Raw genomic sequence first — 72,089 nt, forward strand, 5'->3', positions numbered from 1 at the left:
GCACATTTTATTTTTTCTCCTCATCTTGAAGGTGTATAAAGCGTGGTCGGTGATACTTTTTAAGACATTTTAGAAGTGAATAGAAAGGACGATTGCTCCAAAATGACATATTAATGAGAATGATTAATATGTTATGCATTTAAAGCACCGTTTCCCAAATTCGATATTCGTTTTGGCGCATCAAATTCATCTTGCTATTTTCATATTTTCCGTTAATCGGGCCATATTGCATATTCTTCTTTAACAACACATAAAACTTTAAATATGTACTTACAAGGGATAACTTAAATAAATTCAACGTCTAAAACATTAAAAATTGGAATTAGAATGTTTTTCGATTTGCAATAAGTATGGCATAGTACGCATTTCATACTGCCCCTTCCAGATAACTATTCCAGTGTTTTAATAAATGGCAATGCACATTGTTGAAGAAAATTGGCGGAGGGAAAAAAAGAATCATCAAGCGTTATCTTAATATGAGCTGGAATCCCTGGAATACTTCTTCGAATTCTTCCCTTTTGTTAGTTTTCATCTTTGATACATCCGGTAAACAAGCCTTTAGGACCATGATTTCGAATTATTATATTCAACTTTTTGGGAAACAAAATAAAACGGAAAGCTTTCTTTGTCTTAACGAGAAAATTAAGCATTTTTAAGGTGCTTAAAAATGGTTTTCAAATTTAAGCACTTTTCATGACGCTACGCACCCTGAAAAGGTTATGACTTGAAAATAAAACAAACCACAAACCAAAAGTAAGGATTAGAAAAATGAAAAATATTATTCAAGTATTTTTTCACTGTAAAATAAGTATTTTAATATTTTATTTTTTCTTACTTTTTCAGTTGGTTTTCAAAAGAATTATATATTAGTTAAAAATGAAATACTTTGAAAAATAAGAATAAATTGAAGCATGCCATTGAGTAATCTGGATATTTTTATTTTTCATTTTACAACGATCATCTTTTTATCGCCAGCTGGTCTTAACACAGAATGGTTTATTATTTAAAAATGAGACATAAAAAAAGCAAACTGTAAAAGATAGAACTATTTTTATAATATTAACCGAGTACAATTTTCTAAAATTTTTGCTAAATAACTTTTGAATATTATTTTTAAAATGTTGCATTATTCACTGTTCATATAAAATAAAATTCTTAGAAGGAAAGAATTTTCAACAGACAATTTAATAATTAGTTTAAAGATATACTCCGATATATAAATTACTTGTTCTTAAAACTTTTGAAGTATTTCAATTCTGTTTATTCATAAATTTAGGGGGATGTTACAAAAAAATACACAATATAACAGCTAGGAAGTTGAACATAATAAGACTGCATGGCAACATGTCTAAGATATGACTACAAGTGAAACTAGTACAAATCTAAGATGTGAGAACAAGTGAAGCTACTACAAGTCTAAGATATTACTACTAAGCTACTACAAGTCTAAGATATTACTACTAAGCTACTACAAGTCTAAGATATGACAACAAGTGAAAAACAGTTTAGAAATTGTTTTGAAATTTCAATCTGTACAAAAAAAGAAGTACAACGAGTGGCAAAGATAAAGAATTATTAATACAAAGCATTATTTGATAATGTTGTAGATAATTATAAAACCTTATTTGCAGGTATTTCACACTCTTTTTAATATTTCTTCATTAAGACGTAATAAAATGAACATTTATACCTTTTACTTGAAAACATTTGTTAAGAGTGGGGAAATTATGTCATTGTATCCAATTGCATTATGCTTTTCTAACCCTTTTTCTGGGTTCAGAAACAAGCGTATAGACCATTAAAATGCATTTTATGATTAAAAAAAATTAAAAATTGCAATTTAAACACGATTGCCACTCAAATCTGGGGGAAAAATTCACTATACATATATTCAAGATATGAGGAAATGCAAAATTAGTACTCATGTGTTAGTTATAATGCAATATGATTGATTTTAAAGAGCGGAAAAAGCAAAAAATTAATATTATTTGAAATAAAGCAAATTAAAAGAATTTTTATATTTACATGTAAAAAAATTAGTTTCATTTAATGCCTAGAATTTAGTAAGACAAAATTTATATATTAAGGGGGGGGGGGATATATTACCTCGCATGCTCTTAAATTGTCAGCTACACAAAATTAAAGACACGTGAAATAAAACGCACAAAATTTTTATCATGATTCAAATCATTTAATGGTTACTTAATAATAATAAAAAAAAACATTAAAGCAAAATTACTTTTTTTTATTTATTCATTTTTGCCAGTTCATGTGTTTTGGGCATCAATTTTCGCAAATTTTTCAGCTATTAGTTTAATGGAGCTAATCCTTAAGAAATAAGGCATGACATTTTTGTACGGCCTAATGTACATTTTTTCAGCTATTTCACTTTCAGTTAACATATGTGAACCTATTTTCGATATATCATTGAATGCATTGAAGGACGAATGTGACGTAACAAGTTTTAATGCCCATAAAAAGTTCGCTTTAAATTACTGTTCTTGAACTAAAAAGTTCGTAATCTATTTATTTTCGGACATTACATTTGACGGTTTCGGATTTGACATGTCATATTTTCCTGTATTCCTTTTAGATACAAAATCTAATAATAATTATAACTTCTTTGAACTGACACACAATTTTGTTTAACCTTTCTGGCATGACTAATAAGTGCCTATTTTCCCATAGGTTTATTATCATCTTACAAAGCAAGCAGTGCGCAATAAATGGATTTTGTGGAACTTCTCGAGCCCATTCAGCAAAATCAGGATTAATTTTTTTTATCCATCCAATTCATATTAAATACGGATTTCGAGCAGCTCATTGTTTTTGAAAAAAATTCTTTAACTTTGAATAAACTCACAGTTTTTCAAATAATAAACAAACCATTCAAGTAAAGTTGACTAAACAACGCAATGCATCCGCAGATTGAATGTTGCTGTTTCCTATAAAGAAATGTATTCTTATCTATCACACAAATGCAGAAGTCTCGTGCAAGCTCATTGGCTGCAATTCGGGAATCTGATGAAAAATGAACAACTGTCACACAAATCAAAACTGAACTGATCCATACAGAAAAATGGAGGGGGGGGGGAGAGTAGAAAAGTGTGGGTTTCCGCATTGCACAATCGCGATTAGTATTGTTTAGCTTTTGAAAGCGATGACTACGATCTTTTATTCTTGCAATCTTTAGAGATTGACATTTTTTAGATGGGAAAAAAATAACTAAGAAAGTTAAAATTCACTGAATTTTCCCGGGCTTTAAGACATTTTTCAAATTTCCTAACATTATCATAATTTTTCCGCCGATTTTTAAATTCCCTGTGTTCTCCCGGTGGTGTGGCAATCCTGTTTAAATTCTCAAAAAGATTAATCACACTGTAGAGAAAGGCGAAAGTAAAGTGGCAAGGTTCGAACCAGCAACGTTTTAGTTAAAGAGTTGCAGTGTTCTCCCAACCAAGCATTGTTAACTTAACGTCTGAAACATAAGATTTATCAAAGCAAACTCGTGCTTAAATTTTATGACTGTACTTCAAATATAAGAATTGAAAATAATATACTGCATAAATTGGCTTTAAAAATACAAACAAATTAATAAAAAAGCTGAATTCCAAACCAAAACCAAAAATTAAATGTCTCAATACCTTTGTTGAAATACTGAAAACTATAATATTAATAAAAAAATTTCAACTTTTAAAACAAATTAAAACATAAAAAAAAAATTCATAATCAAAAGTACAAGAGCATAATATTATTTTTGAGAAAATTGTTAATCAATAGTATTTTCAATAATTAAAAATTAAGTAAACTTCGTTAATAGAAATAGTAATACATTAATTTTATGAAAAATTATATTATTAATTTTAATTTATTATTCATTTAATTATTAAACTTTCAATACAAAGTAATTTTGGCCAACATTTCCATTTGCGTTTGGAATACAGACCTCTTAGCAGGTTCGAGTCTCTGGAACCGAGAAGTTAAAAAGTGAAACACATCAAGATACCTACATTTTCCAAGCTCATTTTTTCTCTCTTTGGTATTAAGTATCAGCATAAAAAGAAGTTTTAAGTTACACTTTTATGAAATGTTATTTCAGAGTCTGATTTAACTGAAATATCCACATGCTATAATTATTACAAAAGTGCAGTTCTTCATTTACAGATTTTCTCCCTTTATATAACTTCTTCAATCTGAATCACATGTCCATGACTTCTAAATTATCTTGACTGTAAATATAAGAAGAAAAGAGAGATTCTGAGGGGGGGGGGAGGGGTGCGGAGGAAGAAGATTTGAGGGACGATAGCCATTTGCATATTTTGTATCAAAAAAGATCTCAGTGAAAGGTACATATTCAGGCAGTTTTCAAAAGATACAGGTGTGACCTCCAATGCATTTTTACTATCAGAAACAAAAAGACTTATTACAGATGCCCACTAAAAGATTTTAGATTGAAGTAAATTAATCTTATCATCTGCCTTTCCATTTCTTAAACGCATATCTGAAATTGGCGAGCTCAATTTTTTGTTACTGCCACCTATTAGTACTTATTTAGTACCAAAGAATAGAATTTCTTGCTCACTAAGGTTTGACTGATCTGAAACTTAGGAATTCAGGGTTGGATTTTTTATCATATTCTCATAATCTACACTTTCTGGAAGTTTCCCAGCTTCAATGGAATGTTTTATTGCAGAAATATCAGTCACATAATCATCTTCAGCATTCTGAGATGGAATGTTTTTACTTTTCGCAAGAAAATGCTTTAAAAAATTCAGTGGATATAGATGATATGGAAGAAAATAATGAAGAATCAATGCAGTGAACAATTACTTTCTGAATTGAATTTGGTGAAAATAGTTGTATTGATTCTTGCATTTTCTCTAGAAATTCCATTAATAACGAAACTTGGGTGCCATTTCTATTATTTAAGAAGTCCATTTCTTTGCACTTTATTACTATAAAAGAATGCACAAAAATATCACTAAAATTTTGAATTATTTCCTCTAAAGATAAATTTCTTTAAACACCAAATTTTACATTCTTTAAAATAGAAATAACATCATGCATGTTTAAAAATTTTTTAGATCTTGGTGACAACATAGGTGCGGTTACTTTTGAAATGATATATATACTAATTTCATTCCAATAAATTCTAGTATTACTAGGACTGTTTAGTTCAGTGTTTTTTCTTCAATCATGTCTACTGAAGATTTTTTTTCTCCTTCCATACAAATATTCGAATGTTGTTTGCTGTTGGAATATTTTTCTTCAGAAGCATCTGTGCAAATATTTTTCCCTTTGGATTGAAAGGGAAGTTCCATCTTTCTTTTAACACCGATATTTGATTTAGCTTTCTTCGTATCGCAAGACTCTTCCAGTAAAAATTCCATTTCATTATAATTTTCTGTTTTTTCTTTTTCATTTAAGTGATCTAATATGCATGTTCCCTGATAAGAGGATTTTTCTGCAGAACTGAGATCTACATTTTTTGGTACTTCATTTTGCTGGTCAGCTGTTATCTGTAAGTTAGCAATGCTCTCATTTTGCATATTTGGACTACTTAAACATTTCAGATCAGATGTTCCAGTAAGATCTGATTCAGGACTCATTTGTTTTTCAGATTCTGATTTTGTTTCTGCAAATACCTCTTCTAATTTACTGAATTCTGGTTTAGGTGACTGTTCTGGTCTCTTTTGCACAGTCTCTTCAAATTCCTTTTCACAACTTTTAGGATTATCTGACAAAGAATTTTTTAAAATTGCTCCACTCCAGAACATATAGAGATTTTTCAAATTGCCAGAACTAAGCGATGCGTCTTGTCCTTTTACATTGATTGGACCAGGCAAACGTTTTGAAGATGTTCCAGACACACTTGTATTATCAGAATCAGAGGAAAATGTACCAAGAGCTACAAAAAAAAAATAATAATAATGAAAGATAATAAAATAGATAGAAACTAAGATATTCAAAAGAAAGGCACTACAACTATTGAAATTTCCCCAGGACTTAAAAAGCAGCCCAGAAATGAGCTAAGTTTTGCAATCTTACATTGTGAAATTAGCTATTTTCACAGACTTCATGCATAAATTGTTGAACTAGCCAGAAGCGTGCACTTTGGCAGTTACTACTATAACAGAAAAGTGATATTTTAGGCCTCAAATTCACATTTAAAAATAACTGCAGTTCAGCCAATGAAAATAATAATAATAAAAAAACCCAGTTAAATATAAGGGTGTACAGTCTAATCAGGGTCCAATAGCTAATTTCAAATAGTTAGAATAAGGCAATTACTACCAAATAGAAAAAAAACTTTAAATGATGTAAAGAATTAATATTTTTTTATTGTTATTTCAGTAAAAAAATGTATTGTCCAAAAATTACAAAATTCAAATGTTTATGCAAACTCTAAATTACATAATTTTAATAAAATCTTATAAGTTATAAACAGAAAAATATGCTTGAAACACTATTTTAAAGAAAAAAGCTCCACATTTTTTAAGACTAAAACTGATTGAATTATGAAGTAATATTATTTTACATAATTTCAACTGTTACCTTCAAACAGATCAATCGAACAAAAGTTTGAAAAGTTCCTCTTTAATGATATGCTTAAAATAATGAAAAATCAAAGCTTTATAACTTAGTCAGTTTTAATCTCAGAAATGTAAAGTTTTTTTTAAAAATGTTAATCAACCAAGTTTACTTTATTAAATACTAGCCGCCTTTGGCGACCAGCCAGTTCGCCAATCTTAATGTTCCTTAAAATGTTAATAGTTAAATATTTTATGCCATTCCTACTTTAATCACTTCTTCATCACAATATTTTAAAACTTTAACTTTTGATAGTCATATAATTCCCTCATAATATTATAAAGGCCTTCAGTCATAACATAATACGTATCTCTCTTTCTGTTAGCTCCCGTAGAATTTATGCTTTAAATTAAAGTGGAAAGGATGAATCTGCAATTAATATAATATTTTTTACTGAAACAAAGCATTTTTTTTATAATACGATTACTGAAAACAGAGTCACTGAGCGTTTAAACTTTATGGGAATAAAGAATATATATCTTAATTTATGTAATATCTCAAGAATTTGTCAACAAAATTTTCTCAGATTCATCATGACCAGATCGATTAATTAACAATGTTTAATTTTAAATGCATCAAACACTAAGAAAATAAACAGAATCGTTTAAAATAATCGGTCAAAAACAGGCTAAAATAAACTATTTAAAAAACGATATAAAAACTATAAGCATATACAAAAAATATATAACTAACATAAATACAATTTAATTACAAAATGCACACAACTAACCTAAAAATAATTTAAATCAACTCCGCATTCGTTGAAAATCCGTTGTCAACAATCAAAACACAATGCGCATGCATGAATTTTCAACGCCAGTAACGCTATGCAGATTAGAAATTTTTAATTTCCTTTATTCTGTTTTATTTTAATTCAAAAGTACTTCAATTTCGATTCAAGATCGATTAATTAACGATGTTTAATTTTAAATTTACCAAAGATTAAGAAAATAAACAGAATCGTTTGAAATAATCGGCCGAAAAATGTTAGCCCTAGCCTCATTAGTGTGGGGGAAAAAAACTGAAGCCTTACTCATTTGGCGGTGGGGAAAATGAAAAGATTTTTTTTGGCGGGAAAGTTAGTTTTTAATTAATAATTAAAATTCTAATTCAAAATTCAAAAAAAAAAAAAAAAAAAAAAAAAAAAAAAAAAAAAAAAAAAAAAGACCTCAGGTGCACATTTCCGATCTCCAAGGTATACATGTACCAAATTTGGTAGCTGTAGGTCTGGCCTGTAGAGCAACCCTCCCCTCCCCTCACACACACACATTGAGCTTTACATAAATATATATGATTAACAGGACCAAAAAATTTTATATAATTTAAATTTTGTAATTTTTGAAATAATATAATTACACTCAAAAAGCATACAGTATGTTTCTTTACTTTGATTACAGTATATTTCCCATTGGATGTATTCGACTTCCTCTAATAGTATTAAAATTAACGGATTTTTTTTTTTTTTTTTAAATGCGGAGCAAAGATTATTATTCATTTTATTATTTCTTTCTAAATCAAAGTTATTTTCTTATTACTTATAAATCACAAACGAAAAAATAAATAATTTACAGAGATATTTTTTATTTTTTAGAAAATGATAATATGCCTTATTTAGCACTTGAAATCATTTTTAAGCTTCACCATCTTTCTTCTATCATTATTTTAATTAATCCATTATATTAATTTTAATTTAAAGCACAGATTTCAGTAAATTTCTTTTACATTGTTATAAATATCAATAACAAAGAGAAATTTCTTAAAGAAAAATTATTGGAAAATTCGTGAAAAAATATCATCTAAAAAATACAGATATATTAAACGATTTTTAAAATAAAAAATCTTAACAGAAAAATTTAATTTCAAGTTCCTTTCATTATGTCACAAAAAAATGCAAACAAAAAAAATCAAAGTGATAGCCTTTTTCATTTATATCCAACTAATGGGTGTTAAATACCAGTCCAAAATAATTTAGGAGTTTGGGAATACATATCAATTTCTTAAATAATTTTTTTTTTTTTTTTTTTTTTAAAGAAGAAGACAATGAAGAAGGAAGGAATGTTTAGTATAACCACAGCAGTAACATGCAACTTATACTGCAAATAGGATACATTAACCCTATGAACCCTGACCATCCGATATCGGCCCGTTCGACAGGGGACTGACACAAGCGCTTTGGGGCGGTTAAATGAATTTAAATGAGTGCTTGTTGAGGAATACCTTTCACCCCTTAAACTAATTTAACCGCCTCAAAGTGCATGAGCCAGGCCCCTGTCGAACTTGGCGATATCGAACGATCAGGGGTTAAAAGGTTAATGTTATTTAAATAAACTGCACAGCTTGAATCATTTAATTTCATAAACCGTACAAATCAAACAATTAATCATAAATTAGTACACTGAAACAAATTTATTTCTTAGTTTTCCTTTTTAATATCTTAAAATAAAAGTTAAGGAAGATTTAGTCAACATTTAGTTCAGCAGTAAACTGAAAACCAGCAAATGATGCAAAAAGAATTTCAATAATTTGAATTAGTTTTAGTGAATTTGCCAGATTGCCTTTTGTTTCCTACTGGTATATATCCTTAAAATGTAATTTGATCGAAACTGTTCCATAGTTATATTTTTTGCTTTTTAAACTTAGCAGAATTCGACGATCAACTATTTGCTGACCATCCATATACTTATTGCCAAAAGAATTAATCCTCAAAAAACCATTTTAGTGAATTTGATACCTTTTTAAATGATATAAAATTTTATGACAAATATATCATCAATGTGCCCATACTCACAGACCTTGACAATTTTTAAGGAAATCTCCAAAATTCTACTTAAGAGTACATTTTCTTTGTGCGGGGGGAGGGGACCTTGTCAGAGTTTCTAGTCCCAAATACTAAATAAAATATAATGTATAACTCCATCAAATTTTATTTCATATAAAAACTCCTGGAGCCATTCCCGCACCTCCATATTTCAGATATATTGAAATACAGAACTTGGACAGAATTCCTAACCTCAACAATTGAATCATATTGCAAATTTATCGAACTAATCAGAATGATCTGCATTATTATCCAATTACAATTTAAAATAATGCTTTCTATTGTTTTGATTACATGTATTTCATCAAAATCAGTCCACATGATTACATTAATTGATCACCATTGTTACATTGGTCACAGAAGATGCACTATAATTTATCACAAGAAAAGTATAACTAAACACAATAGTATAAGTAAAATTATTGTGTTCATATTAATGATACTGCAATCTGATTGATTAGCCGTATTTGAAAGCGGTGAAATTGTCGAGATAACAACAAAAGTTGGCTAAATCAGTTCAGCCGCTTAGGCTGAGGGCATTGTCAAAATTTTATTTTGCAATATCTCTCAAAATGGAGAGACAGAATGTAGATGTCCATTGGATAAGGTAAAGGTTGAAAGCATTCATTTAAAAAACATTTCAAAACTGTTAATAAGATCATGGTTTTTCTTCATGGAGAGAAAGTGTACAGTAAAGCAGGGTTTTCTCAATTTCTTTCAAAAACAGAGGGCTGACAATTAATGATGTATTTAAGGACCATAAGCTTTCATGTAAAATTTAAGTGTTTGAAATTGATCCAATGGATGGGGAATGCAGACTATCATGGGTTTTCCATGTAGATACTGTACAGAAAAAGTAATATTTTTCTCGAAAATGGATGATAAATGAGGGCAAATGACTATAGATGACATATTCAGACATTACAAGCTTTCATATGAAAGAAAGACTGTCAAAATTGGATTAGTAATTGGAGATGGACGATTTATAAATAGATACAATCTCATTGAATTCTGTATGAAGAAAACCACAAATTTTAGGAATAAGTTTTTCTATTAAAAGCAAGGTCAGTCAGGAATTTTTTAAATCAGTATTTTTCAACTGATTTATTTCGAATTAACTGATTTATTTATACCATGTGTAGAGAGAATTGCTGTAAAAATTAAGTACTTTTAAGCACCTTATCCAAAAATATTAAGTATTTTAGTACATGTTATGTATTTAAATCTGCATGTTTTCTAAGCATATAATATTTTCTGTTTTATAATAATGAATAGTTTTTATTCAACAAAATTTTTTAAGTTAATTTTAAATGTAAATTGTTTAAATTTTAATATTTATTTCTGTATTTAAACTATATTTGCACAACATCTACTGTAAAAAAAATTGTCTTTTTGGTTTTGACTAAAATAATAAAGGTAATAAAAATGGAAAAAAAAACTATCAATACCAAGAAATTAAATCTAAGATTAACAATAAAAAGCTGATTTTTTCTCCAATATTTCTTAAAATTAACAAATTACTCGTTTAATTAAATGAATAGAAAATTTCTGAAAATGCAACACTGATATCAGCACAGCATGACCAAAGAGTTTGAATTTTATTTTCATAACAACAAATAAGGTTCAATACAGCTGGGATGGAAAGTAAATTTTCTCCTGTAATAAATAACATGCTATATTTAGAAACTTTAGTTGCAGTCTTATAAAGCTAAGAATAAGTATTAAGGAATGACTACAATCATAAGACTGGCAAAACTGCCATGAAATTGATGAGAGAACAATGCCATTTCCTAAATAAATTTTTACTTTTATATGTAAAGGGAAAAAAATCTTTCTGAAATGATAGTATCGAAACCTTACAGAATAAAAGCTTTGAAAAACTTCTTATTTCATTTACAATTTTAAGCACCAAATATAGCAGGATTTTTTTATATATAAAAACTAAAATTTGTCAAGATTGGTCCAACAAATAATAATTTTCAAATGGATATTATTCCGCGGATACACCATGAAAGAAATCACAAAAACTGAAAACTTATGACTTGAAGTTAAAATATTATCCTACTAGATTTTAGATGATTGACTAACATAATTACACACTGCAATTAGTTACAATTCAGTATAGTACATAAGCTGTTCAATCTAATCAATCTAATAAGCTGTTTAAAGGATTGCTCCAAAAACTACATATTAATGAGAATGATATGGAATGTGTAATGTAATAAAGAGGATTCAATGCAAGTTTTTTTTACAACAGCTTCTACCAATTTTCCTAAACTTTTTTTCAAATGTATTTCGAGATGCAGCAAGTATGGCACAGTACCTTCATGATAACTATTCCAGTGTTTCAATAAATTGGAATGCACATCATTGTTGAAGAAAGAGGCAGTGGGAAAAAAAAAAAGGCCCATTAGAACGCTATCTTAATAGGTGCTGGAACCCTCGGATCCTTGGTTCTCTTTCTTGATACATCTGTTAAACAAGCCTCTATGATTGTGCTTTCGAATTATTGTATTCAATAGGTGAGGATACAAAAAAATGCTGTCTTTGCACTTTTTCTCGAGAAAATAAAGCCCTTTTTAAGAATTTTTTCCACCCAAAAATAAGGTACTTTTAAGATGCTTAAAATTAGCTTTCAAATTTTTACACTTTTCATGGTGCTCTAATTAAAATTCTTCACTCATGGATTTTGATATGATAGTCACAACTGGCAGGCATTCTAATTTTATATACATATAAGGTTGAATATGATCACTGGCAAAAATGTTAAAATTTATACTTATTTTATTTGCTATTCAGGAGAAAGTACCAAAACAATTTCACCAATACTGATTTTACTTCAGCAATAAGCATGATTAATGATTTGTTCAAAAAGTTAAAGGCATTAATATGGATTCAAACTTTAAAAAAAATACATGTTCAAATATCTCTTTTTATTTCTAGTGCAAATCATAACCACTTGTCCAAAAATTCTTATTTTGAAACAGCATTATATAATAAGCTTGCTACAGTTTTAAAATAAGTACACTTACTTGGTGATGCACATGAACTGCTTTCAGGAAAACATATGGAAATCTTTTCATTTTGAGATGGATGTACCAACATATTTTCAGATGATTTTTTTTCCATTTGCCTTGGTATTATTCTTCCATATGCCATATATGCCTGGAAAAGGATATATGAATTGAATTAAAGGTAAGTCCTAATGATTTTAAATTGTCATTGCTAAAATGAAATATCAAATGATTTGAAGAATAAGATTTAAATCAAGAATTAATTTTGGCACTTTTATACTCTTTATAAGAAATTAAATTCAAAAAGTTCATCAGCTGAAGTTAAAAAAGAGAGAGAGAGAAATATCAAGAATGGTGTGTTAGCTCAATTATTATTCTGATCAACTGAAAAAATTATAATTATTCTAACTGGCCATCAGTCAAATTTTATTACAATGATTTTTTTTTTATTTTAAAACTTTGCTAAAAAATGCAGATAAAAAAAAGATTTTCAAAGCATAAAGTTTAATAAAACTGGCAAGTCACATGTTAACAAAATTCAGTACAACCCTAAAAAATTCACTAAAATTATTTTTTCCTTTTTAATTCAGTAACCATATTATATTCAACATATAAATGCATGTATGTATGTATGTATGTATAGAAATAAAATAACACCCCAAGTGAGAATAATAACAATAATACAAAAAAAAGTGGATTTTGAAAACTTAAATAAATAGAATTGAATTAGAATGCATAAAGAATAAAAAAAGAATATAATTTTATGTGCATCTAAATTCTCCAAGAGGCTTATTACTTTGATTTCATAACATTCATTTCAGACAACTCAATTGCATATATGCATAAACTGTATTTTTAGTTATATTATCAAATATTAGAGATCTGAAAAAATACATTATGCCTGAAGTTTGGATAAAACAATGTTGGATTAGCCACTTTACAATTAAACATGAAAGACAAGGAAAAGAGAGAGAGAGAGAGAGAGAGAGAGAGAAAGAAAAGAAAAGAAAAAGGCAATTTAGTCACTTGGAGGTTTGATAAATAAAAAATAATTCATGTATACCTACTTCGTAAAATTCGTCATCATCACACAAAGCTTTTTGAAAAAGAAAGTTTTTTTCTAATTCTCTTACAGCATTCTCCCTAGCTTCAAGTTCAAATTTAAGAGCTTTTTGGAGTAGTTCGAAAAAACGTACTTTGGTATCAAGACTTTTCAACAATTCCACATCATCAGATCCAGCTAAAAGAAAAAATGTATATAAACAAAAAACAATTTTAATAGATAATATTTTTTAAAGAAAATGCAATTATAAAGTTAGGTTGATTAATACTAAATTGAAGTATACTTTGAAGACAATAGATTACTTCTATTTAGGGACATAAATAAATATAATTGTGTCTTACTGCAATATAAAATTTGTTTTATCATCTGAACTTTTAAAGTATTCAAATCATATAAATGCATGTTTGCCATAGTAACACAGGCCTTCAAAACAACTAATTACCATTGTTGAATAATAAAATATTAAATTTCAGTTAACAGATTAGATATATACATTTTTTTAAGTTTACATACATGCTGTAAATTCTTCTTCTAAGCAGAAGTAATCGTTTAGTACTTCTTTTAATATTGACTTCAGTTTCTGACTCTTATATTCTTAATGTCATAAGTAATTTAAAATCATTCCTAGTGAATATACAGGGTGTTTATTTAATCCCGGACCCATTTTGATGTTTAATAACTCATAAAATAATAAAGACAGATTAAAATTAATAACATAAATGGTTAAATACTCAAAAAGTTTCATGATCCTTGTCAATGAACTTCCACGTGTTCCCCCTTCGTCGCACGGAGAATATCAAGTCGATAGTCAATTTCACGCCAGGTAGCGGCAAGCATGTCGGCATCCACAGAGCCTATTGCGGTTGTAATTCTGGCTTTTAGGTCATCAATGTTCGACACTCTCCTCCTGAAAACGTTGTCTTTTACAAACCCCCAAAGGAAAAAGTCCAGCGGCGTTATGTCAGGTGATCTGGGTGACCAAGGAATTGGACCTCTTCGCCCAATCCATCTTCCTGGAAAATGGTCATTCAAAGAAGTACGAACGATGGTACCCCAATGAGGTGGCGCACCATCTTGTTGCAAAAAGACATGTAGCTGAAGCTCTTCTAGTTGTGGAAATACGAAGTTTTCAACATGTCTAAGTATACGACTGATGAGACCGTCTGTAAAAAAGAAAGGCCCAATGACTCGGTCGTGCATTAGTCCGCACCACACATTAACCTTTGGGGAATTCCTTTGTGCCTCACGGTATTCATGGGAGTTTTCAGATCCCCATATGCGCACATTATGGTGATTAACAATGCCAGAAACATGAAAGGATTCTTCATCGGAGAACATTATGCGCTTCAGAAAATCAGCAGCATCTTCTATCCTCCTTAGCATAACTGTTGCAAAGGCCATCCTCCTAGGCCTATCGTTCAGTTCCAAAACTTGAACAATTTGAACTTTGTATGCATGCAGTCTTAATTTTTTCTTAATAACCTTGTACACCGTCGAAATTGGCATATCCAATTCTGTTGCCGCTGATCTCAAAGATATTTTAGGATTGTGTAAAAATGTCTCTCTGACACGCTCAACATCAAAATCACTTCTGCAAGGACGTCCGGAACGTTTCTTATCTGCGATACTTCCAATTTCTAGAAAATTCTTTTTCCACCGCAAGATGCTGTTTTTGGATGGAGGATCTCTTTGGTAAATTCTTCTGAAATTTCTCTGTCTTGCACTATTGATTTCGTTTCTATGAACCACCATAAAATCTGTGCTTACTCTTGTGGTGTATGCATTCTCCTTAATATCCGCTCGAATAAAACATCACATACAAAAGTACTACATAGAACAAACATATCAAAAGTAAACATAACATTGCAACAGTTTCCAAAAACAAAAGAGAGAAAAATGCAATTAATAAGCAGACGATATTTAGAAAAGTACAGATATTTAGACTGGAAAATGAAATTATCTGAAATTAACCACACGCGCTGAGGATATTTACAAAAGTAAAAATATTCAAACCTGAGAAGGAAAATATATGAGTTATTCCATCAATAAATGCCATAAGTTTGTTTATATCTTCATTATTTTATGAGTTATTAAAATGGGTCCGGGACTTTATAAACACCCTGTAGAATTCCTCCTTTTAGGAAATATATAAAATTCCTGGGTGACTGTGAGAGAAGGGGAATTTCCTCCTATCAAAGATGATGAGCCCCCATTAGGGAAAATAAAGCTCCTGGGGAAAATTTGCTTCAAGATGAAATTTTTCCTATTTTCTCCCTAACTGCAGCTTTTTAAAAATTTAATCAGAGACATTACGGTTAACACATGAATAGTTAAATCTGGATTCTCTTAAGCATCAAAGGCTTGATGCCATAGTCACCAACAATTTTGAAAACAAAAGATATCATTACTTTTAGTTAAATGAACTGCAGCAAATCATAAGATTTAAAAATCAATATGGAGAATAGGTGTTGTGTTTATGCAAGATGGATCTATATTAAAAGCCTTATTATTATATCAATACATTTCTCGAGTTGGTGACACATTTTACAAAATGAATAAATTGATAAAAATGTCGTGCAATCTACCAGTGTTAAACATATGCAAGTGACAGAAGTTCCAATACATTTTAAATTGTTAAAAACTATATGCACACTACCATCATATTAGACTTTAAAACCTCAATCTTTAGAGTAATAAATTAAGTAAATAAATTAGATTGTGCTTTATAAAGAAAAACTTAATGAAACATCTTTAAAAAGAAAAATTCTGCAGCATTAATATTATTAAAAATTATTATCATCTTGAGTTGGTTCATCATATTTTCCAATAAAAAATAACAGGTTTGTCTATTAATGTTTATATCTCTTTTGTAATATAATAAAGGTTCTATTATTTATAATTTGAAAAGTACCATTGGAAATGTCGGAATGAATGCAAAACTGCCCTACATATTTGTAAATACATTATATGTTTTTGTCATGTTTAAAGATATCACATATGTCCTAGTATCCATGTATGTTCAACTCTTGAGAAGAATGTAATAAGATAAATATTAAAGTTTTACTTTTAAATCTCAACTACTTAATTTAAATAATGCATATTATTTTAACTGAATTAAAAGATTTATAATTTATTTCACCATTAGATTTTATCTTTGTATTTTGTTAGGGCCCAAATTAAATTTTAATTAATTCTAATTAGGGAAATAGAGTTATGTGATTTAAGGCTAACTTTAAGGCTAGAGAGTAATTAGTTATTCTAAAAAGTACACACTCAAAATAATCAAATAATTCCCACGCTGAAAAAAAAAAGCTTATATTATATACACAAACATACAGATTTTGATATCTTTATACTCAGCTCATTCAATTGGTTATTCAACTAAAAGATAAATAAGAATCTAGTGAAAATTTCTGATCACCATATTACTTCTCCCTAAGTGTAGCAGGCTGAGCCCAGTCACGCAGACTATACACTCTCCCCCAACCATTAGGCAGACAATGGCCCCTATGGGGAGGATTCTAACATTCCTGCTCTTAAATCCCTTAAAATTGAAGGAAATTAGTAGTTTTCATCCATTCAAATGTACTCCACTAACGATCAACTGAAATATCAAAAACGTTTTCTTTTAAGATGTCCATCAAATTCTAGGGAAGGTAAAAATCATGAAATTTTCTGTCCCTATTCTGAGAGTTGCAACTACATCATTTCAAAACTTTTACTGTAATTCAGGAATAATTATTAAAATTAAATATTTAATTAATTAAAATACCACTCAAGGAACACAATTTTTTTTCACAAATGCCATTCAGAGTATGTTAATTGAATTTTCTACTAATTTTCCCACCAGATTTTAATTAAATTTGCATAAATTGTAAATGTAATGCATACTCTGCAGTTGATAAACAGCAATCAATATAAGAATATGTCAATATACACATGTAAAAAAAAATCCATAAAACTTTTGCATAACAGTTCACCAATAATAATGATTAATTGATGATTTAGTTTAATGAGGCTGCACTGCCATGTGAGAGCATGAGAATAATTTTTACAACTTCCCAAAAACATCAAACATTTTGAACATCAAAATATTAAAACAGGAATAATCTAAACATTTTTTTTTTTTCATTAAATGATTCAAGATATTCTTCCTATTGACTTTTAAGTTTTTTCAAAAAAAATAAAAAATAAATTAAATAAAATTGTAATCTTTGCATGTTCTTAAAATGTAGGGAAAATTTGTTCTTTGGAATAAAGAAGTCGAAACAAATCAACCATTCATTTTTCACATAATAATGCATTGTTCTTCAATAAACATGAATTTCAACAACATGCAGCTTTTAAAACTGCAAAATTTTTGGACATGCATTCAAATATTTTTTTTATAGTAACCTTCACAAATGTGCAACACTTTTCTAAAAAAGGCTCTTTTTTCTGTTCCAATAGTTACACTAGTAATCAAGTTGCTTGTAGTCACCATTCCAATATTTATTTCTCAGTCTTAGATCTTAAGGATTATCAAATTCTATCAAAAATAAGCTGTCTAATTGTTTTGCTTTCTTTTGACAATATTTTTCATTAAATGCTGAACAAGAATGAAAAGAAAGGTACCATTGGTTCAGATGTCTGAATTTTTTTAAAGAAATGGCTGCAGAATAATAGCAATATAAATCTAATTTTAGACAGAATCGATTTATCCTGAGAAGCATTTATTGCTGCTGGAGCTGCCATCGCTGGTGTTAGATCCAGGATTTTTTTTTTTTTTTTACTGATAGCTATGTATTTCTTCTTGCCAAAAACTTTCAGAGCACGTTTGCAAACACTTGTAAATAAAAAACAAACCAGTCAAATAACACGCATATGAGCAACTAAATACCACTGTGACACTTCCGCAGATTCAATGCAGTTATCCCTGGAACATTCTATTCTCACATGCTGTTACGCCCTATGTATGCTAACAAGCTGCAGTACAAGAGTCTCATGGAAAAAGAATAACTCTCTTTCAAATCGAAATTAGACTATAGAGGAAAAAAAAGGAGAGCAAGAAGAAAAGAGACGAGTTTCCACAACCACGAATGGCAATTCGTTTTTGAAGCTATGACTACAGTCTTTTATTTTCGTAATGCTTAGATATTGGCATTTCTTGAAATGAAAAAAAGGAGTGAACTAAGAAAATTAAAAATTCCTTGTACTTTCTTAGTTTTTATGGAAATTTTTAATTTTTCCTGCTTTTTAGAAGATATTTTAATTCTTTGCATTTACTTGGTGCCAAAGCAACCCTGATACACCGTCACGCCTATGAAAATTTGAATAGTAATATCGTATAAAAACAGGAGTATTTGGACCACTCCATTGACCGTCTCAAACAAGATGCACCAATCAGCAACAGGAGTTTTCCTAAGGCTGATTTGGCCTGAAATATCATTTTCCATTAGTATTCAAAACTCCAAAATTCAGCGAGATTTAATTGCACAATGGAAACGTTTTTCCATTGTGCAATTTAAAAGTTGGAGTGTCTAGAGTATTTCACTGAATACACCCTTAGGAGTAAAGGATTGTATAAAATTCTGACTCCATAATTTTTGCAGAATTACCTTTATTGATTGAAACAAAATGAAATAATATTTATGTTAGTTAAAACTTTTTGAAAATAAAACTAAAAACTGAATTTTATGACAAATCCGAGACATTTTTATGGAATAATTCTGAAATTATGGCTTGTGTCTAGATAGGACATAAAACGTCACTTGTCTTCTACCACCATTAATTTATATCAACGAACAGAAGGATAAAAAGATAACAAAGAAGCACTGCAACTAAACTATGGCTGTAAGTCATGAGCAACAATTCTGAAATGAAATGAATGCTATATTTCAACAAAAAGCATGCAAGTACAAATTAAAGAAATAACATTGAAAGTAATATACTAGTCAATTTATTCAAATAAGATAATATTGGTTCCTTACTAAGTCGATTATAAAAAAGACGAAATTGACAATAGTTTAAATTCTCTTCCAATTTTTTTGCATCAGCTACTGCATCCTCCAGGCTTTCCAAGCAGCCCAAAATGTTTATCTAAAACAAAAATTTTTAAAAAATGAATAAAAAATAATACAACAAAAATGTTTCTTGTATTAAGAAAATATAAAACAGTAAGTCCATGTCATTTAATGATTATAACAATAATAAATTATATATACAAAAAGAATTTAAAAAATATAGGAAGACAGATGCATGCATACATATAGATGTCTATTATGCATATAATTAGATATAAAACAGAAAAAATTAGATATTTGGGAAGTAGCAATTAAAAATAATGACATGTTGAGAATAGGTGTCATCAAATTACATTATGAAATAGAGCAACACTATATCTTTGTTCTGTATTTTAATAATGCAATAGTAAACATATAATTTTATCAGAAACCCTTCCAGAAACATTTAGAATTTGTAATTATGTATTCACAGGATATCCTTTTTGCATAAAATACACAAAACAGAGATATGTCTGAAAAACAGTATATAAATATTCTGACTTTCTCTCTTTAACAGTGTAGTTTGAGAAATACAGAGCCATTCTTAGTTAATCAACAAAAAAGTTTCTCACAGGAACCACTATTTTCTCGATTACTTATTGTCTTTTTTCAGATACACAAATATTTCAATAGTTTTAAAGCAACTCTGTTACATACACATAAAAAAAGTGCAGGATTCATTATTCTTGATACTATTTAAAATATTATTTAAAAATAATTTTTTTTAATTCTACTTTTGTGTCATGCAGTGACAACTTTCTGAACAAGTGCTGGAAGGAGCCTTGCAAACTAAGACTGGGGGAAGGGCATCAAAATGTATATTGCAATGCTGAGATGGCAGCATCCCCCCCCATTTGTAAACTAGTTAATACAATTTTTTCCCCTTACTTTAAAAAAGAAAAAAAAAGGAAAAGGCAGAAACTGAATGAAAATGCAACAAGTCGAATGAAACATGTGGGGAAATAAGCATAAATAGACCCCCCCCCGGAAAAACATATCAATAAATAATTTCAAATGCAGCAAAATTATAAAATATTGGAAAAATTGTTACATAAAATTCACTTGTTCTATATAGATTGTTAGCTATATAATTCTCAATATCATGCGATTCAAATATTGATTAATAACCAATGAAGATATGGCGGAGACTAGGAGATATGGAAACCAAGACAATAATTCCAAGGGTTTTATTTATTTATTTTTTAAATAATCAGCGTCAAAAATTTTCAATCATCCACTACTCACTTCAGTCTAATAACATTTTCTTGGCAATTCAATTTTTATTAGTTAAAGCATTGACACAACAAAAGTATTTAGCATTTGAAGAAAAGATACAATCTTGGAAATTGATGAACGGCCGAGAGACAAGTTGATCTTGCTTAAAAAATATGGAATTTTTTAGTTAATGATAGCTATTTGTTAAAAAAAATGAAAAGATACTGAAGACATTATAGAAAGAAGCAAAGTGGATAGCAAATAAAATAAATATTTAAAGAACTGGTATTTACAAAGCTATCCTAAAATGATGCCATGAGGATGAGAAAACAATTCTTGCCCATTGTGGGATGAATCATTATTAAAAAATTGAGGAAGGCAATGATTTCAGGGCTAGCAGTGCATGTCTCAGTTTTAAATATTTCAAAAAAGAAATCATTTTGAGATGCACATTGTCATTGCCCCCCCCCCAACTTAAGTAGCTTTAGATCAAATGATTTGCTTGAAGCCTGCCAGTAGATGTGCACAAGAAATAAATTCCTTTTCCTTATAGTAGTGAGATATATAGTGCAAAGAGGTTACATTTTATTAATTTAATATTCAAAAGAAAATCTAGTTCAGTTAGAAATCAGTTTGCTTGAAATTTTACATACTTACTTTAATCAATGTACATTATTATAAAAACTTAAGAGGTATTCTACATAAAACAAATTTATGACTATTAAAGAGAGATGACGTGCATGTTCACCAGTGAAGAATTCAAAACAAAGAGAGGCAATTGGCACCATGTTAAAAATTCTATTAACCCAGAAGCAAATTCTATTGACCTAGAGAATAAAACTGTTACATCAGCTATTTACTGCAAGGTAGCAAAAAAACAATCCAAGATAGTTAAAAATTATAGATTTTGGACTATAAGATTTTGAAAACTCAGGATAAAATTACTTTAGAGAGAGCCAATTTACTTAAGTATGTAATGAATTTAATATTCATAAAGACAGAGCAATAGAAATTAGATGAAATACATATCTGTGTAGGGGAAAAAAAAAAAGAAAAAAGGTTACAAACTCAATATTTATTGAAAGAGTAAATGCAAAATTTATAACCTCCTAGAAAAAAAATCAATGCCATTATTCAAAACTCTGATTCTGAGACTCATACATTAAATGAAAGAAAGTATCCAAACTCAGCATTTCACTCCAATGAAGCACTGTCCATGAAACACTAATTTGCAGAAGCACATGTATAGTGTACAGTTCATATCAAAAACATATTTTATTTAAAATTTTAAAAAAATTATTATTAAAAAATATATATATTACCTTGAAATGAGCCAATGCCTCCTGATAATATCTTTCTGATCCAGGAGGCCATGGGACCATTTTGGTACTATAAACTGTAAATAAAATAGCTTAAATGTAAATCAATAAATATTATTTGAACATATAAGTGAATAAAGAAATGTTTAGTAATTTATCAGTGTTGTAAATTTCATGATAATTTATTCCATTTCACCCACAACTTTGTCAATATTTACAGAAGCTCACCTTGAAAAGAATGATTTTTTTTTTCTTTAACCCTTTAAAGGGCCATTTTTTTCTAGTCATATTATGTTAAAATATTTTTAGGCTTGAAATTAGAATAAGAAAAGGGATTCATTTAGCTTATTAGATAAATTTAATTTGATTAATTAATTAATTAAGTGACAAACCAAGACACATCATTTTATGTGAGATAAAGAACTAAAGCATCCAAGTTTCTGTCTTTCTACAAAAATTTGTCAGAACTTATGCCAACCTACATAATTTCATACAAAGATTGATAAATTTGGTGGGAAGCATACTTCCCATGGCCTTAGAAAGGGTTAAACCAGTGGGAATATCTCCTTGAATTTCTAATATGCTTACACAATATGACACAGTATCAGGGTGTGTAGTGTGAAATGGATGCAAAACTTAAGCACCTTAGCAAAAAAAAAAAAAAAAAGCACTTTTGTACATGCATGAATACATAGGATTTTTTTTTTTTGTCTCATAATAAATTATAGTTTTCATTAAAAAAAATTTTTAAATTTTAATCGATGTTTGGATTTCGAATCCAGACTCATAATTTATTTAAATTGGCAACATTATCTTCCGCAATAATTAAAACAAAGAAACTGTGAAAATTTGAATTAAAAGCAAACTGAATAGAATCAATATATATTACAAACATTAAAGATTCAATAACTGGTAAATTCGACAAAAATGTGTTTATAAAATTATTTTCACAAGACATCGGACAAAATTTTTTTTTTTGCTAATTATAGAAAAAAAACTATAATAAATTACATATTAGCTCAGAAAAATTTATTAATACTAGATATGCTGACAGATTCTTATCTAAATAATTTTAAATTTAATTTTTAAAAAAAATCAGAAAAAATATAGTTAAATAATTTTTACTTTTTTATGTGTATAATTTTTAAAAAAATGCACACAAAAAGTAACTGACTGCTTCCTTTCCATAATTTTTAAAATACTCAACCCAAATTTTAAAATTAAAATGACAAAAATTTGACAGTATTATTTTGTTTTGATAAATTAACTAATACATACAGTTTTTATTTTATCGTTATTTTTGTTTAAAAAAAATGGATTATATAAGACATTTTCTATTCATATAAATATTTATATGATATTCATTATGATTCATTCTATACATATATTTATATGAATGTAGATAATAAGCATAGAAACAAAAACACTATTATTACAACTAATTAGCTAGGTAAGCAGAGAAACATTATTATTACATCTAATTTTACATTTTTTTTAAAAAATTTCATATTGACAATTTCAGATTCTACATCTTAAAGTTTTTTTTTTTCTATCTTATTTTTTTAAATATTGTTGCACTTTGCTACGAGTGAAAAATCCTTTGCTAAATTAGCTTTTCGTGACATTTCTTTAATTTCTACAGTATATAGTATATTTGGGTTGCTGAATATATTCAAGGGAAAATCGGTAGCATTCATTTTCTATGGAGGATAACTTACAACTGCTGTATACATACTTTCTGCTTTGTGTTCACTAACAGATTTTTGCACCAGGTTTCTTTATTGGAACTGAATTCCTAACTATGAATTTTCTTCTTTCATTCTAAAAAAATGGTTTTCAAAGGAGAGGGGTAAAAATTTATTGATGGAATGCGAGTGGCTAGTATTTTTCTGAAGCTTTAAGACGAAATCCATCAAAATACTATAAGAGAAGGTCAGATTTGAAAGCTGTTAATGGGAAAATCCTTCTATTACCATCACAGGAAATGCAAGCCTGACAAGGCCGTCTAAATTAGATGTAACAAGCAGCAAACAAATTCACAGAAGAGTGTTGGAAAATATTGAATAAATACCTTAAGAAAATGTAAAAATAAATTTTGTGCTATAGTATTCCTTATGTTATGTGGGAAGTATGTTAGAAATTTTAACTTTTAAATTGAATTTCTAATTAAAAGTTTACAATATCCATCCTTAGTGAGCCTCTAATATCCAAAAAGTAATTGCCCACTAAATTTCACGTCCCTTATTTTAGTGATGCTCCGTATTAATTAGGCAAATCTTTATATACCGAGAAAGAAAAATTTCGCGGGATACAAAAAGAGAAAAAACTTTCAAAAAATGATATAATCTAAATAATAAAGGTTTCTTAAAACTTTTTTTTATTTCTTTTAAATTTTAAATATCAAACCTAGCAGAATTTAAAAAAAATAAAAGCTATTTAAAAAAATAAAGCTAACCATTTGATAAAATTGGTTCAACCAATGATCATTTTCAAAGGAATGGGGACATTTAAAAAAAGTACACCACAAAAGAAATTATTGAAAACTTAACATTTCAACTCACTAGATTTTGCACAGTCAATTAAAGTAATTACAATCGCAACAAATAATCGTACAATAAAATCCCTTTCACAGTCGTTCAAAATCACTCAAAATAACATATTAACGAGAATGATGATTGAATATGCAATGAGACTTCATGGTAATCAGAATAAAAGCAGTTAAATATTATAAATGTCTTTCAAGTATGCTTTAGAATAACTTCTTCCATCCCTGATGTATCTATTTTTTTACACACCATACTATCTTATTTTCAGTCGATCGGAGCAAATCTGCGTAGTCTTTAAGAACACATAAAGAGTTGAACATAAAATCACTAGGCATAACTTAAATAAATTATTCACTATTTAGAACACTAATTGTAAAAGAAGTTAAAATGCTTTTCTAGTTGCAATCAGTTCGGCATATTTCTTATTTCGCTCTTTCGGAATAATCATTCCAATACTTCAATATACACTGGTGCCCATTGTTGAAAAAAGGAGTGAAAAAAAAAAAGTTAATTAAGGCTTTTCTTAACATGGGTTGAAACTCGTGTATCCTTTCATCAAATATTTCCTTTCACTGGTTTTCTTTTTTGATATATCCAGTAAATAATTTTTTTTTACTTTTACCGATTTATCGTATTCATCGCCTACGGAAACAAAAAGGAATACCTTCTTTGCACTACGAGAAAATTAAGCACTTTTAAGGTGCTTAAAAATGGTTTTCAAATTTAAGCACTTTTCAAGGACTTTTCATGATGCTACACACCCTGAGTATGTACATGACAGTACACTGAATAAAATCAAATCTATATTTTGAATATCTTACTTTTGACTAATTGGATCCAACCTTTGATGGTCAATTCCAATTGATAATGACAAAAAAAGACAATGACAAAAAAAAAAAACATTAATTATTTTGTAACACACTACATAAAAAATATATATTTTAAAAGATTTCTTTCCTAGTTCATTGTCTTTCACCCCCCCCCCTGAATCCAATGGTATAAATAAATTTTCAAAGTACAAAAAAAAAAAAAAAAAAAAAACAGTAATTGACTGACATTAATGCAACCTATATGAGAAGTCATACAAACTCAATAAGAAATTCTACTGAAATTAAAATGAATTTTAAATAAAGTAACATTAGATCTCGCAGAACAACTAATGAGCGTTCAGCATACAACAGTAAGTTCCAAAATATTATAACAATAAAGAATGATTGTAATTACAATCAAATCATAAATGACATTCCTAAACATTCTAGGGCAAAAAAATCAAAACAGTATAGTAAAATGCAAAAAAATATTTTAACTGCTAGAGCTGAACAATTAAATTCAGATTTTAATTAGTTTGATTCTATTAACTTTTATTTACAAAGGACTTTTTATTTTCTTATATGCTTTAATAATCTTTTTCTTCTCTGTAACTTGAAATGAACCAGATTCTTATAAAGTAATAGAGCCATAAAAATAAACTGATTTTTAAATTCTTCTATATCATCAGATCTAGGCCATTCATATATCTGTTCAAGTCCTTCTTACAATTTGACCTTTTTCCCCACAATCAAATATCAATCTTTTAAATAATATTGTAGATCATAATAAACTGCATAGCAATTTCTTTAATAATAACCACTTCCCACATTTTGTATCCCCCCCTTTCTAAAAGTTGCAAGTTTGAAAACCTGTATTTTGGCTGTGCCGACTAGAAAATGTTTTCCTCTACTATTTTGAAATGATGCATTTTTTTAATCTTAGGAATGGCAAAGCATCATGAAATCTCATATGTAATTCATTTTTTTAAAATCTTAGACCTATTCCTTTAGCAAGAATAACTTGCATTTTTATATCTCTTTTATTGTACTGTAGAATTCCAAAGCACTTTCAATGATCGGTTTCTCACTAAGCACTTACTTCTATGTTTAATGCTTTATTTGTCAACCAATTTCATACGCAGCTCCCTTGCCATCAGTAATGGCAAAAAATGCCACTTAATTTCACAGATTTAAAAGTTCCAACAAAAATATGTTAAAACTACGTAGGATGCAACACTGTTTAAAGTGACTTGCTGGAATAATGCAAAATCAATTTGCAAATTTAAACTATCCCATTTTGCATTGCTTTTCAAAATTTAAACTATCCCATTTCGCATTAAACTTTAGTGACTGCTTTCTAATCACAAGACCATATTGAAGGAATGCAGGTAATTTGATATTTAAATCATTTAAGCAACTCTGAGATGTACCTTCATTGGCTGTTAAATGGCACTGCAGTATGTTGATACATTTCTTCCAGATACATGAATCATGAAGAATACTGTCATTTGCAAATATCTTATTTAACATAAGACAGCTCTTAAATTTCATATATATAGATATTTCTTTTACATCATCACAGACTACAGACTAAATTAAACTAAAACTGTATTAACTATACATTAAAATTTTTATAAAAAAAACATTTTAATTTGTGCTCCAAATTGAATCCATTATCTTTCAGGGCTTCTAAAAGAAATATATAAAATTTTCAAAATTCAGGTAAAAACAAACATTATGTCGAATACCTCTTCTCAGTAACACAAAAATTAGGCGAATACTGCTAAACTATAACAGACCAGCCTTAATGCCCGTTTTTTTTTTTTTTTTACAAAAGAGAGCTATGTTTCTTATAATGCAAGATAAAAGTAGTGCACTTTTGATTCCATTTTCCTTATACAAATGAAATCTTTTATAGCTAGTGCTTCAGATAATATTCTATCATCAATATAAAAATCCTTTACATTTTGTGATAAAGTATCTGATGTAGTTGAAGACAAACAAGAAATTGAAAAATTAGTAATATTATTTAAAATGCTTTCTTTCTTTGTTAATTCAAATACCAGCGATTTCCTTTTATTTCAACAATTTGGAAGACCAGATGTTGCACACTTTTTTCAGAACATTCTTTCACACGGTAGGTGAAAAAAATGGTTTCCAAGATTGGAACATAACTTATAGAGGAGTAAATAATCTTTTCTCTACTTATTTAATTCCTTTTATAAATCTTGCCCTTTTCCTTTAATTTTTTTTTTTTCTTTCAGATTTGCCCAAATTTTATCTTTTAAGTTGCTTGGAGCCTCTTATTTTTTGCTTTATATGTTTCATGTTCTCTTTTCTCTTAATTTTTTTTTTTCTGTATCATTTCTGCTTTTAAGAAGCAGTTAAAAGGCATTTTCTGTTTAGAAACACTATGTTTGAACTCAATATTTAAAATCTGGAATCAACCACATGGAAAAGAGGATATTGATCATTTTAAAATTAAATAAAATGTCTGCCAGTTACCAAGGAAATTTCTGCTTTCCAGAAGCAAACTTCCACTTCCATTTGTTAAGTATTTAAATACTCTTAATATAAACAGAGAATATGAATTTCAAGTTTCCACCAAAAATGTTCATGATGAGAGCAAAATGTTAATATTTTTAAATAATTGACCAACATTCATGAACTAAATTTAAAATTGCTCCTAAATGAAATGCAATATGAATAATTTTTTAAAAAATAAGATTATAGTAAGAAAGTCTATTATATGTATTTAAAAATATATGGACCATTTTTTTAACTGGAAAATATTTTTGAAAAATTAAGGTTTATTGTAAATACTAATTTATGAAATAAAATTTCTAAAAGGAGATTGTCATAAAACAATTGATAATTTTAAATTTAACTCTGTTCATTATTAAAATAGCTAGTTTATGCTTTAAAATTATATATAATACTCAGTATTTTAATATTGAAATTTTGAGCTCAAATTGTTATTTTTGTGGAATTGCCTCAATACAGATTCACAATTTCTGTCTTAAGATCACCAACAAAATTTCATTTATAAGCAATGAATTCCTACATGCTATTGCATAAAACAACCATGGAATAGTCAACTTGAAACATAAATGTACAAACCATGAAATAGTCAACTTATCGAAAGAGTTAATTTGAATATTTATACATATCTAAGTTTTGAAGAAAAACAGGTTAAATTTTATCCACTTACCTGGAAACATTTTCAGTGCATATGCATGTATTCACATTCACACAGACAGAATTCTAATAAACAGAAGAAAAAAAAAGTCATCCTAAATTTGATAAAAATCTAAAATTTTGAGATAAAGACTACATTATAAATTCTATTTCTCTTGCTCATTGCATTTTTTTTTTATCTATTACATTCACATACATGAGTATGTTTTTTTTTTGTTGTTGTTGTTAAAGAACCTTAAAATTTAGAGATATGACAAAATCTAAAAATTTATTTCAGAAAATTTTCTCACTTATTAAAATGCAACTATCAGCATTCCATACTATGATTTTTAAAATAACTCTCCGAACTGTTAAGAGTATCTGTTAATCAAATAATATAAATGAAATGCTAGTACGATATCCCATAAAAGAAAAATCGCAACAAAAACATTTATCTCTATTTCCATTCCATACAGCAAAATACCATATGTCCAGCATATGCTATTTACATTTAAAACATTATATTTGCACATATTTTTATTTGGATGAAAAGGATATGAAATTCTAAAAAATTATCTCACAAAGCAAGTAATTACGCAGTACACAAATTTTCCTGGAATAAAATATTGTAAAATATAGAGAATAATAACAGTTTTCATCTTAAATTGTAAAAAACTGAAAAAAATTTAACAAATAAAAAATAATGAATATGGATCTCGGCCTCCTCTTTACTCACTTAATTACTTCACATATTTTAAAACACAATGATTTGTTATGTGAAGTTCATTCTTTGAGTGATAAACAATAATGTGTTAAATTCACGTTTTAACTTACAGAAATGTTCTAAAAAATTTCCAGGATGAAGAAATTTCTATTATTTGATCTTCTGATTACTAATGAAATACGGATACCCTACAAAAATTTTAATATTTGTAAATGAAGGTACCATACAAGGGATCTGACGCCATTTCAATATATTCTGGTTTTTATGTATCCGAGTGAAAGGTTACACCGGAAGTGAACCTCCTGGATATCAACCAACGGGAGACATTCCGGAAATAGTTACTGACACAAGTCATTGTTGACGTCATACTCATAATTTAGCGTCTGTCTTAAGTAGTAATAGTAACTAACCATTTTTCTCTTTGCTTCGAAGTTGACAAATTTTTACGAATAGTTATTACAGCCGTTTGAAAAAATATATGAGTACCGTAACCGTCAAAAATGGAAAACGACTTTTAACGATGTGGGGAGATTAATTTAAAATATTTACAAATTTAAATTAAATGTCTTGTGCACATGCCAATTCAAAAGATAAGCATGAAAAGGTTGAATTAAAAGTTTATAAAGAAATGTATTAAATAGAAATGGAAAAATTTAAAAGATAAACATGAACAATGTTGAATTATAGAGAAATGTGAAAATTTCATGAGAATTAAAAGTTTATAAAGAAATGTGAAAATTTAAAAATAAACATGAACAAGTTGGCATTAAATATTTCATGGAAATGTGTAAAGTATATGTCATGTTGTAAATAATATTTTTTTCACGATTGGTCATATAGAGAATCCAAAAAAATAACCCTGGGAACACTTCCTAAGAAGAGTTCTCAGGATTATTATTTTTTTTTATTTTATTTTTTATTGGATTTGAAATAAAACAGGGCCATTTATATAAATACATTTATTCCATAAAAGCCATTTATATAAATACATTTATTCCATAAAAGCCATTTAAATGTAAATACATGTATTCACAATTATTTTACATTTTTAAATTTAATGAATATTTTTTCCAAAATAAGTGTTGTTTTCTCGGAACACAATAGTTAGTATTTTCCATTGTCAAGTCTAATGGTTGATCAGGTGTTGAAACATGTGGAGGCGATGGTGTCGAAACGGGATAACTCTCTGACTCCAATAATTGTCCTTTGGAGAAGGCAAACGACACTATACTGTTGGAGGTTCCAATCGAATGCCATGAGCCGGTGGAGGACTCATTTATTGTTTCTACCAAAAACTCATTTATTGTTTCTACCAAAATGTCTGTTTCGAATATAATGTCGAGTTCTTGATTCGAGTCTTGAGGCAAAAACCATTGGTCCTGCGACACTTGAAATGAGATCTCCATTGACAAAGAAATCTCAGGTACAAGCTCCATTGACAAAGAGGTCTCGGATACAGGGTCCACTCGAATGGTAGTTAAGTATCGCGTTCTTTGCAGAGTGAAATTCTTGTGCGTCCTAAAGTCAAGGTGATGTTGCACTCGTTTCCAGGGCAAGACGTGTACTGCAAACAAAGCTTTTTGCACCAACAAAATGAGATAATGTGTTTTTGGATACACGACATAGGTGGTTTTTGGCAGCAACACGTAGAGATGCATAATTCACGATTTTTTGAATAACAAATAATTTTGCTATTGTTATTTTTAAATATTTGTTCCAAATATCTGTAATTTCAATCATATTATTAATTAAAAATTATTACTTAATATTAGATATAAAATTTATTAATTGTAATTAATAATTTACTAATTTAAGTAACGTGTGACTGAATTAATTTATCTATTTCAGCTTACTTCTTAAATTTGATTTTTTTTCACAACTATTTATTTAATTTCTTTATTGGAGTAAACCATTTTCTGAAAAATTTGAATTAAATATATATGTCATTTCTTTAAATTGTTTGCTTTAGTTCTATATTCTACCAATATATGGCGGCAGCAGTAAACGGAATATATGCAAAGTCAAGTCACAAGCAATTAAAAAGGATTTGTATGGAATAGTGCATCATCAAATGCGAATATCGGAAAATCAAGGTTACTTTAATGAAGTGGAGCGGCGACTTCACACTTTCCAGTGAAGTCACCGCTCCGATAAATTTCAGTGATATGCAATTCAATATACGATAGTTCCAATAACCGGTCCGCTCACTTTTCAATCCATTCACAGATTTCTCCTTTTCTGTTTTGTTCGGGAGCTTCCATTGGACAGATCGTATCGATTGTTACTTTCCAGTGAAGTCACCGCTCCGGTAAATTTCAGTGATATCATATCGATTGTTACTATCGCATGAATCCGCGATCTTCGACGAAGCGAGTAACAACTCAACTCCGTATTGAAACAACAAGTTGGAATCAAACTTGAAAAATGGAATAACGTTGTGACCAGAAGCTGAAAAGATTCTGAACTATTTTCTTTCGGAAATGCAGTCATTTAAACTTAATATGTACATAGAATAACTTGTCTTGTCGTAGAAATAAATGTTATAGTTTATTTTTTTCAAGGAGAGTAGTTTTTTTCAATCACAGTAAAAGAACCCGTGTACCATATCCGAGTACACGACAGTTACTTTCTATCGTGATCCAAAACCTGTATTCGAAATATCGCCAGTAAGATCATATCAAGGATTTGAATCACACCCCTCTTTAAAAAGTATTGATCACTGGTATTTGTGACTTTATGATATGGGTTACGTAATAACCGCTCGTAAAATATTCGTCATCCCTAGCAACACGTACCTGTCGTAAAGATATTGGTCGTACTCGCACAGACTTCGCCACGTCTTGCAGGGTTTTGCCTTATATTCAAACTCTTGGCGGGCAAATAATAGTTGAGTATCGCTGCATCCGATGTTTGGTAGACGTGCCCTTTGTCTCCAGAGACTTTCCATAATCCAAATGAGAAATATTGCTTGACCAGCAACATGATCATTTTGAAATGCAGTCGTTGATCGGACGTCTTTTTCTGGTTCGAGGCATTACGCTTGAGTTTCATGCACTTAAAATTGTCAACGTAGAGTCCGTTCTCTGTCCAGTCTAGTACCAGCTGATGGAAAATTCATAGAGTCGCCACATTCATGAAGGTTTGCACTCTGCCTTGCAGCCTCAGGCTTTCAAACGGCTCCCATTTTTCAGGATGGGCTACAGGCACTAGCGTCGTAGACTTTTCAGTAGGAAACACGTCCATTGTAATTATCGAAATACCCTATATCAACTATAGCTGGCTGTTTGGAGAGCACGTCCTTTTATACTCCACCTGCCCGGAACTAATGAGTTGAAAAACTAGTCGAGGCATGTCAAGGTTTTTTAAAAAAGAAAAAATTATTACCAAGATTGGAAAGTCTATTTTTAAAACATCAGGAGAAAAATCTCAAAGTCATCCAAACTTGGTCTAAAAATTAAAAAAAAAAATGGGGATGCATAAAATTCCTATTTTTTCAAAACTGGGTTTGAAAAAGAGATATTTAATTCAAAAGTCAAATCCAAACTTGATCTCAAAAAGAGTTTTAAAATATGGGAAAAGACTCATCTCATTGTGCTAAACACAATGACATAAGTCTTTCCCCATTTTTTTAAAACTCTCTTTTTGGGTTTAAAAAAAGAGAGATTTATCGGGATGCAGGAAGTCGCTCACCGCTCACTTTTCACAGATCAAGTGAAGTGTCGAAGGTCGTGTTCTTCCCCTTATCTCCTCTGGAACCGGTTTCTCTTCTTCCCACCGCGTTGGCATTTTTTCCGCGCTAGTGGTGAGCCGCTACAGATTTGATTTAAAAGTTCAATATAAATTTAGATTATCCTTTTACAATTTTAATTTTTTTGATATACTCAGTGCAATTGGAATATATAGTATCAACGGCATTGTCAAGGTATTGTACAGGTATTTCTATTCAAAGTAAAGGTTCAACAAGTACCAAGCTTCGGGTACAGGTTCAACAGCAATGTAATCCAGCAGCTGCCGAATGAACTGAGCAAACTATCCCGCCACGTTCACACACCACCACCACTCATCAAAATGGTCTGGATGGTGGAATGGAAGCTCAATAGGCCGCTCAAACTCGTCGAATTTCGGGAAAACTGGGGGCTTGAGTTCCATCACTTGAGGCATACCCATGGTTTCAAACGCTTTTTTTTTAAATTTCTTCTCCCTTGTCCGCCACCACCTCGTACACTTGCAAACTGGACGGCTCTTTCCACAACTTCTAACAATGAGTATTGTCATCGATAGTGAATAGGGAGCGAGACCTTCTACTCTTTTTCCGGTTCACTTGGCAGTTTTGACCAGTCATGTAATGCTGGTGGTAGTAGATAGTTAGCGACAAGAATTCAGGTTCCGGCTGCACTTTCACTATGCCAATATCCACATGCAGAGGTACTCCGTTTGAATAACGAAAGAAATGAGCATGTACCACATAGCGGATAGATTGGAGAGACACCTAGAACACAGCAAAAGACTTATCTGAAATGATGTTTGCCCAAAAAATGAAACCCCAATTTATACGGTGGATACTTTTTTTGTATTTCTAGAACTGGTTATTTTGCATATAGTTATAATGTTGATGGTGTTTTATTAAAAAAAAAACAGTTTACAATATTTTATTCATGACCCAATACATTTGGTTGTATTCTCTATGAATAAACCAAACACGTGGTGGAGGATGTTGAAATTTCACAATCAAATCTCCAGGTTCGGGAAATTGTTCAGATCTGGAAATTAATTGTCCTTGCAAATGAAATTTCAACAAAGTTTCCGGTGAAACGTGCACTTGAAGATGAGGAGGCTACATTTTCAAAATTACAGCAGGTTCCACAGTAGAGGGTCCAGCAACAGACTCAGTGGTAGGCTCATCAACAGGCTCGGTAGTTAAGTTCTACAGTAGGCTAGGTGGTAGGTTCTACAGTAGAATCAGCGGTAGCAGCAACAGGATCAAGCTCGGTAGTGGGTCTTGAAAACGCAGTCTCTTAGAATCTTGTCGAGTTTCTCTTGCAAGTCTTTTTTCCGTCGTACTGTCTTTTTCTGGAACAAGACTCCTTTGTACTTCTACCTCCGAATAAAAATGCATGTCTGTGACAAAATGTTGAATAAAATCGTGGACAATGAGGGAATTACCTGTTTTTTTCATACACATGAGCAGAGGCGATTTGCGGGCAGTCATCGCAAATTTCCCTATGCCATGTTTGAAAGCACGACCTGTAAAAAAGCACTTTACAAACAATTGAGACAATTTTTTTCGGAGCCAGCAAGTCGTGAGCCACCTTGAAGTTAACGACGTGGGTGGTGAGGGTCTGATGAGGAATAGTGAACTCCTTCAAAGGCATCACTTGATGTCCATGAGCGGTAAGGAATCCAAACTGATTTTTGTAATTTAAAGTTTCTTTTTCTTTACAACATTCCAATATCCAAAAGCCAAAAGAACAACTGCCCAATCTCGCTGACGAGTAAGGCCAGTGGAGAGAAATAGGGGTGAGAGTGAGTTGAAACCACATGATGCAGATGTATGCTGAATGCTTTGCCGACCCAGCTTTTAACAACCGAAGAGAAAAAAAAATAGTGATGTAATTTTTTTGTAATCGAAAGAAACCGATCTTGTGAAAATTCACAAATCTCTTGCCATATTTCTTTTTAAATTTATTCATTGTCTCTTTCCAAGATTGGCTCTCTTTTTAATCCAAAAAATGGGAGAGAGCCAATACGAGTAGTCAATTTTTGGGGCAATTTTGCCTTTTACAATGTACTCCTGAACAGTGGGCAAATGATGTCCTCCAACAGCCATTTTCCAAGACAGGGCACGCGAAAACTGTGCCCCATTTGTTGGGGCACAGTTTTGTGGGGTAAATGATTTCTTCCAACAGCCATTTTTCAAGACAGGACACGTGAAAGCTGTTCCCACACGTGGTCGACGTCTGTCTATACAACGGCTTTGGGCAAATGGGACAATCGAGAGGCTTACCAAATATATGCTCTGGCCACACTACCGAGTACACAGACTCCATCACAGTTCTCCAAGCTTCTTCCATTGCTCCAAAGTACACATATGCGAATCACATTTAAAGTACGTTTGCATACACAGTCAAATTAAATATGGAATTGCTTTGAAAAAACTTTGGTTTTCAAATCGGCGAAAAAGATTTTTTGACATTTATTTTTAGCCAAGGTTTTTCTCAATAATTTGGAACAGTGTTTATCAGGCAAATATGAAACTCGTCCATCCGTGAGGGCGAATCCTTTTTCATTTATACAAAGCGCCATCATGGTCGGCTGATTCGTAAACACTTGGGCAGACAGCGGCTCCGGAATAGAGGATAGAGGAGGAGGAATAGTCAGCATTGGTAAATACAGAAACATAGTCTGATTCAAGTTTAAATCTTTCCAGACTACTTAGAGTGTTTGAAAAATATTTTGAGGGAAGAGAGAGAAGAATTCAAAAAAATTGCATTATTATTATTGTTGTTATTATTCGTCATTGTAGTTATTATTCTCTCAAAATATTTTTTCCTTCGCAAGAAATATTTTTTCTTTACCCATGTGGAATGGGATCCACATTAACTTTCTTGATGATATTCAAACCACAAATGTCCACCCATCGCACGCAATTCTTATGACACGTTGGACAATCTCTAGCATTTTTTTCCAACACAATCACCGATAATTCATTATTCTTATTCAATCTCTTATTTAAGAGTCTCCAACGAATACCGCTGGCCACGTCGATCACGTACAAGACCGTAATTGTCGTATTTGTCACATGTTCAATCATTTTCTTTTCACGGTCGGGATCATTTTCCACCAAGTACGAAGTTGCACCATTGGTCAAACAATAGCCAACGTTTCGGTACCACAATACGGCCATTTCTCGTTTGTGATGATACATCTGATGAGATTTCGGAATCCAGGGAGAAACACGCTTCTTCCATCAGCGTCAACACTTAAAGGCTGGCACTCTTCGCCCGGCAACAGGGGAAGGTCCCGGTACGGCAACAGACGATGAATCCGACAGGGCAACAGGCGAAGGTTCCGGCAGAACAGCAGTCGATAGTTCCGGCACAACAACAGGCTCCACGTCCTATTCGAAGAGTTCCCCATCTGAAAGATTAACCGTCAAAATGATCTTATCAGACATGGTTGAATGGTAGCAGACAAATTTATAGAGGTCAAGGACCTCTACCAATTTATAGAGGTCAAGAAAATTTTATTTAAAAACTTTTCAGAGAACATGTTACGAAAAAAAAAAATTTTTGTCTTGCTTTCTCTTTGAAATTTTTTTTTAACGAAATGTTTCCTATTGCATTTAAACGTATTGTTTTTCATTTTATAATTAGGTCAAGGTCATTAAAATTTTTAGCGAGATTTTGCATTTCAAAACACTTGGATACAGTTTCCAAATCTTTTGAAATGTAAAAACCCTTTGACTCTAAGCTATTCAAATTTTTAAATTGAATCCTTTTGATGTACATTTTACCATCTACATGACCCAAACTCTCTAAATATGATTCCTCCCCCAAACATAAAGACATGTTTCCTAAAACCCAAAAGATACAAAACCCACCAGAACACAAAGACATGCCCCCACCCCGTACTTAAAAATATAAAACGCATGTATCCAAACTTAACATAAAACACAACTTCCCAAAGTTAAAAATATAAAACCCAAACTCACCAAAACACAAAGACATTTCCCCCAAAACACAAACATAATATTACACACTTTACAAAATGTAATATTTAAATTTTACCACTACAACAAATATAAATAACCTTTCACATCACACCTTCAATATAAATTTTAAATTTAAACACTTCAACAAATCATCACCATAACTATTTTTTAATTTTTGTCTTACCATGCCCACCCTCACTCCACGCATGGTAACATTACATTTTTATATACGAAAACTATAAATATTTTTTACCTTTTATTTTACCATGCCCACCCTCCTTCCACGCATGGTAACACTACTTTTTATATACCAAAAATGTAAATATTTTTGTTACCTTTTATATTACCATGCCCATGCATGGTTATACCAAGACACCTCCTCTTTTTACCTTTTGTATTACCCTCTCGTGCTAATTTAATTTGCTTTGTTGAATTTTTTTTTTTGGTAAATTTAAAATTACATTTTTTTTTTTTTTTTTTTTTTTTTTTTACATTTAGAATTGCATTTAAACCTTTGGTTAGGTAGCACAAACATGTAGTATACAAACATGCAAAGTTGACACACACACACAAAAAAAAAATGAGCTCATCTCGATGATAAGAATCTTAAACCAAACTTGCACGTAGACATGAAAATATAAAAGTGTTTTTCATTTTAAAATAATAGATAGTAAAAAAGGTAAGGCATAGAAAAGATGGCAAAGAGTGTAAAATATTGAAAAAAAAAATTTGTAAAGCAAAGAAAAGATAGTAATGGGTGTGAAAAATCGATGGGCAAAAAAAAAAAAAAAAAAAAAATCACTAAACGCTTTTTTTAACCTTCCGTCGGGCGCAGTGCAAATCCTAACACGATCGGGCGCAATTCATCTAAGAGATTAATGTACTCAATTAATGCAATTTTTGAATGTATGTTAAAAAAAACATATTAAACAGAACTTTTCACTCACATTTGAGTATATTTAGTATGAGTATTTGAGTATATATGAGTACTCAATTAATGTGACTTCATCTCACAGATTAGTTGCGCCCAATGGAAGGTTAAAACACTTTCAGAATTTTTTTCAGAGACCTATGAACCCACAGGTATTCCCTGCATGGATGATACGCAATCATACATACACCAAATCAAAATTCGATTAGAGGTACTGCCGGCGTTGGCTCGATTGCATCCACAGCCAGTCATTCATAGAGAGAGCGGTTGCGGAAATATCATATCAGTCGGACAACGTTATCTCTACAGGAACCCCAGTCGTGAAATACTGAGTGGTCTCATCAATAAAACCCTGAAAGGTTATTATAATGAATGGAATTCAAACCCTATAAATCAAACTCTATACTGTTTATATAAGAATTGATGGTATATTTGGAATCAGCTCGTTGAGACAAAAAGTTTCAATAGTTAATCGACCTAATTATCGCAATTAGTATTAAAGATGAAAAAGTTTGTAATTTGCAGTGGATGCTAGGCAAAACCCAAATAAAGTCAAAACCTCATACTCTAAACGCAAAAAGAAAATTATGAATAACTAAAAGTTTTCAGAGAGAAGAGAATGTAATTTATTTTACATTCTCTTCTCTATTCTGAATTCATTCGGGTGGGCATGATGCCCTGCGGCCTTCAGATTTTTTTTTTTTTTTTTTTGAGAGCTGTGAAAATATTTCTGTTGAAAAATATTTTCTGGAGATGTTAAAACTAGCACGAATCTGTACACTGACGGGATTCTCCACCCCCCCCCACTTGCTGCTGCTGCTACTTTTGACTGCTGCTTTGCTGTGCTGAAACATTCCCTTTCCTGTGGCCATTCTTATCCAATTCCTGCATTTGGAATGTTTTTTTTACAGAGAACCCTTGCAGCATTTTTTTATGAGACCCTTCAGTATTATATGACTGGGGGTTCCTGTAGAGATGACGTTGTCCGGCTAATACAGGGTGTTCATTAATTATTGTCGGCGTTTCCGTACCTCATAACTTTCGAATAAAAAATATTATGCAAAAACCGATTACGTATTCGTAAATTACAACTCAAAGAATTTTATTAATGATATTAAAATGTAAAGCGTGCACAATTTGCACTTTGTAGGCATTCAGCTGAAGGCGATTATGTATTCAGCTGAAGACAACAATGCGATATTAGCACATTTGCAGTCTGGGTAATTATGACGTCATAAATAAAAATGGTGACCGCGCAAGAAAAAGCAATGTGTGTATTGTGGTTTTTCGAAACTAAATCAGTCATAACTACTCAACGACGCTTCAGGACCACGTGCAAGAAAGATCCTCTTTCGCATAATTCGGACACTTGGAGGGAAATCGAATTTCGTCTCGATGTGTTACGAGCCACGAAGGGCAGCCATGTGCAAATTCATTAATCTTTCTAATATCATGAATAAAATTCTTTGAGTTGTAATTTACGAATACATAATCGCCTTCAGCTGAATGCCTACAAAGTGCAAATTGTGCCAGCTTTACACTTTAATATCATTAATAAAATTCTTTGAGTTGTAATTTACGAATACGTAATCGGTTTTTGCAAAATATTTTTTATTCGAAAGTTATGAGGTACGGAAACGCCGACAATAATTAATGAACACCCTGTATAATAGCTCAGCAACCGCTCTCTCTATGGATGACTGGCTGTGGATGCAGCCCATCCAATTCGATTCGGTGTATTTATGATTGCGTATCATCAATGGAGGGAACGCCTGCGGGTCCGCAAGAATCTGAAACGAAAAATGCTGAAGGATTACTCTTTTGATATAAATTACATAGGGACCTGTCGCGTATATTGTAGTGTCTTTCTCCTAAAGCGAAATATCTGAGAAAGAAGTTTATAGAAATAGCTAGGCATCCATCACGTAAACGCATTTCACCAGCCGCAAAACGTAGACAATTGTGGTGAGCAACTTCCAATTATTTTCCAGGGAGATGAGTTTGCATAATATGTGACTTGCGTACTATATTCGCAAATGCTTCGAATGCAAGCATTAACTAAATTGATAAAGTGGACAACGCTTGCACCCCAGCTGCAACTGCCAAGGGTTCAGAGGTAAGCAAGTTTATACAGAGCTTTTTTCACCTCGTAATTGAAATGGAAATTAAAAAAGAGGTTTGAGGATTAAAAATTCCGCAGAATTTTCAAATTATTTGAATAGGAAATGTTAACACTATCAATAGAGAGGTTGAAGTTAGGGATTTTCCTTTTATTGGAGCATTTATTTGTCTGATTTAAATTTCCGAATCTAACACCAACTTTTAATTTTTTGAAAAGTGACTTATAGTTTAATTTGAACACTTTTCAGAATGAAGTCACAGCAAATGATGAAAATATCATCCACATAAACAAGACATGTTACGCCCGGACGAATAATATCAAAAATATCATGAAGATAGATGGTAAAAGTAAAGCAATATGCAACATACCTGTGATACGCCTCTGTTGCTCGAAAAGTATTCAGAAGTTACTCCATTTCATTTGACTTGAAGAATTCAATCCGACAAGTATTCTCGGATCCAATAAGCAGTGTGACCAGTTTGGTTTGGTTTGGTTATATTAACGTCCCATTTGAAGCAACACTAGGGCTATTTTGGGACGGACCTCGTAATTTTGAACCACGGTCAGATGACGAGGACGACACCTGAGCTGGCACCCCCTTCTCCACACCACACCACACCAACGGGAGGACGTTTGGCATGACGGATTTAACGTGCAACAGACCCCCTTACACGACGGTTCTTCGGTGGAATCGGGTAACGAACCTGAAACCCTCCGGTTCCGAAGCCGAGACCTTACCACCGGGCCACCGCGGCCCACAGTGTAACCAGAGATACTGGTCTGTAATGTTTTGTAGATTACGCCATCTCGCCAAAATAAGTTGTAAGCATTGAAAATATCAAGCGAAGTTTATTTGTTTTGTTTCTGCTTGCCCGAAAAATTGAGATGAAGTAAATGGTCTGAAGATTTTCATTGCATCTAAAAGGAATGAAACCAAATTAATGAGGGTGAAAAGTGTTTTCCTTTGAAAAAAAATGTGTCGAGCGAAAGCAACTCATGCTTTCTGTTATTTTGCTGAATTCGGAGGTAAGAAAAATAGGTCTATATGATTTGAGATCCCAGACTTGCTTCGCTGGCTTTAAAATAGGAATAATTATTGAATGCCTCCATAAAGGACAAACGTTGCACGATAGTCAGAGTTTTTAATGACACACAGTAGTTTCTTTAGGTTATTCTGTGAAAGGTTCCGAAACATTCGATTTGTAATACCACCTGAATCTGGAGAGCTGCTTTTCTTGGGTAGCGCTTGAAAAAGTTCCATGATTGAGAATTTCTTGTCCATCAGCCCAATGTTTCCCGAAAAGTCTAGTGCGAACCCTTCCGAAATAGGAAAACTTCCAAAAAATGAACTAAAAGTGTTGGCTTGGTCAGTTCGTGAGCTAATATTGGAATTTACCAAAATAATAACTTGATGTGCAGGTTGTTGAGGTTTGTTTCTAATCCGAAGTGAGCGACTTATTCTAAAACTCATTTTCGACGATCCTGTTCTATAGGATAGATTGTTCCAATGAAGACTTTTAAGATGCTGGATTGTTTTATGAAGTTTAGCTGCCATATGATTTACCAAGCGCCAATATGGGTTTGATCTTGGTAGATTTGCAATACGAAAGAATTTTCTCTTTTGACCAAGAGAAAGGAACCGAGGACCACCACGTCAGAAATATTTTTGAGGACATATTTTGTACAATAATGTTGTTCGCATTCTCTTGATTATAAAACGTTTCAAAGGAAGATTGTTAACCCTGTTCATTGTATCCAGTTGCGAATTTAAGGATTTTTCAATTTGGCTCTAGGGACTGCGGAGACAGACGGAAAGCCTTTTCGTTACTCATTGATAGAATAATAGTTCAATTGAGTAATGATTGCTATCAAACCTATCATTGCTAACTGTAAATTTCGTGAAATATATCCGGTGAACAGATTGAAAGGTCCAACAGTGACAGATTGCGCCCACTCTTGAACTATGTTGATTCAGAGGTATTTAAGATACACATATTGTTGGACGAAATTCAGTCTAGGATCACGGCCGCATCCCTACTAGACCATTGGCTCATAAGAAGTTGATGATGAGTATTAAAGTCGCCCCCAATATTAAAGGGTGAAGGAATTGAGTTGAAAAGGTTTTCCAGGAAACTGAGTTCCAATTTCCCATGGGAATTTTTTTCCATTAATGATTAAAATGGAATTGGTCTCTAGGAAAAGTCAAACTGTCTGAATTTCCATGTCAGATGAGGGAAGCTGTAAATTTACAGATAAAAACGGAAAATATTTGTTAATTACTAGAAGAAGATTCTCAGAATGGTAGTTGTGTCAATCTGTTCAATACAAAATTTTGTTCGGGAGAGAGTAGTTAACAGATTGATTCAAGAAAGTTTCTTGATTAACAATAATGTCTGTTCTCAAAATACTTTCTTTTGCAAGTATTTAATTACGAAGTCCGCGAGAATTCCACCAGATTTAGTTCACCATGATAGATGAAAAGAAGAAGAATTTTAGTAGGAATCGATGTCTGAAGAAACGATCATTCGCCGAATAATTTGCTCCTTAGTCTTGTTCCTTAGTGACGTTGAAGGAATTGTTAACAAGAAAGGCGTTTGTAGTGACCGCGATTTCTTTGTTTCTGAAAGGTGGATCTCCCTTGACGTATGATTTTAACTCAAGTTTTAATTGGTTAATCTCTGCCCTTAAAACCATTACTTCATTAGAAAGACAAGTGTTCATTTTTCTGAGATTGTTCGTCTTTGGGTGGATGCCAACTAATATTTTATTAGGACTATTTTTCGTATCGATATTTTTAATCACATCTATAAAGGTTGTGATAATTCTTTTTAGATGAGTTCCGTATGAAACGAAGTAATTTGAAATCCGTTTTGATTAGAAACCCTTTTAAAAATTTCTGATGCAAATGAGGATTTTGCAACAATTTTATGTCTTTTGTTTATTTTCGATGACGAAATCTTTATTAATTCTTTTACAAATATTGGGCAGAACTAGTATTCTTTGACAAAGTGGTTCGAGCTATCACATTTAAAACAATTTTTTCCAGTAATCGTGCAATTATGAGCCACTTCATCGGAGACTCATTTGAGACATTAATTATTGGAGCAATTATTTTGGAAATGGCCCAAGTTCGAGCACTTATGGCAGTTTTGGGATTTCCTTGATTTTAAAATGCATCTAATTAGTCTGATATTTTCCACAAAATGTGGATTCCAATTCCTTGACTAGTATAATTGGGGATGGTTCTTGGGAGTTCTTTTTTGTGAATCTGACAATTTTAAGAATTGAAATTTGCTCTTTTTCCCCAGTTTTTCCGCGATCTCAATGACTGAAGCATCAGTATCAACGTTTTTAACGATGCATTGATATTATTGAATTTTCAAGAACCCTGCATCTAATTGGAGCGTTTCTGATTTGCTCTAGTTTGAGGAAATTATTGATCATTGATGAATGACTTGCTACGATAATGAGTTTCTTTCTCCTTGTAACAAAATAATTATCCTCTCTCTGAAGAATATTGTCGAAATTTAAGTGAAGTTCTTTTGGTGAGGTAACAGGGCAATCACTATTAACGGCGCCTATAATAATTTTGATTATCTTAGACACGTGATCAATGGCGATACTAGCCTTATCGTCTTCCGAAATACCTTTGAAAAAGTTATTGAGGCTACTAGAATTTTCGATTGATCTTTCATTGTATTCCTTCGTTTCCGCAATACCATGTTTCTACATAACAAAGGAAGTACCACTTCACCCGATTGGTGACACTAAAAAATGAAAAGTCACATTTACCACAGCCATCTGGTAAATAGAACACACACACACACACACACACACACACACACACACACACACACACACACACACACACACACACACACACACACACAAAGCGAGAGAGAGAGAAGAAAGCCCCACCCTTGAAGCAGCACAATCACTGATAAAACAGTGACAAAAATGACTACATTTGAACCGTAAATCGCATTTTTTTTCAAGTTGAAGAGGTATTTATACTGGTTTATTCTACACGATTATACAGGTTTTGTCATAGAACCATTGAACAAACAGTCAGTTTAAAATATATATCAGTGTTATATTGGAATTTGGTGAAAACTGAGAGCAGCCAAGCAGGCTTTCTTATTACTTGACGAAATACTAAAGATACAGCTATATTGGTGGGCACCAATACCCAACAATGTTCGAAGCTGATTTCTGTCCTCGTCAACCAGCTTCGTGAATTTAAGCAGAAAGTGATTGTTAGAGCCCACTACCCCTCACCGGTGGTAGCCTGGAAATGATTCCAGTTGGGGAAAAATTATTATCACTGAGAAGTATTATTAACACAGTGGAGAAGTTGTTGAAGAATTTTGTTGGGGAGAGTGTTATTTACAGAAGGATCCAGAAAAGTTTCTTGAATAGCAATAATGTTCGCTTTCAAAATATTTTCTTTCGCAGGTGTTTTATTATGAAGTCAGGGGGAATTCCGCTGGATTGAATTCACCATAACAGTGGGAGGAAGAGGAGGAAGGATCTTAGTATGTTTCGATATCTAAAGAAACAAAAGTTTCCACACTGAATAATTTGAGGTCCTGGGCATGACAGATGTCAAAAGAGTTCCTACCTAGGAAAGAGATTGTTTTTGCAATGCAATTTTTTTTCCTTCTGGAAGGTGGTTCCTCCTAAATGTATGATTTTAAAACTAGTTTTATTCTGGTTATATTTTCCCTTAATTCCACTGTTTCCTTTATACACTGCGTAAAAAAGTAGGACAGTCGTTTTCTGTAAATTTTCTTTTATATTTTTATCCTGGCTAATAGATTCTTATGTAGCTTTTATTTATAAATTTTTTCTTTATTTTCCTGTAAAAATGAAATAGTTACCACTATTTATAATTAGAAAGACTAGAATATATGATGTACAGTGTGGAAAAAAAGTAGAAGGATACCTAATACATTTTTTTACTTGGCGGAATGTACAAGAGCAGAAGAGTAAGTATATACAATTTTTAAACTGTTTTTTCTAGGAGAAACGTATTTCGTTAAAAATTTCACTGGTACATTAATTTCAGAATGCCTAGAAGTATACCCTTAATTGATTTTCAAAAGGGTCAAATTGTTGCATATAAAAATAAAGAAAAGGCGTTATAGAGATTGCTCTATACTGCACGTCAGCCCTAATACAGTTCCTAACTTTATTAAAAATCCAAACAGAAACGGAATAAGAAAGAAGACTGGTAGGCCTAAAAAGTTAACGCCTCGTAATGAAAGAAAACTTGCTCATGAGCTTAAAAAGAGTAGTGGAAGTGTTGCAAAAGCTCGAAATCAACCAGTACTTATTTATGTGTCCAAGCAAACAGTATACAACTACATCCAAAGGTCCAAAAAATTCGTTTTCAAAAAATGGAGGCATCATTCAGAGTGGAAACAAACACATATTAATAATCGTTTGTCTTGGGCTAGGGAACACATGTCATGGACCACAGAATGGACTTCTCGGATATTTTGAGATGAAAAAATCTTAACTTAGATGGTCCAGACGGTTATCAATACTACTGGCATTGTCTGAAGAATGCAGAACAATATACAAAAGAGAGGAGGAAGTCTGATTAGCAGTTGGTTATGGAGGAAGAACAAATTTGGACTTTCTGAATGGTAGGCAGAAACATACAGACTGCATTACTGTTCTGAATTCTGAAGTTCTTCCTTACAGCTCCGAATTAGGAGAACAGCGGATGTTTCAACAAGATGGAGCTTCAATACACACCTCTAATGGAGTTAAAAATTGGTTCGCTGGAAATAATATGCAGGTTTAACCATGGCCAGCTAAACGCCCCGATCTGAATATAGTAGAAAATATCTGGGCAATGCTTGTTCATCGAGTATACGCTGGTGGGAAGTAGTTTGAATCGCTCTCTGAGCTTCGAGTGCCATTAAATACCTCATGGGATAATTTTTGTGAAACAGAAATCCAATCTTTGTATGATTCCCTTCCAAACAGAATATTAAAAGTCATAAAAGCGTGTGGAAAGAGTATTCCTTACTAAAACTGCTTATATTTTCTTCTTTTTATAACTGTCCTTCTACTTTTTTTACACTGTTTCAAATGAAAGAAACCATTTTTGTTATCATTTATACTTTATCTTTTGAATATCATGATAATGATATTAATATTTTTTGGTGAATGATCTAAAAAACAATTCTTATAAAAATAATTGCAGTAAAAATAAAAAAATCCTGATATTTAAAAAAAGTCTAGAGTCATTCTACTTTTTTCAAACAGTGTAATATGATCGTCCAATTCTCTAAGATTGTTCCTCTGTAGTAGGTTGTAATTCCAAAACTTATTTGTTCCGGTTTCAGTAGAAAGTTCCTTAAATGATTTCTATAAGGGGTGATAATTATTACTAGCTGGGTTCCATATAAGCGGAGGCCGTCATAACCCTAATTTCCTTACCCTCCCCTTTTTGCGTGATCTTTTCAAAATACATCGTAGTTACTGCTGATTCAAAGTTTATTATTTCAATTGTTGAAACATCTTATGAAATTTCACTTTTTCTTGTGCATCAGTTCATTCAACGATATATTGAAGAACTGAAATATGCAAAAAAATTGAAATCTGGAGACTTGTTAATAAATTTAGGGAAATCATCCCCACCAATAATTCTGCGTAAATCAGAAGTACTAGGTAAACTAAAGGTTAGCGTTTCTGTACACGAATTTAAATTTTTCGCTTGAAGTAATTTCTGAGCATGGTCTCAAAAAATGAGCTGAATCAGAATTTGCTTAGGATTCATACGATCAAAAAGTTTATGCAACATGTCTTATTCACATCAAAAGTAATGGTAAGCGAACCTCTATGCATCATGTTATTTAACATTTTCCACAACTGAGCCCACAGGAGGAAAAAATCTCCTTTCTGCAAAGATAGAAGATAAGATTGCCTTTCAAGTACAGGAAGAGAGATTTAAACTCTTCAGGCTAACATCTGTGTTCTTTTTTTACAATTATTTGTAGATTTTTCAAAAAATACTGCATCACGCGGGGAAAAAATCGCATGTGCATTTTGGGTTCCCCATTAGTAATGCGCCCTCTGGTGGTCAAATATGTTTTTTTTTAATTCCCTGTCATTAAGTCTTCTACAAAATTTCATACTTCTATGATAAAATTGTACAGGTGTAAGTAGTTTTCCTAGGGGAACTTTAATTATTAACATTCTGCATATTAAAATATGCTTTTTCCTCTCTATTGATGTTATTTCTATTCATTCATGCTTCATTGAAAAGATTTCAATGTACATGTGTTTGTTTCTTGCAAGTTTATTGTCACCTATCGGGATGCAGGAAGTCTGTCACCGCTCGCTTTCCAGAGATCAAGTGAAGGGTCATAGGTCGTGTTCTTCCTTTTATCTCCGCCGAAACCGGTTTCTCTTCTCTCCACATTGGCATTTTTTCCACGCTAGTGGTGAGCCGCTACAGGAGCCCCCCACCAGCGACAGCGAGATTTTAGGAGTACCGACGATTAAACCGAACACGCCGTTCCGAACGGGTGACAGTCTATGGTCGGGTAACCCTCTCTGGTATCTCTGCTGATGCACTTTGCTGAGCCGGGGACTATGACGCTGACTGTCGAGTGCTGCCGCAATCGTGCAAAACTTAGGAAGGTTTCACACGGTTGATTTTCACTGTGAGTCCTTTCCCATGTTTGTCGATTTTGAAGCTTTTCTCGGTCCTATGGAGAACCCGAAATGGACCCTCATAAGGAGGTGGGAGGCTTTTCCTGAATGCATCCGTCCGGAGGAAAACATGCGTGCACGACCCAAGATACTTGCTTACAAACACTGTCTGCGGACCGTGTAGCTGTGGTTTAGGAGGCAATAGTCGCTGCATTACATCTCTCAGTTTCCCTAAAAAGGTAGATGGATCGGGACTGTCCACTGTTGGGCTTGGGGGACTGTCCATTGGGCCGGAAGTCTAATGGGAGCACCATATAACATCTCTGCAGTTGTCGCTTCCAGATCATCCTTCCATGTTGCTCTGAATCCCAAGAGGATTGTCGGTAATGCTAAGGACCATTGCACTTTTCCATGTGCCATGATGGCTGCTTTTAGTTGCCGGTGGAATCTTTCAACTTGTCCATTCACAGCTGGATGGTATGGTGTTGTGCGCTGCCGAGAAGTACACAGGAACTTGTTTAGGGCTTGAAAAAGTGTAGACTGAAATTGTGTACCTTGGTCCGTTGTTACTCTGAATGACGGTCCAAATCTGGTTATCCATCCCGAGTAAAAAGCTGTTGCTATCGTGTGAGCCGATATATCCATCAAAGGGAATGCTTCTGGCCATTCAGAAAAGTGATCGACGCAGGTAAGGCAATATCTAAAGTTTTCAGAAGGGGGAAGAGGTCCCACTATATCAATGTGAACATGCTCAAATCTAGTGCTAGGAGGTACAAAACTACCATGTTTGCTTTTAGTATGTCGTGACACTTGCTTGCTGACACTGTAAGCACGTAAGAGCCCATAGCGTCACGTCGGCTCTTATGGAAGGCCAAACATATCTTTCGCTGATCATCTTGACCGATGCGCGTATACCTGGATGTGACAATGCATGCAAATATCTAAAAATCTCACGCCTAAAATTCTCTGGTACGAATGGGCGGATACGACCAAGGGACACATAACAATGCAAGGTTACTGGAGGCTCACCTACAGGAAGAGGTTGAAACATCAATGAAGTTGCGTCTGAAAACAGAATCTCTCGCAACTCGAGATCCGTCTGTTGCTCCTCAGCCATCTTTCGGAAATCAATTGCAGTTCGCATTTCAATTGTAGAGATGTTTATCCTTGAAAGCGCATTGTCAGCTCCTTTTAAGTGACGGAAGTCCGTTGTGAATTGGCCAATGAAATCTATCTGCCTCAGCTGTTGAGGTGAGCATTTGTCTTCTTTTTGTCGAAAAGCAAACGTCAACGGTTTGTGGTAGGTAAATAGGATGAAATTTCGACCTTCCACCATGTGACGAAAATATTTAATGGCCATGTAGGCTGCCAGAAGTTCTCTGTCGTACACGCTGTATTTCTGTTGGGCAGCAGAAAGCGATTTCGAATAAAATGCAAGGGGTTGCCAGCCATTACTAACCTTCTGTTGGAGAGCAGCACCCACGGCATTATCTGTGGTATCCACTACTATGACAAGCGTGGCATTAGCAGAAGGATAGAACAAAACCGTAGCCTGCGCTAAGTCCTGCTTACACTTTTCAAATGCATTTCTGGCTTCCTCCGTCCAGAGGATGGGTTTTTTGTCATTCTTCTTGGCTCCCTTTAAGAAGGCATTCAGAACCGCCTGCGTTCTAGCTGCCTGTGGCACGAAACGCCGATAGAAATTAATGAGTGCCAGGAATCTCCGGAGCTCTTTCACAGTACTTGGTTCAGGGAATTCCGTAATAGCTGATACCTTTTCTGGGAGTGGGATAATGCCATCAGGCGTAGCAATGTGGCCCAGAAATTTCACGGATGATTTCCCCAGGACACACTTGGAAGCATTTAGCCGCACACCGTACTCCTCTAAGCGCCGGAATACTTTCTTCAGGTGTTAAAAATGCTGGCTGTTGCTTTCTGGTGCGACCAGGACGTCGTCGAAATATGGCACACAAAAGTCCATTTCACTCAAGACGTGATGAATGAATCTTTGGAACGTGGCAGCAGCGTTGGAAAGTCCAAACGGCATGTACAAAAATTCAAAAAGTCCAAAGGGTGTAGCAACGGCTGTCTTTGGAACGTCCTCTTCTTGCACTGGAATCTGATTATAGGCCTTTGCCAGGTCCAGAGTTGAGAAAATCTTCTTTCCTTCGAGCACTTTTAAGCAGTCTTGGATATGTGACACTGGATAGCGATCTGGAATTGTCACACTATTCAGCTTCCTGAAATCTCCACATGGACGCCAGTCTCCATTGCTTTTGGGAAGCATGTGAAGAGGCGAGCAGCTTTTCGAAGGTCTACAAACCCCAGTTGCTACCAGAAATTCAAACTCCTGCTTCGCAGCCCTTAGCTTGTCAGGGGGAAGTCGTCGAGGTCTTAAGAATTTTGAATGCAGTGCTTGACATCATGTTTAGCCTGGTGCATCGAACTAGCTTCAGTGAGAGAAGGAAACTCAGACAGCAGTTGATGGAATTCTGTGTCTCCCTTGATTGCTTTGATGTTGGCACTCTGACCACTCTTCACTATTCCTCGTGACTGAAGTTTTGTAAGATGGTCGATTAAGCATCCTTGGCGAACATCGACTAACAGTCCAAAGTGGCAAAGAAAATCTGCATCAATAATTGGTTGTGAAACTGCTGCAATTACAAAAGGCCAATGGAAAGCTCTACGCAGGCCTAAATCTAACTTGAGGAGAAGCTGACCAAAGGTAGGTATTTCAGTGTCATTTGCTGCAAAAAGTTGAAGTTTCGCCTTTTCAGAGCGTTGTTTGGACGACGAGGGTGGAATAACTGATATATCTGCACCTGTATCAATCAGGAAGTTTGAAGATGTTGATCTATCAGACAGGTACAAACGTTGAATTTCAGTTGAGCCGTCACCCGATGGTCCGAGTGACGGCCGTATTAGTTTTCCGCCAAGAAAGAGCAAGGTGGTCTGCACTTCTGAGCTCTCCACTTGAAACGCTGGTGATACCAGCAGTGAGAAGGATTTCCCTCTTCTCTGTTAGCCTCTCTGCCGAAATCGTCTACCAGACTCTCGGGAGCGGGATCTGGGACGTGCTTCAAGGCGAGATGAAATCTCCATCAGAGTGGCTTGCATGGATGCTTCCTCTGATGACATAGCCTGGATCGAAATAGCATCTGTTGCTGCTGCCATGATTCCGTCGGCCATCTCCGCTAACCGCTCCAATTTGTCGTTGGTGATAGCCAAGATCTGCTGCACATGGGTAGACAGCCGGTGAAGAAACAAGGACTTCAATACCTCTTCGCTCATCTTATTACCGGCCTTATTCTTCATTTCTACCAACAATCGAGAAGGTTTTCGATCCCCGAGCTACATCCCGGAAATAACGTCCTTTAACTTTTGCTCCTCACTTTGCGCGTACTGAGAACACAATCTTCTTCGCAGTGCTTCGTAGGGTCTTTCTGCCAGCGGATGTTGCATAATGTCACCAACGACCCCCAATTCTTCCGGTTGCAAAACCGACACAATATGGTGAAATTTCGTAATTTCAGTTGTCACACCGGCGAGAATAAATTGGCTCTCTATTTGCTTGAATCATAGTTCCGGATTAGCACGCCAAAATGGAGGGGCTTTGACGGCGACACGTGCTATATTTCCACTTGCTTCCTTCTGCATAATTAATCACAATAAGCAATAAAAATAACGAGGAATTCTGTACGAGCACAGTTCAAGGAGATCGCTACATAAAACTTTAGTCACTTTTCTGTTAAAATCGTTCCAATGGTGATGGATTTTTCACAAGAATCGCATGGTTCGTTCAAGTCCAAAGGTCACCAATATCGGGATGCAGGAAGTCTCTCACCGCTCGCTTTCCAGAGATCAAGTGAAGGGTCGAAGGTCGTGTTCTTCCTTTTATCTCCACTGAAACCGGTTTCTCTTCTTCTCGCCACATTGGCATTTTTTCCGCGCTAGTGGTGAGCCGCTACATCACCCTTTACCACCAATCTCACTTTGTCTCTTTTTTTGCTACTGTAATGTTTTTTATTATTATTATTATTATTATTATTATTATTATCTATTTTGAAAAATTGTATAATCCAAGAATATGACGATGAAAGCTGTGAAAAAACGATAATACAAAATAATAAATGCTATTTTAGTTTACATGTTGAATGTTATATATGAATACGCTGCTAACATTTTGACTGAAGGAAGTAAGCGTTTAAATGTTTTGTATCGTTTCATTAATAAAGATAGAGTTTCTATTCTTTTCTTGTATCTTAAATGTTTGCGATTTGATTCCATATTTTAACATCTCCTTCTCTAATAAGTATAATACTTATGATATTTTAATGAATGGCATGCAGAGCTCTTATCTAAGAAGTGATTTAAAGAACTGCAATTAAATAAATTATATTTTTTAAAATCAAAATCTATGGAAGTTCTCTCAAAATATAAAGAACAAAAGGAAAGTATTATAAATAATGTTTCAAATTTTAAGCTATTTCTAATCCCGTTTTTCTTGACTAAGATGTAAAGTGTCCACTACAGACATTTATTATAATACTAGAGTTGGCTGTAGAATACTTGGTACTTTTATGAATAAAAAAAAAGTTTGCACTTTATTAAGGTATTTACCATTGACTACTTTAAAAAATGCTATTCGGGACATTTGTAAGAAAATATCGAATATTTTTCGAAAAGTCAATAAAGTTGCATTTCAACTTTTTTTCTCTCCCTCGTATTCTTTCTTATAGTTACATGATAAAGCTGAATAAAATCTTGACCTTTTTTTCTTTATTTTCCTCTGTCATGGTCACATATGTAAAAGAAGTATTAAAAAAATTAGTAGATGATTATTAATAATAATGGGTACGCTTTTTAGCAGAGCACCAAAGAAGAAGGGGTTTGGGATTTGGTAGGTCAACATTACTTAAGGTGACTGCCTACGTTGAAAATGGCATTTTTCGACCATCAAAATTTTTTTTCAAAAATATTTTAATTCAAACATTTTTCTTTCTAAAACAGTTTTTCTTTTCATTTTATGTCTTCTAGAAGCCGAGATATATCAAATTTAAAAAGTACAGTGTAGTTGAAAATTAACCGGAAATGTCAGTCTGCAACCGGAAGTTGTTGTAAAATGCCCCTTTTATCATATTTTTTACCCTTTTTTTTGTTTTAAAACGCAAATAATAATTTTATAATGTTGCTAGTGCACGGCCATAACTTTTGAATATCTACTTTTTAATTTCCTTCTTGGTAAATGGCAACATTGTCACTCTCTCGAGACTCTGTTTACATTGGAGTTCGTTTTTCGACTCTTATTTTTCTTTGCAATTTTTTCACTGAAATCTATTTTTTCTAGATTTTATTTTGATCGTAAATCACATTTAACATTGTTGAAATGGGTCACGCAAAAAAATATCGCAGCACGAAACGAAAGTTTGTTGGGAATCGCTATTCAAATGCGAGTACCAAAACAGATGATCAGCATGTTCTTGATAATGGTGATCAGAAATTAACTGCAAGTGTTTCGAAACTTGTAAGGGGACAGTTCTAGGGATCGGTACCTTTTGGCGATTTGGCGCCAAATTTTTCTCGCCAAAGCCAGCGGACGCAGTAATCTTCAGAATTGTGTTCAGAGATTTTTTTCTGAAGATTACAGCGTCCATGGGGTTATGGCAGGAGAAAAATTTGTCATGAAGTATACAAATAGAACTATTTATAAAAATTAAAAATAATTCGTATAAAAAGTATAATAAAAATTAAAAATTAACGTTTCTCATTAATATTTACAGAAATTAAAAATTGCACAATTTGAACAGTGTTAAATTTTAAAAAATGCACAAAAATAAAAATACAATTTTTTTCAACTCACCCGTAATGCCCTTCCCTTCTACAAACCCAATTAACACCATCTCCCCGATCTTTCCGTTCTGTTAAAATCATATCCTGCCCGCATTCAGCACACTTCCGTCCATCAGCAATTAAACCCATTTTTATGCACCATTCAACACACGCTTTCGCTCCCAAACGTTCTAAATCGAAAAAAAAACCTCAAATTAAGGGATTCCTCATATGTCACATTCATACCAGCCATATTGCACCACAAGAAAAATCGAAGAAAGTAAGAAAATGAATACTTAACAAGACTTGGGGAGCAGAAGAAATCAGAATAAATCCAATCCACGAAAAGCTGCCACCACTTGAGAAAGCGAAGAGAGAAAAGAAAAAAGACGGTACAAGACTTGAGGAGCAGCAGAAATTAAACGCTGCATTTTGACCTAATTGGTTGAAATTCAAAGTCATTTCAAACCTGATTGGTTAAAAATTACACCCCCGATATCTCCCCATTACACCCCCGATGACACCCCCGACTCGTCACCGACATCACCGCATTCTCTTAACAGGGTTGCCATACATTGGAAGCGTAGAGGAGTTGCCATATTGGCGACTTTAGCTATAAAATTTGGCGCCAAACTTGGCGGTACCCGTGACTAGAATTTAACCCTTGTAAGTATCAGTTATGATGATTTTGCAAAAGAAACTCTTTCTGAATTCACTGGAAATCTTATCATAAGTGTGCAAATATTGATATCTGTAATTGCTGCATTATGTTGTCCTATGTGCTTCAAAAATTATTTGGTGCTACATGAAGATTCCAGATTTGGTTTATCATCAAATTTTTGTATAAGATGCAAAAACTGCAGCTTTGTAAAAGGATTTCCTTCAGTAATGAAAGACGATAACAAGAATCACTTGAACACACTTGTTGTTTTGGCTTTAAGATTGATTGGAAAAGGATATAATGGTGGGAGAAAACTTTTCTGTCTTCTGGATTTGCCATTTCTTTCCAAAAGAACTTTTAGAAATCAAGAGATAAAACTTAAGGAGGCTGCTTCTGAAGCAGCTAAAAAATCTATGAAAACTGCTGCTAATAAAATCATATCACAGAAAAATACCTCAAATTGTGGAGTGTCTGTGGACGGTACATGGCAGAAACGTGGTTATTCTTCCCGCAATGGTTGCGTAAGTTGCATATCAGTTGACACTGGAAAGGTGTTAGATATTGAAATAATGTCCAATTTTTGTAGAGAGTGCAACAGCATATCAAAATCTAACAAGAAAAAGCATACTTGTCGAAATCACAAAGGTTCTGCTTCTAGTATGGAGACTGTCGGAGCCTATCGTATATTTGAACGCTCTGAAGAATCGAGAAATTTGCAATATACACAGTATTATGGCGATGGTGACTCCAAAGCTTATGATGCTGTGAAAAATATATATGGTGCAAATACGGTCACCAAATTAGAATGCATTGGTCACGTGCAAAAAAGAGTTGGCAGTCGGTTGAGAAAATTGAAAAAATCAACAAAGGGCCTGAAAGGCAAGGGAAAATTAACTGATAATTTTATCGACAGATTACAGAATTACTATGGAATTGCCATTCGTAGTAATCTTGATAATCTAAATAATATGCAGTCTGGAGTTATTGCAGCATTTTACCACTGTTGTTCCAGCTTGAAACATCCTATGCATGGGCAATGTCCAGTAGGTGTCGATAGCTGGTGTAAATATCAACGAGCTATGGCACAGGGGAAAACCTTTCTTGGGAAATCCATTGGACTTCCAGAAAAAATTATTAACATCATCAAACCTTTATATATGCAGCTTTGTGATCAAAAACTGTTAAAGAAGTGCTTGCATGGAATGACACAAAATGCTAATGAGAGTTTTAATGGTTTGCTCTGGAATATAGTCCCAAAACAACATTTTGTTGAGCTCCAAACTCTGTCTTTGGGGTCCTATATTGCTGTCTTTCAATTTAATGAAGGTGGGAATGGCATAAAAAGTGTATTAAATCAATTGGAAATAGAAGTTGGTAGTCAAATTCATAAAGGACTAAAGCTTTTTGATTATGAGCGAATTTGTAGCTCAAAAATGCACTCATTTTCAGCTGCAAAAGTTCAAAGAAAGAAAAAAAGATCTCAGAGAAAGAAAAAATGTGCAATGCATGAAGTAAAAGAAGGTTTGACCTATAAATGTGGAGAATTTTAGACTGATTTATTAAGAGGAAATGCTTTTTTAAATTAACTGTAAACTTTAAACTCATTTTTCTCAAAATAATTTTTTCGATAGAAGTTGTAAACCATTAACATGATATCTCCAGCATTAATTAATATTTTTTAATGAAATTTTCAGAAAATGATCTTTATATCATTGTCTATGAAATGAACTAAAAGTTTTGTTATACATCTAATACTTTTTTACTTATAGCCTTTTTTGTTAGAAAATATCTGAAAAATTATGAATAATGTGTACATTGCAACATAAAAACCTTCATAATATTTTTGCATTTCAATAAATCTCTTAGATTTTAGTTCATTTTGAAGATAACTATGTTATGTATGATATGTGCAAAGAAAATTTTAATTGCTGAATTAGAATTTTGTGTAGAGTGTTAACCGTTTTGGTTAATTTTTGCTAAAATTTACATCAAATTTGACAATTCAAAAAAATGGGGCAGTCACAGAATTTTTTAAAATAGATTTTTATTCTTATAATATCCCACTTAACTAGAAAACACCAATTAACGCTTAAAAAATAGCCGTTTTAAAAAAAATTGTCTCGAACGTAGGCTGTTAATGCATTGCTTTTTTTATTATAAATATAGTATGCCTAACAGCTTTAATATCACGATTGTATTATTTTAAGATCAGCACGAGCCGAATCGAAAATTTGAACAGGCCATAGTTCAGTCCATCACAATTATAAAAGTACTGCAAACTATTACAAATATACTTACAAAAATATTACTCATCAAATTTGTTAAAAAATGAATAAAGGAAGTAAAAAAAATGTTTATTGTCAATTGACTGTATTTTAGTGTTTGCTAGTAATCAAAATGATAACTATGCATTAAATTCTGAATTTTTCACATAATGAAACAAATTGTCTCTAAATACGTTACTATTGATTCAATATTACGGTAAAAGTTGAAGCGCATAGTAAAATTATAAATTTCTTTCATTAGAAAAATGGTTTTACAGTTTTTTTAGTATGTTTAATCCTATTAATATTTTGCTTAAATTTTTTTAATAAGAATAATAATTTAATAATTTTTGAATTTTTTGTTGCACTGTTGAATATCTATATATTAAAAGAGAACTTCTATGCCTTAATTATTTCTTGTTTAATGCATTTTTGGGAAATCATAGGATTCAAGAATCTTTTGATAACCATAAGATATTAAGCTTTCATTGAGGAGACAACTTTCGTAACTAACAAAGAATTCCACTTATATTTAATATTCAGTTCATTTTATTTTTTGCATGAACTGAATATTAAATATGTGTAGTTAAGTCAATTTTATGTATTAATATAAGAACTTTTTACTTATAAAAGTATTTAATAAATAATTAATTATAGCAATTATAAAGATTGTATTTGCTTTCTCATCACTCAAAATGCTTTTAAAATATATTTTTGTAGCATAACTCTATGCTACACAATATTTAAATTAATTGTTCTGGGTTGACATCTACCCAATGTTTGTTTTGGCTGAGTGATTTAAAAGTATACTGAATAAACAAGGATATGACATATAAAACATTTAATCACAACACAAGCACACCACAACGTTACATCAAGAAGATTCTTAGTAAATCTATAAAAGGGAAAAATAGAACAGCTAACGTCAGTTCTAGTTGGCTCGGATTGACTGGCTAGGGGATGCCATTCACAACACCCTCCCCTGTTTTTGAGGCGCTGAATAACTACTCAGAAACATCAGCTAAAGTCACCAAGTTCAATCTCTTGGGTTTCTTAATGGCACGACCATATCTGGACACGTGATTCTGGTTAGCCTCCGAAGAATCTGAATTAGGAGAGTTCGTGGATGAATCATTCAGTTCAACTTTCTGGAGTGGTAAACTCGTCAAGTCATTTCCACTAATTTCAAGTGGAAACACACGTTGGATTGGAAGAATTAGAGTTCAAGACTGAGTCTTTAATTTTACAGTTCTCACCAGTCCATCCTTTCCTGGAATCATTTCTATTACCGAGGCTAAAGGTCACTGAAGACGCTTTTTCACATCGTTCCCAATTAAGACGATATCTTCTTCGCGAATATTTGATGACTGAGGATCTTGTTTCTGTCATTGAATCAGCTGCCCCAGATACTCGCTTCGAAATCGCTATCTCAACTCTTCGATTACTTTGGTCTACAATTATTTAAAAAGTTACCACTCTGCTAATATTTCTGCAGTTTACTGAGCTTATCAGTTTAAATGCAAGCAAATATCAATTCAAAACACAAATATATAATTGTATTCGTACCTTACAGATGCAGGCTTTCCCACAGACTTTTCAAGAACGATTGTAGCATTTGTCCAAACTCATGAAATACTCGGAGTTAACAGTTTTATATATGTAGCTTTATCATAATTAGAAATTTTTCTACATTTGCCAAATTTGCATTTCCAGTTCTATAAGGTATTACGACTTTTTCATACTCTGAAGTGTTAAATTGTAAGGTTCAATGCTTTTCATTTAAAATTAGAAGCACTGAATTTCTCTATAACTTTAATACACATTGATCAAAAAGTTACAAATTAATCTTTTCGAATCTTAATCTTTTGTAGTAATTCGAAATCTTAATCTTTTGTAGTAATTCGAAATCTTAATCTTTTGTAGTAATGATTAGCATCCCGCATATCCAAACCTTTAACTTCAGCATTTGATCTATCACACAAAAACATTGCTGGTGTAATTGGAGTAAGATCTTGCATGTTTTCAGAGAGATATCTAACGGGTGTGAATTAACGGCCTTTTCGCATTCACATAAGATTGTCACCAGTTTCTCATAGGTAAATAAAGATTTGCCTAAAGTCGTTCTGAGAAGCTTTTTCACGGTTCTTACAAGCCTCACACACCTGACAGTTGTAGGAGGTATAAATTTTCATGTTATATATTGTATCTCAGCATAACGAGAAACTTTATTCCAGTCAATAGAGTATAATTCGTTAAAAGTTCCTCTGAAATTAGTGCCGTTGTCCGAATAGATTACTCGATGTCTTCCCCTCCTAGACACGAAACGACGAAAAGATAACAAAAAGGCATCAGTGGGGAGCGAAGAAACTAATTCCAGATTTTAATGCTCTGTAAAGGGCACAAGTGTAAAGGACAGCCCAAACCTTGTCACCCTGTTTAATGTACAGGCGGCCAGCTAAATCTACACCTACCGCTTAAAATACGGATGCGTTTACAACTCGGTCAGCAGGCAATGAAACTGGAACAGTCATGGGACATTTACTCTTAAATCTACGACACTTAGTATAGGCATTCGATATTTTTCCGATAGTTCTACTACCAAATCCAACACTTTTCACGTACTAAAATCCAACATTTTTCACGTATTATGCTGAGAAGCAATTGTGTCTCAGCATGATAATTCTCAGTATGGAAAGGCTCTACAAGTTTCTGCGTAAAGATACAATTGTTAGGTAGTAAGATTGATAAAATAAAAAGTATGTATAAATTCAGTAATTCGAGTTTTCACACGAAGGACATTATTTTCATCTCTAAATACTCATATATTAGGTATAGATTTCTCATCTGGAAGATTTTGAGCTTGCACAGATCGAATTAACCGGATCTCAGCATTCTCTGTCACCTCTATCGATAATTTCCCTTTCTTTCCCTCATTAATAGTAGTTCTAGCATTATAAACAAATTTGAGAACCCAGTCTACTAATCTTAAGACTGAGTGAAATTTGGAAAATTTCCTTTTCTGACAAACTTAAATTACGTAGTCTGACTATTTTCCTTTCTGAAGAAATTTCAGGATCATCCATAGGCACATTTTCAAGCAAGTGTGAAAATTCTGATGCTAATAAGAAAGGACTCGATGACGCGCCAAAAACTACTCGACAATGCCGATACACAATTTGCTCGCTTTCTGTGGAGCAAAATAATCTCAAAATATCTTTATGCTCAGACACGATTCGCAACTGAAGAAAAGCCTTTTCAATATCGGCAGAAATACCGATCGGATGACTTCGAAACCTATCAATTGATAACCGGTATCTGTTCAATTAAATTTGAACCTTTATACAATAAATTATTTAATGAATTTTTTCCAGTTTCATGAGTCGACGAATTAAAAACTGGCTTTATTCTAGTAGTAATAATATCGGTTTTCACAAGCGATCGATGTGGCAGAAAGTTAGATATTTCAGTTTCACAATCTACCATTTCAATTATTTTTAATTCTTCCCATTCCTTAAACACAACCTTATAATCCCTTAGAAGCCCATTCCGTTGCGCTCATTCGCACATCTTTTTATGCCGCTTTCAATCCATTCTTTTATTCATTAACTCAGTAACATCTGATTTAAAAGGCAAACTAAGTTCTATCTACCGTTCGGCAGAATTTTCATAATGTTTTATCGTTGTAAATTCTACATATTGTAAATTCTTCAATCACTTTTGAATGCTCATTATTTAACTTCTGAACTGGATTAAGAATTCCAATGCTTTCGAGACTCCACAACTCATTGATAGACAAATCTTTAACGTATAAAAAAATAACATTTAAAACTGGACCACAGTTTGTACAACCTGAATTAGCAACTTCCTGTTTCCCAGTCAAAAAATATCCTAAACGCGTCTTTAACAAAAATAAACCGGAATCCAATTGATAGATTCATCTAAAAAGCAAAACGCAAGTAACATCCGCTCCTATCAATAAACCAATTTCGCAGTCATCAGATTCTAGATATGGCAAAATTATACACTTTTTATTCAACTCATTAATCACAGTAGGATTACCAACTTTCGGCACTGTGCCATAAATCCTCTTTTCCGCGATAGCTTTAATACGAAGATTGTATGAATCATCTACCAGTGAACTAATAAGCAATTCATATACATCATAAATATGACTCTGCATTTCTCTCCCACCAAATAATATGCGTTGCATTTTTATCGCATTATTTGATTTAAAGCCCAACTTCTCGATTGCATGTTTTGAAATGCAAGAATACTGAGATCCGCTGTCAATCAAAGCTATCAGTGTTATTATTCTGTTATTCGAGCACACTTTCACAATTAGTCATTAAAAATACGTTATTTTTACTACAACTGTTAGACAATGAATTAGTTTCAACTACATCAGACTTATTCTTACATTGGTGTGGCTTGGCACAATATAAGCATGATTTTTTTTTACTTTACAAAATTTCGAAGAGTGCGAAAAAGAGAAACAACAAAAACATACACGATTTTTCAAAATACACTTTTTCTTTTCACAAAGAGATATATTTCTAGCTTCTAAACAATTCTTGGAAGGATGCTTCTTATTACAAAAGATGCATAGTAAATTTCGCTTACCTGTGCTATTCTGCCATGAGTGCTTATCACAGTCTCAGCGGTAGGGTGATTATCGAATTTATTTACGGCCTCTTTTTTCTTTTGATTGGAAGGAGAACAGAGACCACTTCGCGCTAATTCTTCGCCTTTTACTACCTGTTTGAGAAAATGTATTAATTTCTCCAATGAGCGGTTTTCAATGTGAGATTCATCTTTCATACTTCTGTTTCATTCCCAAGTTATTAATATATATTCAGATAGACACGACTCCACTAAAGGACATAAAAAAATCCCCATATTCTTTTTGGGTATATCCAAGCAGCTCCAATGCTCGTATCTTGGCCTCTAACTCATCGTACAAAGCAGGTAGATTCGTTTTCGAACGTCCACTGACCACGTTTTTCATAACCATGGATAACAAGCCCCTTACGTATATTTACATCAATTAATCGTCACGTCCGAATCTCTCTTGAAACTACAAGATCGCTTTTGGATAATTTTGCACTGTAGCAGGGAAACTCCAACACGCGAGCCGCTTTCGATTAAGGCACAACGGCTTGCAAGAGATACTGCATTTTATCCTCATTAGGAATACTTGCGTCATCGTGTATTTTCCGAAATTGACTCCAGAATGCTAAATAATCCTTAGCATCTCCATTTAAACTTTTTAAGTTCTATCTTCGGAAGATTAAACTTTCTCTTTTCAGAAAATTCTTTCGTAGATTTATCTTTCAAATCTACTTGTTAAATTTGCGAACACAGTTCAAAATATCTGTCTCTGTATTTTTGTATTCGTATCTTCTTTCCAATACACATTTTAATTTTTTTAATGCTTAAAAGATTTATTTTGATAATATAATTTGCACTTCAAATCAATTTTCCTTTCACTTCGCCCATTTCGCGAAAGAATATACAGTGCTGTCACTTCTAATATACGGAAACTCAATGTATCTTCGGCAAGTGCCACGGAAAGTTTATTTCGCCAAAATAGGGGTGAGATGAAAGAAAATGCGTCTAATGGGTCGGAAGTCAAGGATAAGGTTTAACAAGGAATTCCATAAATGCGCACATCTTACTACGTATCACCCCTTTGAAGAGCTAAATCGTCCGGTATCCTGAAACGAACAATGAACCGTCTCTCTGTCGTCTAATTGATTGTGACAATTATCAGTCTAATCCTCACTACATTCCAAAATCCCTCTTTAACACATCATATAAATAGTTTTTTTTTCCCATGAAGAACGAGCCTTGTTCCACCCTAATTTTTCAAATATTTCTATGTTTACTTATATATATTACCGGTAAAGTGTGAAATATCGGCATTCTACAGAATTTCTAGGAATTTTATATAATTGCGAACGTTTTTAGGCAAAGTATGAAATATGAGAATTATTACGTACTTTCCCTAGGCATTGTATATAATACTTAGACATTCTACAGAATGACAAATGCTAATTAGGCAAAGTATGAAAAAAGGCCCTGATAATATATAAATCCTAACCCTATTATATAACTATGCATTCCTCAAAAATACAAATGTTATTCTGAAAAAATAATGAGAGTGACATTAAAAAATTTATTCAAAATATGTAAAGAAAAATAAAAGTTGCACAAAACCAAATTTGTGCCTTTCTTATTAAGGGAAACAAAATTTTCATATAAAAACTAAGAAATTAAAATTAAGGTACTTGTTGTAACATTGTAGGCTTGAATGACATTTTGAATCACATTTCATTATATTTTTAAATGAAAGATGCTTCATATTTTGGCACTTTGTTTTACACATACATTTGACGAATCCTTGGCCTCTTCCATTGGACTGAACAATAGCAACTAACCGGAGAAGAATTTCGTGATCAGGAATATCTTCAATTCTAAACAAGTTCTTAGGACAAAAAGATAATTGTAGTCTTGCATATACTTGTTTTAAAAACCCAGGGGGGGGGAGCATCTCGAAATGAGGATGAGATGCTTCCGGTATGGTGGTTGGATCTCACCACCTTGGAGGTTACACAAAAAGGTGGGGGATCTGGCTCCTCCCATCGATGACGGGACGTACTTCCAGCGAGAAGGGATGTATCGTAGCCGGTGATGGCCCTTAGAACTCAACCACAGTTCCCGTCAGTGTTGCTGTTGCGGCGGTCCGGTCATTCAGTTTTCTTTATCCGTGTGCCTTCGGGCGGGTCGGAGAGTCAATGATATGATATGACATATACTTGTTTTAAAATTCCTTCGACATTCGAAACGAATCGGAGATGTATTTCATACTTTGTCGGTTTCTCCTTTGGCATTCTATAGGAAATGACTAGGAAATGTGTGAAATATGAATTCGTTTCATACATTGCTGACTAGCTTTAGGTATTATAAACAATGCCTAGAATGACCGATTTCATACTTTGCCGGTAACATATATAATTCCTTTTTCTTGCTCATCTTTTTTTAATAATACTTCGAGAAAATTTCTACTTATTATTTTAACATGATGAATGAGATTTTCTAACATACGATTGAGAAAAATAATAAATTCATTCGTACCATATAACGAAAATTTTAAACAATGTTGTTCAGTATTATAAGTTAAATCAATCTTGCTGTTTTACAAAATTTTAAACAATGTTTTTAATATCTGAAAACAAAAATGTCATCAATATTATATTTCTAAGATTTTTCAATTTCTTAAAATTATTTAAAGGCTTCTATTTACGGTAATACTTGGGTAATTAGAGCATTTCTAACTCAAATTTAATTTTATTGAAAAACCCAATGTGAAAGAAAATAATATACAGAAAAATCTCATGTAGATTAAGGCCACTCCCAGGAACAAAGAAAAAAAAATCCTGGCAGCCGTGACTTGTTTTCGAATTCCGACATATTTAAAGGTCATTTTATGGCATTTGTTGACAATGAGCGACCCAATACCAATCATTAGACAATTTATCGCTGAACACTTCCCGGCGTCATTCTGAAATACTGGCTTATTGGTCCAGTTTTCTTAAACTCTATAAAATCGTGTCACAATATTTCAAGCTATCTTATTTTCTCTAAACGACTGAAAATACGAAATATTTGGCGTAGTTTATTTTTCTTTTTCACTTATAAATAATTTTGTTTGTTACTTATTTTGATAAATTTAAAACTCCGTAAAACACTTACTTGCTTTTGATAGAATGGCTTTTACTTTACTATATGTAAAAGTTATAAGTTTAAATACCCGCATCTTACTTTATATGTAAAAGTGCTTAATAAATACCAAAATAATTCAGTTTTTAAAAAATATTGAAGGAGTTCAGGAAAAGCCAACTTATAAACTACTCACCATTCGCATGAAAAATCATTTCTCGAAATATGATAAGCTAAGAATTATCCAGGAAAAATGCGAAAGTAGGCAACAAGAAAATATAGCATGTCTGACCTTATAACGAAAATGAAAGGAAAATCATTATTGAAATAAAAAAGAAAGAAATACATATTGTGAACATTTTGTGCTGTTGTCATGTATGTTATTAATTTGTAACTTTTTAATCAATGTGTATTAAAGTTATAGAGAAATTCAGTGCTTCTAATTTTAAATGAAAAGCATTGAACCTTACCATTTAACACTTCAGAGTATGAAAAAGTCATAATACCTTATAGAACTGGAAATGCAAATTTGGCAAATGCAGAAAAATTTCTAATTATGATAAAGCTACATATATAAAACTGTTAACTCCGAGTATTTCATGAGTTTGGACAAATGCTAAAATCGTTCTTGAAAAGTCTGTGGGAAAGCCTGCATCTGTAAGGTACGAATACAATTATATATTTGTGTTTTGAAATGATATTTGCTTGCATTTAAACTGATAAATTCTGTAAACTGCAGAAATACTAGCAGATTGGTAACTTTTTAAATAATTGTAAACCTTTATATCATTATAAAAGAAACTGAAAACTTCATGTATAGTATAAATTAAAAAGATATATAGGGATGATTTATTAATATAATGATAAGGGTGGAAGCTATAATAATAATAAAAAAATATTCTCAATCATGAAATCTTTCTAATGGCATCATTTAGTTTTTCTTAGAATCATTTAATGCAAAAAAAAAATTATTTTGTTCATTTGAGAAAATCTTCTATCACTTTTCACATGTCTATAATTTTTCACATTTTACTCCACAGAGGAGTGATATAAAGTAAGCCTGAAGTGAAAGATTGGGTTTTAAAACATCCAACGATAAATTTCCATGCAATGATAAAATAATTTGTATATTTTTAAATACAAATTTACAGCAAATACAATCAACGAAAATAAAATGTGGATATATATTGCTTAATAAAAAGCATCACCTCCTCTCCTATTTGAGTGAAATCCAAATCAACTGGCGCATATGCAAAAGTGCGGAGTGTTTCCGTTTTTGTAAAGAAATCGTATTAGTTCTATAAAACTGTTTGCAGCAAATAATAATGAACATCATATGTAATAATATTTTCCCCTAATTGTTAGTTTATTGGTGTAAAACTATTAAAATGAAAGATCAGATACAAACAAGTAACATTTTTTAATAAAACACTAACCAGAAATTACAAAATTGTATATGAATACTTCAGCATAACTGAAAAACATACAAAAGTGTACATAAGATAATTTGTTGTAGTAATTCAGATAACATCGACAATTTTAAACAATCGTTTGAGACAGCTCAGACATATACAAGTCGAAATTTTTGATAAAATATTGATCAAGAATGATAAAATTGTACATGAATACTTCTGTATAGCTGAAAAATATAAAAAATGTACATATGTTTATAAAGTATGAATAAGATAGTTTCTAAAGTATGTATTAAAGAATTTTACACCAGACAAAATCGATAGTTCTCGTAAAAATGATTACCATATTCATACACTAGTTTAACAATGATTTGTGACACAAGGGATGATTTAAATATCACAGATATCATATGTTTAAAATAAAAATAGCAAGTAATTCAAATGTCATGTATTTTTATTTCAGAAATGTGAAGATTTTCAAGTTACCAAAGTGTATACTTATATTGACCTCAAATCTAATTACTTCCATTGGTTTATGAAATAAGAATGTTCATAAAATTATGGCACATTAAAAATATAAATAAAAATATTTGTAAAATTAAAAATGCCTGATAATGAAATAATTTTTTTATTAAAATTACAATTTCTGTAGTATATAATTTTCACATTTTTAAGAAATATTATAATTTCTAGTATAAGGAATATTAAATTTATCTTCATTACAGGAAAATATCACAAAATCCATGTATATACTTACAAAAAGGATTTTAGAATGATTGATTATGGTAAAAAAAAATTTATGGAAGCCTGCATAAAATATAATTCTAATTTTTTGAAGTAATATTAAAATTTCTTGTATAAAGAATATTAAAATTTTAATTCTCATTATGTAAAAATACCACATAAATATCACAAAAATTCTGCATATATGCACAAACAATTTTAAAATGATGGATTATGACAAAATATTTTCATTATAATTAAAATATGTATAGCATATAATTTCAACATTTTAAAGGAATATTAAAATTTAAAATACAGTATGAAAATATCAATTTGTTTTATTCATTGCATAAAAATACCAAGAATGATAGATTATAATTAAATTTGTTGATCAACATTAAAATATGTATAGCATATAATTCTAACTTTTTAAAAAATTTTAAAATGTATAAAAATTCTAACATTTTTATCCTCATTATATGAAAAAACAAATAAATATCCCAAAAAATGTTCATAGACAAATTAAAACAATTTAAAAATCATTGATTATGATAAATATATTTTCATTATAATTTCCACTACAATTTTTAGCGTTTTTAAAAAATATAAAAAATTTCTTGTATAAGAAATACAAAGTATATTACATATAATTAATTTTTAAGAGATATTAAAGTGTCTTGTATAAGAAATACTAAACTTGTTATCTTCATTGCAAAAAAATAGCAGGATAATATCACAAAAATTCGACTTATAAATGCAAAATACAAATAAATTCAAAATTTAACATTGTCTTAAAAAAATATACAATGTTAGTGAAAATTGTATATCCAAAAAAAAGATTCATTTTTCTACATTTTTTCTAAATTAAGAAGTGTAAAGAAGCTAAATTTCCAAATCCCCTAGGCAATTACAGAAGCTCATCTTTCTCAATGACAGCTATCATAATTTCTTCTTTTTATATGAGATTATTTTCAGCCCACTCATCCAGCCTATCAAGTTTCACACCTAAAACCCTACAAATAAATAAGTTGTCAGATTTATTATTTTCAATAATGAGAGTTTCAAATGAAATAACATATGAATATTTAAATAAGCATCCCATAACTGTGAGTGATGTTTTATAATTTCAGACATAAAATATGCTCAGGGTAAGAATACTAATTTTTGAAATACAGTATCTACATACCATAGATTAAATTCACAATTTGATGATTTCATAAAAATCTTCATTTTGAATACTTAGAGATCATGAAACGTATTAATTGTATAAAGCTCGCTACAGGATGGCTAACATTGAAATAACTGTACTCAGATTTAGTATGTAGAATCAGTATGCCAGTAATCAATGCTGTAAAATTATTTTTCACCATGGCTTTTAGAGAAGAAAGGTCGAGTTTTACTGGTCCCGGTTTTTTTTTATCAGAAGTGGAGCAATGGTTTAACTACACTTCGAGAATATCGATTCGATTGAAAAACTTGCGAAAAAGGCTTATGTCGAAGAATTGAAAAAAGATGATTATTGAAATTTGAAGAGATTGGGGAATTGGGTGTGCTTCCAGGAATAGGATGGAAATGGATTTAAAATGAAAGCATGGGAGAATTGCTGTAGTTGAAAGAGCATCCGGCCCCAATATCGTCACCAAATGCTCGAGCAATGTCACGTTATTTGCCTCTCTATTGGTCAACAATACGAAAGGTTATCAGATTCTTTTTAAATTGGCATCTAAACACGGTTTGCGTGAGGCAAAAGCTGCACTTACAAGACCTGGAACAATGCAATAACGATTTTACTTACCAGTTTAGGGCCGGAATAGTTGCTTGCTGTGCATGGCCTTAGGACGTTTTGTGATCAGATGAGATACATTTTACACTAGACAGAGCAGGAATACTCAGAACTGTCACATATGAGGTATTGCATATCCTAACGTTATGCCTCTAATAGCCTCTAATTCTGATTACATTACTGATTTGTGTGTATTTACTGCTGAATTCATTCTTCGCCGCTTTTCTTTGAGGAGAACACTGCTAAAGAGCTAAAAAGCTTCTTTGTCATGGGTGTCCGTTACTGAGAACTTTTACGAACGCAAGTATTTCCCGTCTAACAAAAACACGAACATTTAGAGACTGATGTCTTCATGCAGGTTGGTATAAAGACCTCATCAGAGGCGGAGTCAGTAGGGCAACCTCTTACCCTCCCCCATCCCCCGCCGTCAGTAAGAGATTGATAATTTCATTGGCAAAAATCTTCACCACTTCAGGATGCTTGTGAAGAGTTGCACATTGTCAAGTATGATAATTCAAAAATTTCTTTAAAGTCAATATCTATATTGTAAATAGTCGAAATATCCAAGTAACGTTTAAAGCTGTTTAACTATATTGGCGGAAATAATCCATAGGGTGGTAAGTCAATAAGATACTATTTTGAGAGCAATTTTTCATCTACCGATTAAGAACTGAATGCGCTGGTTGTCGAAGACATTGTTCGCAAAATTTCAGAACATTTGATTCAAATGTCGTTCATTCAGCTTAGAATTTACACTTGTTTTGGCAATTTAACCGACAAGGTGAAAGCGAATGAGATATCGACAAGATAATAGCGCATTTTGCCTACAATTTTTGGTCGAGAGACTATGAATACAATTCGATGGATGCTGAAGACGTTCAGGACGCAGATTTTCAAGCATTTGATTGAAATGCCTTTCGTCAAGCACTATGTAGTTCGTATAATTTGCACTATTTCTAGTAATATAACTGACAAAGTTATGGGTGAATAAGATATCACATTCTGCCAAACATTTTTGATCGGTGAACTAAGAAATTAATGCGATGGATGTTGACGACATTAAGTTCGCAAATTTTCAGACATCTAATTTAAATGCCGTTCATTCAGCTTATAATTTGCGCTATATTAAGCAGAATAATGAAAAAGCCGGCAAGTGAATAAGACGTCCCATTTTTGCCGACTAATTTTCGTCTTTCGACTAAAATGTTATCATAGGTTATGAGAAAAAAATGTTTTCATCGAGTATTTTGATTCCTTGCAAGTAGGGATATTAAGAAATATACTTTTATATTGTACATGAAAAGGGCGATAGAGTTGTTTTCCCTAATTCAGAATTAAATGAATAATTGTTCTAAAATTAATGGTCATTTTATTCATCTAACCGTTACTTCCTCGGTAACGAATTAGAATATTTATTTTATTTATATCACGGTGAGAATTCTCTGACCAGTTAATGGTTAAAATAAATTTAATAAAACACTCTTTTCTATAGACATTCTTGTGCAATATGCATATTAAGAAGAGTTACTTTGCTGTAGCAAAATTATGTGAATTCATTATAAATCACTGGAATAAGTAGATAGTGTTGTTGTAAATTAATTTAATAGTAAAATATTACTATTAATCAATATTTTTTCAATCTAATTTATCAGGCTTCAATTATTAGACTAAAGAAAAATTACCGACTGCAATTGATGACAAAAACTAAATATTTGTGGTACGGTAGCTTTTTAGCTACAATAATAGAGCTTATCCAAGTAAGCACTAAATTTGTTAAGTAAATTACTATTTAAATTCTTCAGATTCTGCATTCAATATTATAACTGTGTAATCGGGGAATGCATTTTTTTATTTCATTTTTTCTTCCAATTACTCTTCGCGTCAAAAACTGTATAATTTGAGATACTTCTAAATTTTAATAGACTTTGGATAAAGATGTCTTAATAAAACGATGATTAAAATAATTATTCATAGAATATTAATATATAATACATTAACCGTTTGACATATGAATTTACTTAACTTCCTAATTAGATGGCATATCTTGGCACATTTGGGACAATTATTATTTTTATCCCTAGAATAATATAAGGGCTTTGAGGTGATGATGCGTTTTCAAGTGATTTTTGCATTTTAAATTACTTAATACTTTCACTTAATTACAGATTTAAAATTAAAAATTTAGTTATTCAATGCGCGAGTCAGGTTCGTCATTGTATATAAAGGGGTTTAGAAAAACCAATGCATGCAACTGAGGGATAAAACTCACTTTTTGGGAGGAATATTAGCTTGCAATAGCTTCGAGAGAAAATAGTACTTAACCATAAGAAAGCGTGTCTAAAAATGACGATAGGGGTTCATACTCAAGATCTAATTGTTTCTTAAAATCCGTAGGTTTTTTTTAAGCCTAAATATACATTAAAAAATAAATACATAAGGAATCTAATATATAAGTAATCCAATTTTGACAAAAGCAGTTTTCATATAATAAAATAGTAAGATTGTACATATATTTACAAAATATTTTCCCAAACTTCTTAAGAAACAAAAACATCTTTGTATCTTTTCCCCATTCTATATTGTTCGAGTCTGAACTATAAAGAATTTTTGCTGTGTACACGCGCTTATTCACCTCGGATTCGAAATACATCTGAATTCCTACTCGTTGTTGCAATCCCTATTTAAAAGATATTTTAGGTAGGGAACTACGCTTTAAAATAAATAAATAAATAAAACGATTTTTGGTGAAAATCGTTGAATTTTTTTATTTATTTTTCTTGATTTCTAAAAAGTTTCTTTTAGAAAAATTTTTGAATTCAGTTTCTACCTTCATTTTACATAGCTTCCATGATAGCCACATGCATTTGTCCGTTCAGCATGACGCGTCATTCTAGCGCAATCTGTGGTTCCATCTATACACGACAATTTGGAATGAAAATAAATATAACCATAGTTTTTCTAAAATTAGATCTTAGTGCAACGAAATCTCAAGAGTCTCATAAAAAATAGACTCAAATATTGACACTATTTTGATGGCCAGTAAAAGAAACTGAGAACATTTTTTTATAAATATTTTTGTAAAGTTTTAACAATGAAAGAAAGGATCAGTAAAAAAGAAGCTAAGTAATACTTTATTTTCTTTTTAATTAAATGTAAAAATTAACCATTATGAGTTATTTTGAAGCCAAATTAGAGAATTGCGCTTGCTCCTTGTCAAATTTGTACCCCCCCCCGTCGACAAACCTCTGTCGCCTCCTCTGCACCTCATATTGTCCGAAGGAATGCTTTGTGCCCACTTTGAAGTTAGCTGGGAAATTTCGAGACATTTTCTAACTGCCTAGCCTCTCGTTTTCCAAACTTGAATTTCTGGGATTTCTGATTATGCAGATTCCTGAAAGATCGTGTCTGTAGTGAAAACAGGTGGATTCTGTCAGAACAAAGTGAAATCAAGAATAACCCATATTACTACAATTTTAAAAGAATCATTCGGAATACTGTTGAGCACGCTATAACACGCTTTGAACACGTGATTAATGCAAACGGAATGCATATTGAACAAATGATAAAATTAAATAAAGATTTGCGCTTCAAACTTAATTATTTTTTTTTGTTTGTTTCTGTTCTTTTTTTTACACCACCTTTCACTTGCTGATCAAAGTTTGAATTATTAATTTTTATTACGAATTTCATTTTCTCATTGTCCAAATAGTTAATATGCCAAGCCTCAATAAAACACATCAAATAGAACGGTCTCTGCTAAAGGCTGAGTTAAATCACTCTAATTATAGCCATCTTGTGCATGCAAAACGATAGTCATACCTTTTTCAAGCCAACTACTTGCTTATCTCTTAAAATGAATTTTATTATATACTCCCTTTACTTACATTTCTAAGAACATCAGAAAATATTACCTTTGCTCTGTTATTAAATTTTCAAATGATCCTCT

At 32.0% G+C, this 72,089-nt stretch overlaps 1 protein-coding gene across 2 annotated transcripts; it reads right to left on the reverse strand.

The window, feature by feature from the left end:
- Positions 1-931: 931 nt before the first annotated feature.
- Positions 932-29,594, reverse strand: LOC129958372 (uncharacterized). 2 transcript variants are annotated; one of them, XM_056070810.1, is made up of 7 exons: positions 29,428-29,594; positions 28,628-28,680; positions 22,065-22,138; positions 19,456-19,564; positions 13,491-13,663; positions 12,442-12,574; positions 932-5,908 (listed from the first exon to the last, which is right to left on the reverse strand). In XM_056070810.1, the coding sequence occupies exons 2-7, from the start codon at positions 28,635-28,637 to the stop codon at positions 5,172-5,174; spliced, it is 1,236 nt and encodes a 411-aa protein (XP_055926785.1). In that variant the 5' UTR covers positions 28,638-28,680; positions 29,428-29,594; the 3' UTR covers positions 932-5,171. The 2 variants fall into 2 exon arrangements, with proteins under 2 accessions (XP_055926785.1, XP_055926786.1); XM_056070811.1 differs by lacking the exon at positions 29,428-29,594 and adding an exon at positions 29,330-29,382.
- Positions 29,595-72,089: the final 42,495 nt, after the last annotated feature.

This window comes from Argiope bruennichi, chromosome X1, assembly GCF_947563725.1.
Source record: "Argiope bruennichi chromosome X1, qqArgBrue1.1, whole genome shotgun sequence".
Classification (NCBI taxonomy): domain Eukaryota; kingdom Metazoa; phylum Arthropoda; class Arachnida; order Araneae; family Araneidae; genus Argiope; species Argiope bruennichi.

Bases quoted from the DNA above. Each gene is read 5' to 3' on its own strand.
- LOC129958372 (XM_056070810.1), bottom strand. The intron at 19,565-22,064 runs GTAATATATATA...TTTTTGTTTTAG, and splicing joins AGGCATTGGCTCATTTCAAG to ATAAACATTTTGGGCTGCTT. The intron at 5,909-12,441 runs GTAAGTGTACTT...TTTTTTTTGTAG, and splicing joins CAGTTCATGTGCATCACCAA to CTCTTGGTACATTTTCCTCT.